General features: G+C 54.2%; 3 protein-coding genes across 4 annotated transcripts in view; all 3 read left to right on the forward strand.

The window, feature by feature from the left end:
• The first annotated feature begins 2,568 nt into the window (after positions 1-2,568).
• Arfgap3 (ADP ribosylation factor GTPase activating protein 3) lies at positions 2,569-35,013 on the forward strand. Of its 2 annotated transcripts, XM_063243813.1 has the most exons (16): positions 2,569-2,743; positions 7,183-7,301; positions 13,090-13,162; positions 14,993-15,124; positions 16,328-16,411; positions 18,646-18,733; positions 20,140-20,199; positions 21,957-22,003; positions 22,298-22,440; positions 25,076-25,201; positions 25,745-25,867; positions 28,812-28,943; positions 30,497-30,620; positions 31,357-31,447; positions 32,152-32,273; positions 34,149-35,013. In XM_063243813.1, exons 1-16 carry the CDS (start codon positions 2,675-2,677, stop codon positions 34,164-34,166), a joined length of 1,551 nt encoding a protein of 516 aa, XP_063099883.1. In that variant the 5' UTR covers positions 2,569-2,674; the 3' UTR covers positions 34,167-35,013. The 2 variants fall into 2 exon arrangements, with proteins under 2 accessions (XP_063099883.1, XP_063099884.1); XM_063243814.1 differs by lacking the exons at positions 30,497-30,620; positions 31,357-31,447; positions 32,152-32,273; positions 34,149-35,013 and adding an exon at positions 29,232-29,445.
• A 20,365-nt stretch (positions 35,014-55,378) lies between these two features.
• The window catches only part of LOC134474832 (collagen alpha-1(I) chain-like), a 21,298-nt gene continuing 7,477 nt past the window's right edge, over positions 55,379-69,199 (forward strand). The window contains exons 1-2 of the mRNA XM_063243670.1: positions 55,379-55,433; positions 58,274-58,756. Coding sequence (XP_063099740.1) covers positions 55,379-55,433; positions 58,274-58,756 — 538 coding nt within the window. The remainder of the gene's footprint in view (positions 55,434-58,273; positions 58,757-69,199) is intronic.
• A4galt (alpha 1,4-galactosyltransferase (P1PK blood group)) overlaps positions 58,716-69,199 on the forward strand; it is a 29,420-nt gene continuing 18,936 nt past the window's right edge. The window contains exon 1 of the mRNA XM_063243666.1: positions 58,716-69,199. This exon is cut by the window's right edge and continues 18,936 nt beyond it. The gene's annotated coding sequence lies outside the window, so the exon portion shown is untranslated.

A 69,199-nucleotide genomic window follows, 5' to 3' on the forward strand; every position in this document is an offset into this window, starting at 1 on the left:
GCCAGCCCGAGAGGCCACGTGAGCTGTGACCAGCAGGGCCATAGGGATAGGCCCTGCCCGAGAACTTTGTTGCTCACATCGCAACATAACTTCCCCAGGATTCCATAATGTTGATACAGGATTTAATGTTTATGCTGCTGGTTTTTGCTGGTCTTGCTTTGGTCTGATTTCTGTCTATTCTCCTGTTCTTCCCTTTTGGAATGAGAATGTTTGCACTGTATATTGGAAGTGTTTTACTTTCTGATTTTTATAGGCCTCACAACTGGGAGTTTGCCTTTAGTCTCAGAAGACTTTGGGATTGGACTTTCCAGCAATGCTGGAATTGTTAAGTTTCTGGTTAGAGATAGACTAATTGCATTTTGTGTAATGAGATGGCCTTTTGGGGCTAGGGTGGAACGCTATAGTCAGATCTAAAATGTCCCTCAAGAGAGTCAATCGGAGGTGGGGCCTGACTGGAAAGCGTGGATTGCAGAGTGTGTGTGTTCTCATCGCTAGCTCATTCCTTCTGTCTGCTTCCTGGCCAGCATGCAGGGAAGAGGCTTCTCTCCTTCTGTGCTGTTCTGCTGCAGAGGCTGCCACATTGCCCTCCTCAGGCCCAATGTGACTGTGCTCACTTTTGAGCAGTGCAGACTATACAGAGCTGACGTCCTAAAATTGGCTTTAATTAGTGAATCTGGCCAAGACCATGTGAGGATCTTCATGAAAGCAGGTGGCTGGTGTCAGAACTAGCATTGTTCATCACCAACAGCCATAGCTGGGCTCAGAGGAATTCCAGTAGAGGGTTTGGACGTTCCTGGAACCCTGAAAATCATACTACTTGCCTCTTATTTAAGCTGTTTGTTCCCCACTTGCTTAACAGGTTGGGGCTAGGCCAAAACACCAGTATGGCCAGCACTCACAGTTGTACAACATTCCTACCAAAACAATAGTATTTTCAGTTTCCAGCACCTCAGACATTCTTGTTTGTGCTTAGTGGAAGGTTGTTGTGTTTTAGATTTGCCTTTGCCGAATGAATAATTGCGTGGGTATCTTTTCATGTGTGTATACTTTGGTGAGGTGACTGTTCACATGTCTGCCCATTATAAAAAGTTCATTGTTTTTCTACAGATCTGAGAACGCTGATATAATCCCACACTGGGGAGGCTGACATGGGAGGATTGTTGCGAGTTCAAGATTAGTCTAGGTTACAAAGTGAGATCAAGGCCAGCCTGAACTGCATAATAAGATCCTGTCTCAAAACGACAAGTTATGATATTGCAGGTTATCAAGTTTTTCTCATTGTTTTGTTAAGTGATGTTCACTGTAGCTTTCTACATCCTAGGCAAACTCCACCAATATTTATTGAATATATGTTACACTAAGGCATTCTTCTAGGTATTGGTTACAGCCAAGGAAGAAGAAACAGATCTGATCTCAAGAAGCTTATGTTCTAGAGGAGACACAGCCAGAATATTCTAAATTATAGAATCTGATAGCACTAAATCCTATGAAGAGCACTTTGCAGATGAGCAAAAACACAATGACTGCTGTGCAAGTGGTACTGGCCTCCCGCACTCATGGGGCAGTATCTATACTTTTTTGCCTGTTTTAAATTCTCAGGGTCCTTTATGAATCAGACAATGCTCTGTCCCACTGATACAATGCAGTATGCTGTCAGCTCCGAGTAATAAACAGGACCTCTGTTCGCGTTCCCATCAGCAAGGAAACAGCTGCTCCAAGTCCACACGCCAAGTTTAGGCGGAGGGCCGCAATAGCACCCAAGGCTCACGAAGCACATGATCTAATACACACTGATTCAACATAAAATACTGGACTGCTGTGGAAGGCGGTGCATTTCCTTTTCCCTGGAAAAGGCGCCCCGTGGGTTCGAGTTCACTTTTCCTGCAGCTCCTGAAGAGGCAAGGCCCCGCCCAAGGCCCTTCTGGGGTGCCCGGTGCTGCTCTCCGGCGGGCTCGCTATAGCTTCTTGTACACAGCTTCGTGCCCCCGCAGCCCACGCTCTTAAGGAAGTGGAGCGACCTGAGTAAGGTCACATAACTGGGGCCGCGGCGCTGGCTGGGCCACACAGGTATGATCCAGGCCTTGGAGTCGCAGTGTCCCACGGGTTGGGGTAGCGCCCAGGCAACAGCTGCAATCCAGATACTCCGTTGAGACAGAGCTGTTCTCAAGGCCAGCCACTCCTCTCCACGCTCAATGACAGACACCCAGAGGACCCTGAAAGAAAACCGACTTCAGGGCGCGGCATCGCTGAAGGCGAGACTCCGAAAGGCGACAGGCGACCAACAAGGGCTTCGTGCTGTCGGCCGGTGTGGGGCATCCTCCCAGTTTGGAGTGGCTACCCCCAGAACAGCCTGTGAGGAGGCCTTGCAGCGGCCGACACCGCCGCGCAACACAAAAGCCAGCTGCCCAGGAAGTCCGCAACTGCTAGTAGAACTCGGGCGTGAACAGTGCGCACGCGCCTGCTGCCCGGAAGGCGGGGCTTGGGCGGGGCGGGGACAGCGGGAGGCGCGGGAGCTCCGCGGAAGGAGAACTACGCGTGCGTCCCGGATGTGGGCGGGGCTTGTGCGGGGCGGGGCCGTCGTCCGTCACGCGCAGCCCCGCCCCCTCGGACAGCCGGCCTCCTCCAGAAGGCGGCCGCTGCCCGGGTTAGCTGGCCTTGGGGCACCTCGGCGACCATGGGGGACCCCAGCAAGCAGGACATCCTCACCATCTTCAAGCGCCTCCGCTCCGTGCCCACTAACAAGGTAACGGCGCCGGCCGTGAGCGCTGCCTCCCTCGCGGGAGCCTGCGGGCGCGTTGGCCGCGGCCTGGGGGAGGAGCCGTGCCCGCCGGGTGTGACACGTCGCACTGTGGGGCCGCGGCGCCGGGCCTCCCGCGCGCGAAGCCGCTGCTGCTCGGGCCTTGAGGGCTGGCGGGGCAGGGGGCCGCACCCCGGACTCGGGGGGAGAGGCCGAGCGTCGGGGGAGCCCCGGGCACCGGGGAGGAGGGGTTTCTGGGGATGCGGGGCAGAGCACCTGTGGTCTGCAGACACCTGGCGGCTGGGCAGACACGGGGTGCGGGGCACATGCGTGGGTTCCCGGAGGCTGCGAGTGCGTGAGCGAGTCCAGGGAGGGGGCGAGCAGGTAACTCAGGGTGCTGGAGGGCGCCACTCCCCTTCCTCATTCACAGCTGAAGTTCCAGCTGTGGGCCGCCTTTGAGGAGGTTGGAGTCTGGTTGGTTCCCTTTGTCCTTTAGTGGCAGCCTCAGTGTCCCCGTCTGATAAACCTGTTAAGTGGGCCCCTTGGTGGTCTCCAGCTTTTGCCATCAGACCCTCCCTGGCTTTGGCTCTGTTTGGACATTGGGCATCTGTCTGTCTGCACCCCCACTTTTCTCCCCTGTAACTTTTTCAACTTTTAGCATCTGTATGAAGGCGTTGTGATGATGCATGGGGCTAAAGTGACAACCCGGCCGAGGGTCACGAGGTGGAGTGGAACCTGGAGAGAGCAAAGGGCTACTTTGGCCCTGGCCTGGTCCATCAGGCTCTCCCCACCCTTCCTGAGACAGGAGTTCCATCTGGTCACCTCCAGCAGAGATGCAGTTACTGAGCATGCTCTTGGGCCCTGATGAGATGGTGTAGAAAAGTGTTCCAAGATCAGGTCCTTTGAGGAGTGATTTTTTTTTTTAACAGGAAAAAAGTGAGGTTAATTGAGGGAAAAATAACAGGGAAAAGCTCCAGCTATTCTCCAGGGCCCGCTTTCCCTTCTGTTTTCTTGACTTTTCAACGTTAGATTGATCTGTTTTCTAGAGTATGGCCACTACACCACCCGGCAAGATTGGATGCAGCCAGGCGTGGCGGTGCATACTGTAATCCCAGCAATTTGAGAGCTGAGGCAGGAGGATTGCTGCAAGTTTGAGCCCAGCCTGAATTGCATAGTAAAACACTGTCCTAAAATGATAAAATGAAACAAAAAACCCATAAAATAAGGTATCCAATTTTTCCTGTTATGTATGGATCAAAGATTTACCTCATGAGGCTCACCTTCCTGGTTTGTGAAGTCCTTTGTGGCTGTCCTGTTCCTTAGATTGCCTGTGTTATTCATTAAACCACCACAGATGCTGCACTGAGGGCACTCACGTGGATGAGTGAGGTTGGCCCTGCCTTCCAGAGCTTCCGGCCCCGGAGATGAGGAGTAGGTGCAGGACTGCGTGGCCCTGTTTCCTGCAGTGGGGCGAAGGAGTGAGCGATGGGTGCCGGGAGCCCACTGCCTGGGGTCCGCTTCCCATGTGGCTGCTTGTTAGCAGTGCTGCTTAGCTAATCCCTCTGTCCTCCCTAGGATGGATCAAGACCAGCTATGTGATTTATGAAATGAAAAGAATGAAAGTATTAGACCCTTATTTAAAAGGTATCAAAGCATTTTGTCCATGAATAGCCTCTTTTTTTTTTTTCTTTTTTTTTTTTTGGTACCAGGAATTGAACTCATAACCTTGTACTTGCCAGGCAGGTGCTGTGCCACTGAGCTGTATTCCCAGCCTTTGCTATTAACTTTTCTATAATGGTTACTCTCATCCGGCAAAACAAATTGTCAGCAAAAGCCATTTATTTTTCCTGTGAAACACTGATAGTCTGCTTGGAAAACCTAATCTCTCTTGGTTAGGGATCAAGTTATCAAAACAAGGCAGGGCTGGGGTGAAGCACAGTGGCATAGCACCTGCCTGGCAAGCGTGAGGTCCTCAGTTCTATTCCTGGAACCAAAAAACAAAACAAAAAACCAAGAAACACAATGTAGTCCCTACTCAGAGCCCAGTTTTCTGCCCCAGCCAGTCCATCGGGGCAGCATCATAAGAGCCAGACCTGTATTTTAAGAGCCTTGGCCCCAGGACGCATGAGTGAGGGCCTGCTCTGTGCCCAGAAGCTCTCCAGTGAGGGACCAAGAAGGGTCACCCCCAATCATGAGAGGGTGCACCTTTCAGGCTCCTCACCCTGCTTGGTGTCAGGAGGGAAGACTGTCCCTCCTGAGATGGCTTTTTTTTTGGTACCGGAGATCAAACTCATGACAGCGCTTGCCAGGCAGGCGTTTGTGCCACTGAACTAAATTCCCCGCCCCCTTTGATGGCTTTTACCCTCTGCTAATGTCAGGGTCCAACCACTCCACGCACAGAGGCTCTCCAAAGCACAGGGAGAGGCTCAGTGTGACCTGGTGCCATCTGTGGCACCCTCGATTGCTGTGTCCTTCCGTGCCCATCACAGGGCAGCCAGGCAGTGGACACTGAAGTGAGTCCCTCTCTCACCCATTGTTGCCCCATCCCCACTACCTGTGACCATCACCATGAGCCTGTCATGGTGATGCTTGTATGTTTCCTGAAAAAGCCAGAAGCCACGTATTTCTTGGGGAGCAGTTAATGGGAACAGGCTCTTGTAGATGGCTCTGCCTTATAAAGTCTATCTAAAACTCTTTTTTGGTAATAGGGTCTAGTTATGTAGTTCAGGCAGGTTTTGAACTCACTATGTGGCCTTGAACTCGCACTGATCCTCCTGCCTCAGCCTCCCGAGTGCTGGATTATAGATATATGCCACCACACCCAGTTTAAAACTCACTTTTTTCTGAAAAAATTTAAAGAAAATTCTTCTGTTTGGAAAATTCTAACAATTGTTCTGAGTTTAATTAACTATACATCTTAATTTCTGTGATGACAACTGTATATTTTAAAGTGCACTTTGGTACATGCCTGTAATCCCAACACTCAGGAGGCTGAGGCAGGAAGATCACTGTGAGTTCAAGAACAGCCTGAATTGCATGGTGAAATCCTGTCTCAAAAAGACAACAACAACAAAACAATAAAGTACCCTTGTGCTCTAGTTATCAGGAAAGAGTGTTGGCTTCAGCAGCCAATGCTGAGGGGCCTCTGATACCTTTCAGCTGGCACCAGGTTTCATAAAATGATTAACAGATATTTACTGAGCATTTGTTACAAGTACCGTTTTTTAGACTCTGAAAATACTCGGATCTGCTCACCAAACACTTACTGAGCTTTTCCTGACTGCTGTGTGCCGACAGAGAAAGAGAGCAGAGTGACAGGGCCAGACCTGTGCGGCCCCCAGTGGGTAGAGGACACGTTCCTTGGTTATGCGCTGTGTGCTGAGGGTTCTGAGTGACCTGCGCAGGTGGCGAGGGGGACACTGTGTCTCACAGAGAGGCATCACTCTGCGTCACTCACCTTCTGCTGCCGTCGGGTTGGCCCATACGTAGCACCTTAGGACGTGGGTGTGTGTTCTCTCAGGCATCTTCTGGGCACTGGGCTGTGAGGTGGCGTCGGTGGCTGATTTGGCCCAGGTCTTCCTGTGGCTGTGGTTCCCGAGAAGTGTGGGCAGGTGTCAGCTCCCCGCTGGCTGTCAGCCAGGGCCTCACCCCCAGAGTCTCCTTGCATGGCTTGTTGGATATCCTTAGGATGTGGTAGCTGGCTTGTTTGTGTCTTTTTGAGACAGGGTCTTGCTATGCAGCTCAGGCTGGCCTTGAGCTCGATTTGTAGCCCAGGCCGGTCTCGAACTCCCAACGATCCTCCTGCCTCAGCCTCCCGAGTGCTGGGATTACAGGGGTGCGCCAGCACACCCGGGTTTTACAGTGTCTTTTATAACCACATCTTGGAGGAGACGTTCCATCACCTCTGCCAGGTTCTCGTGCCCACACGGCCCACACTGGGGAGTCGGGCAGAGGTTGCGCAAGCACATGGGACCTGGGGGTGGGGAGCACTGGGCCACCTGGCTGGCACCGCCACCTCCACTGGTCAGGAGAAGAACACAGGAAAGCGGGCTGTGTGGGAAGAGCCACTGCCCAGGCCTGGGGAGAGCAGGGTGTCCCTAGCAGGCCCGCATGCCCGAGTTCACTGATGTGCCTGACTGTGTCCTGCTGAGCCTTAGGACAGGGCGTGTTTGAGCTGGTTCCCAGCCTCCCGTGCCCTCCCTGTGGGCAGGGCACAGTGGTGGGCTGGCAAGTGAGTGCCATGTAGTAAACTGTCTGTGTTAATAGTTTAGAGTCAGTGATGAAAAATAACATTTATTATCATAACAAAAGACACCCGGGGCGGTCTGTGTCCCAGCCAGGTTTGAGCTGTCCAGGTGAAGTGGTGATGGAGCTCCAGTCTGTGGCCTGGACTCACCCAGCCAATGGCAATTAACTAATAACTGAATTCCACGTTTTCCTTTCAGGTGTGCTTTGACTGTGGCGCCAAAAACCCCAGCTGGGCGAGCATCACCTACGGGGTGTTCCTCTGCATCGACTGCTCGGGCTCGCACCGCTCTCTTGGGGTGCACCTGAGCTTCATCCGGTAAGCGGGCTTCCTGCTTTGGCTGGGGGGGCCCTGCTGCACCGTGGGGGCCTCCCTGTTTCTCGTTGTGTTGGCTTGGATGGCACGCAACACTCCCGGCCCGCTGGGAGGTGTGGAGATTGAAATCTCACTCCCTACGCTGCCAAGCGGGGTGCTTCCTGTTTAGGTCCTATCTAGAGACCTCGCCAGGGGCTGAGGCAGTGATGTTGAAGACACAGTCAGAAAAGAGTCTGTCTGTCTGTCTGTCTTTCTGGTGATACTGGGGATTGCACCAAGGACGCTTATGCTGAGCTACATCCTCAGCCATTTTTTTATTTAGAATCGAGGTCTTGGGGCTGGGGATTTAGCTCAACGGCATAAGCACCCACCTTGCAAGTGTGCAGTTGTGAGTTCGGTCCCCAGTACCAAAAAAAAAAAAAAAAAAAGAATCAGTGTCTCGCTGGATCACTAAGTTGCCTCGGCTGGGCTCGGACTTATGATCTTCCTGCCTCAGCCTCTCAGAGTCCTGGGTTTGCAGGCGTGCACCACCACACCTAGGTAGATGGAGCCTTTCGAGGCCGGGTTTCCTTTCCCTTCAGTGTCTTCTCTCGAGCTAGGGCCCACAGCACCCCCTCCTGCACCCCATGCAGGTAGGAGTTGGTGTGATGGGGATGACCTGTGTCACCTCCAGCCTGGCTCCCGAGGACAGCAGCAGTGTCCAGCCTGAGCGATTGACTTTCAGCTGCTTTGCGGTGGCAGTTTCAGGTGCTCATAATGCCGAGGTCTTTCCTCTGTCCTGCTGAGGACTTGGGCAGCAAGCAAATTCTCATCCACTTTTGACACTATGGCCTCTGTGGGGCTCGGTGGGCATTTGAGAAGGGCGCCCCTGGGGACAGACAGTGCCCCCGGCCCCGGGAGGTGGACAGAGCCCTGTGTGAGGTAAAAGAAATTGAGATCATAAGTGATCGGGGTCCTCAGGCAGGCTCAGGGCCTGGGAGCTCCGCGGGGCCTGCGCAGCTGTCCCCTATCCTTGCCGGACCCTCCCACGGGTCCCCTGCGACAGCCTTTGGAGGTGTAGAATTCCACATCCCCTGATGGCTCACGTGTTTGCCGGCCTCTGGTTTTCCAGAGAAGGAACCCGATTGGAAGGTGATTTGGCACTGTGGCAGGTGGTGCGTTCCTCTCCTGACCTCAGGGAGGCTGACGCAGCAACATCTCTGCAGAGAAGCAGCGTTCCAGCGGGAGAAAAGCCGTTTCAGCCCATGATGAGGCATTTTGTGTGATGGTACAAAGCTCTAGAGTGATAATCACAGCGTAGTTTCCTTCCTTCCTTCCTTCCTTCCTCCTCCTCCTCCTCCTTCTTCTTCTTTTTTTGTCTTTGAGACAGGGTCTCACTATGCAGTTCAGGCTGGCCTTGAATCTAGCAATCCTGCCTCGGCCTCGTGCGTGCTGGGATTACAGGAGTGCTCACCGCTGCCTGGCTTTCACTGCCTTTTTTTATGGTTCTTTTCAGTTTATTGCAGAAAGGAGCTCCACTCGTCTAAGCAACAGCAGACCCCGAAGGGTTACATTATACAAGCTGGAGGTTTTTAACTTAGGACAGGGGATGAGCACAGGAGGCCTTGTGCTCATCATAGGGAAATCCGCACTTAAGCTTCAGCGAGCCACGGGCACCCACAGCGCCTGGACCTTCCGCTGCCGGCCTAGGCCAGTCTGCTCTCTACCCGGAGCCTCCTGCGCTCCTGTGCTAGTCGCCCTGGAGCCAGGTGGCCTCTCGTGTTCTGCACGCTCAGTGACAGTCACCTTTCTTGATCATCGGTGACCCCGGACAGTAGTGAGGGTCTTCCTGCCGGCTCCCTGGTGGATTCCGATAGGGCGGAATCCCCAGGGCCGTGGGGAGGCAGGTCGCCCCACTTTCTTGTATCGCCAAAGGGGTGGAAAGGGTGGGGGTTCCGGGAAGTGGGCACATGATGCGGTGCTTTACCTCGGGGAGACGCCCACCTGCCCACCTGCCCGTCTGTCTGTGGAAGGCGGCTGTGGGAGAAGTGGGCCGGGAGTTGGGGGGACGACTTGCAGGGAAGTGGGGCCCAAGGGGCAGCAGCTGAGTCCTGGCAGCAGTTCAGTGCCCACGGTTGACTTTGTATTTTTGAGACGGGGTCCTGCTGGCTCCTCTGCTTTAGGCTTTGGGGTGCTGGATTATAGGCATGCACCCCTGCCCGGTTTACAGTCTGTTTTCAGGCCCTGTTACTGTCTTGTCTCTGAGTACCTGGTATGAACAGGACCTAAAGTTTTTTTGTCCCTGGCTTAGCATGATGCCCTCGGGGTTCATCCTGGGGTGGCACAGGCTACAGTGCCCTGAAGCCATGCCCCCCAATCTTTCACATCTCGCTGCTGCTCCCCCGCTGGGAGACATTGTGTGCACCTGTACAGATACCTCCTGCAGGGCTGTGTCCCCAGCCCTGCAGCCAGCTTTAAAGGTTGGTGAGATCTGACCTGGGCCACACAGCAGGAAAGGGGAGGTCCACACCGAGACTTTGAGAAGAGACACAGAGTCAGGAAAATCAAAGTGCTTCAAAGCTGATTCTTTTTTTTCTCCGTCTCTGTCTCCTCCCTTCCTTCCTTTTTCCTTTGTTGGGTTTTTGAGACAAAGTCTCACTATGTAATTCAAGCTGGGCTCAAACTCACAATGGTACTCCTGCCTCAGCCTCCCCAGTGCTGGGGATTATAGACAGGTACCACCATGCCTGGCTGCTGGTAAATGTTCTCTCTCCGGGAAGGAAGCCCTGATGTAGAGCCCAGCTTCCGAGCTGTGGTCAGTTCTCCTACGCCTAGGAAGATGAGGAGAAGTAAGGTCCCACACGGAAGGGCTCTGTGATGTTTGGTGTCCAATTACCCGCCAGGCTGGAGCTCAAACTCCCTCCGGAGGTCCTCCCAGGTGACACAGGGCACAAGTGACCTGACCTGGGCAGCGCAGGCACAGCCTCGGGAAGGAAGGCTGCAGCCAGCGTCCCCAGGGCCATCCCTGGTGGCTCTGGGCTGCACCTCTGCAACTTCCTGAGCATGGGGCTGAGGACTCGAGGCCTCGTTGTGCGGGGTGTCGGGAAACACAGAGATGAAAACCCTGTAAGCTCAGCTAGTGCCAGGCCCAGCCGGTGCTGGCCACTCCCAGCTGGGACCTGAGAGGAGACAGGAGCGCCCTCTTGCGTTGCCACCGCTGCCCAGATGTGGTGACGTTGGAGGATGCGGTCCTGGAGCTTGTCTGGGGGAGGAGTGGTTGTGGTCCACTCACTGTTTTAAATTTTAGCTCCATGGAAACTTTGTTTTGTTTCCTTAGTGAGATTCAGTCTGGTTTCATAAGTTTCTGAAATCTTTTAGCTGTAAAAATAAAACCTGTAAACTACAAAAAGCATGGTGACTTTAGTTAAAGTTGGTTCATGCAGTTTTGAAGTTTAGGTGAGGGACACACATTTGCAAAGGCCTCTGGAAACCTGTCTTTATGAGGTGGTGGTTACTTTGTTAAAGTGACACCGATTTGTTCCTGAGTCTTTCTCACCTTCTCTGGTTACTGAGCACCCTGAAATTTTGTGTACCCCCTCATCAGGATTGATGGGGGCCCCTGGCACCTAGGTCAGCGGGGGTGGGGGGGTCTGCCTGCCTGCTCTGGGTTCAAGTCCTCGTGCTGTGGTCCGAAAGGATTCCAGGAGCTCAGGCTGAGAGCGGATTCCTTTTTTTTGTTTTTTGTTTTACCTAAAATATTTTAATTTCTCAAGTTATTAAAATTTAAATAATTTCATTGTACAATAACTACTCTTCTGTACCCCAAGAATGCAAAATTTAGCAAGGGTGAAAGAGGAAATTTTGTTTTTGTCTTTTTGAGACAAGGTCGCACTACACAGTTCAGGCTGGCCCTGGGCTCACTTTGTAGCCCGGGCTGGTTTTGAACTTGCAGTTGCTCCTCCTGCCTCAGCTTCCTTTCCAATGTTTCACCTTGGTTTCCACAGACTGCCCAGGGGCATCTCTGGCCTCCTCTCCGTAAAGACTGGAATGAGAACGGGGAGGCAGGTGACCTCGTCTGGGTGCTTAGGTACCACTCTGACCTGAGTGTCCTGTCCATGTGGCTTCCAGCCACAGGAGGTCCACCGTGAGCAGGCGGCACTGCCCAGACTTTTCAGACGTTAGCGCCTTTACTTTCTGCAAGGGCAGAATAAACAGTAGCAGTCACACCCGCATGCTGCGGAGAAGGGGCTTCCCTCAGCTCCCACAGCCAGGGAGGGCCGCGGGCCGCGCTGGGACTCTGCGCTGTCTGTCTGCAGACCGCCTGCCCCTGCCCTGGGTCACAGCTGAGACGGTGCAGCCCGGCCTGGTCTGGCTGCTCATTGAGCTTGGTGGTCAGAAATTCTGACCGTAGAGGGCGCTGTTTTTCTTTGTTTCATCTGTCGTGGGAATCTATTTTTAAAAATGTTAGGGAAGTCTGTTTCTTACAGCGTGATTAAATCTCTGCTTTGTGCTCATCAGCATACAGTGGATTTGTCACTGCATTAGTACTACGCTGAAGTTAGTGTTGCTGTCTTGGTCACTTTTCTCTTTCTGCTGGGACAAAATACCCGACACCCAAAATGAGGGAAGGAAAGGTTTATTTAGCTCATTGTTTGTGGAGGTTTCAGCCCATACCCAGCGGCACCAAGGCAACAGTTCAAGGAGCAGCCAGCAGAAGCAGCAGGGGGGCAAAAGTGGGGAGCACAAACCTCTTTTGATCCCTTACATTGTACTCAGGCCATCCCACCTCTCCCACCCCCAACCCCGCAGGTATAGCACTCAAAATCTCCTTGGCCTTCTGTTGCACAGGCTAAGGATATTTACAAAGTAAGAACCCTGGCCCCCTGAGGAATCTTTTAGTTAAACTACTCAACTCCTCAAGTTGACACAGTGTATCAGCCGTAACAGTCACCTTCAGAATAGCTGCTAACATTTACAAAGACTGCAAGGTGTGGTGGTGCACACCTGTAATCCCAGCACTCAGGAGGCTGAGGCAGGAGGATCACTGTGTGTTTGAGGGCGCCTGGGCTACTTAGTGAGTTCAAGGACAACCTGAGCTAAGTAGTGAAATATTTTTAATTTACAAAGGCCCTTCGAAGGGGCTTAGAATCGAGTCAGTGGGCCCAGCTCAAAAGGAAATTTTGCAAGTCTGCAGCCTCTTCGTGCTGCTCACACTCCGTCACTTGGTAACGCATGTCTACACATAGTCATCCTAGTCTGGGTCCTTCGGGGCCGGCCTGGGGCGGCTGCTGTGCCTGCAGCTGAGCCCTTGGCTGTGTGTTGCTGGGAATGCCGTCAGTCTGTCCTCTCTGCTGGAGGTGGTGTGGGGCAGATCACTGCGCAGGCCCCTGGGGGCTCTCACACCTCTGCCGCCTGTCTGGGCAGTGCTGGGCAGAGGAGGGTCCAGACAGGCTCATGTCGCATGCACTCATGTTGCAGGTTTTCACTCCTAACCCACTGGGGAGAGCAAACAGCAGGCAGCCCACAAGACCTTCACATGCCTTGGCAACAGGATGCCAGTGCTGCTAGCCTGGCACAGCCTGCCCACGGGCTGGGCACAGGACAGGCCATTGAGCCGTCGAGGCCTCGGCTGCCAGCAAGGACACGAGGAGCTGGGGCTGCCTGTGCCAGCTGTCACCCACCCAGAGGCACCAGCACCCCAGAGGCCGCCACTCCTTCGGCCCCTGCAGGACAAGGAGCTGGTTTTCAGGAGCGCAGGGGTTTGGTTCTGGAGAAGAAGGGCGTTAACGCAGAGGAACATTCTTTCTTCCAGATCCACAGAGCTGGATTCCAACTGGGCCTGGTTTCAGCTGCGGTGCATGCAAGTGGGAGGAAATGCCAACGCCGTAAGTTCGCCCTGGCGTCCGAGCCCTTTCGCTGTGCCCTGGGTCACTCTCGCGAGAGCTGCTGCCCGCGTGTGGGGCCCTCGAGGGCCGCTTGTTCAGTGTTTTGGGCCTTGTGAGTTCGAGGCTCTGGCAGCCCGTCGGTGTCAGTGTGGTTACAGGAAACTAACCAGAAGGTGGCGTGGCAGCTCAAGGGCTGGGATGTGACATGTGCCAATGCCCAGTGCCATCAAAAACAGACAGACAGACAGGATGTGGCTCCCATGTCTGGCCGCATTTTTGCCTTTTTTTTTTGTATTATATATTTTATATACAGCCTGAGATAATTCTTCATTCAAAAAGGAGGTAAAAAAAAAGAAAAGGACAGAAAAGGGCGGTCTGCAGGCCTGACGCGGCTGGTGCAGCAGCCAGAAGCATCTCTATACCCAAAATATTCCACGAAACAGAGCTTTACCACGTGTATTTGAATTAGTATTTAATTTATTACATCTATAAATAAAAAACTATTCTTCAAATACAAAAGACAAGTGTCACAGAAACTAAGTGGTTTAAGAGCTTTCCTTGGCTGCGTTTACAGACATGCCTAACCATCCACAAATGTGAGCTTTACTGATAAATTCAGTGTCCCTGAGTCTCTCCCCATAGCCAGCCAAGGCTTGTGGAGCTCTGTGATGCCAAGGTGGGCCATCTGGAGCAGAGGGACCCTTGGACGTGCCGTTAGTACGAGGCGCCCTATCTGTGTACATTTCAAGTAAAAATAATGCCAAGCATCAGTTATTTAAACCTCTAATTGTAAGTCTAAACTAGATTTGGAATTACCAGATTCCCTTAGGCCAGTGTTTGTTTGTTTCTTTCTTTCTTTCTTTTTGTGGAACCTGGAGTCAAACTCACAACCTGGCGCTTGCCAGGCGGGCTCCGTGCTGCTGGGCTGTAGCCCAGCCCTGCTTTGTTTTAATTTTAAGCTTCACTGGGTTGAATGTTTCCTAATGAGGGACAGTGAGTACTGAGGTGTGGGTTTAGAGAGCCGCAGGCGGCTGCAGGACCTAAGCATTAGAGGCGCCTGGCGTGGAGCTGGAGCCCTTGCCCTTCCTCCTGCCGTGCGGGCTCTGCACTGCTCTGTTGCACCCTGAGTCTGCGCCCGCCTCCCAGCTGTGGTGCAGACCCTCGGGCCATGGCAGCCAGGGCAGGGAGGGGCTCTGCTGGAGCAGCCGCCTGCTCTGGGTGGCCTTAGCCAAGGTGTCGGATCCTGTGCTTCCGTGTCCCCAGCCGTCCAGTGAGAGGCCAGTGGGACTAGAAGTGCCACTGCGAGCCCGCTGCCCCCAGAGAGCGTGGACAGGCCCTGCCACGCATGGGCATGGATGTAGTTCCCATAGGACCGCCCTGCAGGCGCTGTGGTTCAGGTCCACGTGGCTGCAGAGGTGTGGAAGGCAGCTGCTTCTGGTCATTTGGAGTCTGCCCAGTCGCCTGGCCTTTGTGGGATCTGTGTCTGAGTTAGTGAAGAAAGGTGGACATGGGCGCGGCCCCTGACTGAATTGTCAGGGGTTCTGATATAACAAAACACACGCAGGGCAGCCCCAAGCGGCCTCATGGGGCCAGGGCCAGGTCCTTGCTCTCTAGCGCGAGTGTCCATCTGGTCTGACCAAGTCACGCTCTTGCGTTAGTGCGGGGAACTCCCGGGGTACAGAGGGAAAGCCCGTTGCACCCTCTCATGACACCGAGATGACTTCAGTTGGCTTTCAGTGACGGCTTAAAGATGCCCTGTCCCTGCGGCCATCCTGGTCAGGATGTCTGTCCCCCGGCAGCCACCCCACAGCCCGCCGCTTCCCCCCACAGGCCTCCTTCTTCCACCAGCACGGCTGCGCCACCAGCGACACCAATGCCAAGTACAACAGCCGCGCTGCCCAGCTCTACCGGGAGAGGATCAGGTCGCTGGCGTCCCAGGCCACACGGAAGCACGGCACCGATGTGAGTCCCAGGGAGCCGGTGCCTCGGGCTTGTGCCCATCGGTGGAAACCGGGCTCCATCTGATCATGGAGCTTCGTGCGAGCGCTGCCTCGGGAGCAGTGTGCAGCCCACGCTCGGGCACCGCAGGGCAGGGCGTTCAGCCTGTGGTCACCTCTGCTCAGGTGGTCAGCACCCCGCCTTATTCCAGGGCTGTTTCTGTGGAAAGGTAGCTCACTGCAGGGTGGAGCTGAGCCTTGCGCTGAGCGCTGGCCGGACTTGCACCAGGCCTGAGCTTGATCCCCGCCCTGGAGGGTAGGAAGGAAGGAAGGAAGGAAGGAAGGAAGGAAGGAAGGACGGACGGACGGACGGACGGACCTTATTTAATCTATAACAGTGGTGACTCGGAGACACTGAGCTCCTGCCTCAGCGCAGCCTCTATGACACCTGTGCCTGTGGGAAATCGCTTCCTGAGGTGAGGGGTGCTGGACGGCCACCAGCCATGGGGGTATTTTGCACACTGCAGAGAGCATGCAGGCGGGAAATGCGGCCCTGACCTGACAGGCTGCAGGGAGGGTGCTGGTGAACGCGTGAGAGGACGCACGCCAGAAAGCGGGGTGAGCCACCGCTCACTTTCCAGTGCACAGTGTCTGGGCCTGAGTGGGGACACCACAGGCCACAAGTAAATTCACGTGGGGGAGCACGTGGTTGCACAACACGGCTGGGCGTGGGCTGGAGCCTGTGCTTACACAGGAAGCTCTTGAACTTTCCTTTGCAGAAAGGGTTTCCCGGGAGCAGGGAGAAAGGCAAAAGGAGGGGATGGGAAATGAATTACAGGGTGTCTGGTCCTGTGCCAGCTCCCTGTGATAAGCAGCAGCCTTGCGTACTGCAAAGATGCACTAACAAAAATGTAAACTGGGCGTGGTGGTACACGCCTGTAATCTCCGTACTCAGAAGGCTGAAGCAGGAGGATCACTTTCAATTCAAGGCCAGCCTAGGCTACATAGCGAGACCCTGTCTCAGAATAACAACAACAACAAAACTTAAACAGAAGGGATTTCTGGAGTTGGATGTTTGGCTCCCTCAAGGTTTGGAGGCAAACTGCACTGGAGCAGCGGGTTCCTGCAGTGCTGCAGAGCCCTGGTGCTGTGGTCACAGAAGCCCCGTGTCCAGCAGGCAGCCCCACGCAGGCCTGTGGGTGCTGAGCTGGCTCTGTTTCTGTTCCAGCTGTGGCTCGACAGCTGTGCCCTTCCACCTTCGTCCCCACCACCAAAGGAGGAAGACTTTTTTGCTGCACACGTCTCTCCCGAGGTATGTATTACGGTTCCCCACATCTGGGGGTGGGTTTATTCTGAAAGTTGTGTAGCTATTTAACATGTGTCCATTAGGGTATAGGCTAAGCCACAGGAGTAAGCAGCTCTCAGAAGACAGGCGTTAACACCGCCCATTCAGAGACAGCTGCCCAGGATTGCCTGGTATCTTAAATAACTTTCTTATTGATGGGACAAAATACCCAGCACCATAGGTTCAGTGAGACATACAGTCTGTAAAGTTTCAGTCCGTAGCTGGCTAGCTGCAAGGCAGGGCAGCATGGCAGAGAAGCAACAGTCCATGGCACAGCAGTCAGGAAGCATCAGAGATCAAAGGAAGAGGAGGGAGAGAGCTGCACGGCACACCTCCCAGTGACCCCCCTGCCTCCCGGGGACCCACCCCTTCCACCAGCCTTCGCTTCCCCTTCCTGGGAACCCTTCAGTGGACTCATCCAGTGATAAGTACTGCACACCTGTGACCCAGTCTCCCAGATGTAAACCATAACACCCAGGGAGTTTGCTTTGCTGTCCCCCATGTGTGACTTCCATGGAAGGGTCTAGTGTGGCTGCTCTGGTTTGGGACCTTTCCTAGATCATAGTAGAGGATGGACATCCTGGAAAGCAAACCCTGCACCCTCTGTACAGACACAGTCCAGAGAGGGCACATAGCGCTCCTGCCTGTGACCTCTGAGCTGGAATGTGGTTATCTGTCTGTTCCTAGCTACTGGGAAACCAGACATTATCCCCGGCAGTGGCCACGGGGAACTCGGAGCTTTGTTTGTTTTTTTTTTTTTGGTCTTCATTTTTATCAGTACCAGGAATCGAACTCAGTACTGCCTGCTTGCAAGGCAGGGGCTTATGCCGCTGAGCTAAATCCCCAGCCCTGGAGCTTTGCATCTGGCAGTTTTAACAGGGGCAAGGATCTGTGCCGAGTGCTTCCGCTGAGTGTACTGCGTGTGTCTCCAGACCACGTGAGGAGTCTCGGTGTGCACACGGGCAAACGAAGTTGCTTCCTAGCACACAGCGAGCTTTTAGTGGAGGCCGTGAGGATCGTTTTCCTTGCTGCTTTGGCCTGACAGTGACAGAAACAGCAGTCCTGGTGCCTCTGTGGCTTTCTCCACGTTCCCTTGCTAAGGGACGGGACCCCAGGAACGTGGCATCACCTTCTGCCACCCTTGGGTCCGGGCCAGGCGTCTCCCTGACATGTGGGCTCTAGAGGGACGTGTGAGGTGCAGGCCCTGCACTGGCCACAAGGCTTTGTTGGATGCAGTTTCCTTGCTATAATAATTTGCATTGTGTTTCCCCAGTGCCACCAGAAATAGTTACGAAAGGGGGAGTGGAGAAGAGGGGCCAGGTGGCCTCGTGGTTTGTTGCTGTCTTGCCACTGAATTCGATGTAGACTGTCCACAACCGGCTGCTGAGGAGTCAGGAATGGAGGTGGTGGGCGGAGAAGCCGAGGAACACAGACTGTCGGAGAGGCAGCCGCAGCGTTCCCAGTTAGCACAGATGTCCCAAGCTGGGTTCCTAACCGCTGCTCTGAATCCCTCCCCCCGGAGAGCTGAGCTGAGGCCCCAGGCAGGGTGGGCTCGCAGCGCAGGGGAAAGGAAGGGCCACCCCAGGTGTGGCCGGGAGCAGAGGGAGCGGCTGGGGATAACGAGGAGAAGAGGACAAACTCAGCAGAGGGTTCCTTCCCCACAGAGTGCACCGAGCTGGGGTCAGGTCATCCAGGCCAGTGTCAGGCCACCGACATGGTGTGGGGAGAGGACCCCTTCTCCGTGTGCTTCTCCAAGGGTTTTCTATGAAGCGCGCAGGGCGGGCCACGCCAGGGCAGAGGCTGGCAGGGGTGCCAGGGCGGGAGGGGGGACCCCTCAGGCCTGCACTGAGCCGACAGTGTGGCCCGCAGTCATGCCTGGTGACAGTGCTGCGATGGGGGATGACAGTGACGGCCTTGCCCAGGGTTCAGCAGCAGAGGAAGCCAGGTGGGCACGGGGAGCCCCTGGCAGTGCACTCACAGCCCTGTGCAAGTCCAGAGCATCTCAGAGTAAACGTTAGGTTCTCACGGAGGGAGGGAGGAAAGAAGGGAGCGGCAGGCACTGAGCACCGAGGCAGGAATTTAAGAACAGGTGCATCTGAGCCCTGTTTCCATGGAGCGGGGTGCTGACGTGAGGCCCTGCCACGCTTGGGTTCTCGGGGCTGTTCTGCTCCTTGTGTCGATGACTCTCCTCCCCTCTGCAGGTGAGCGGCGCGGTACAGGTGACGGCACAGCCAGAGCCAGAGCTGTCAGCACTTCGGGGCACAGGAGCCACAGCTGGCGATGACGAAGGTGGGGCCTGAGAGCTGCCGGAGAGCCAGGCACGCTAGGACACTAGGAAAGTGGAGGTGTTACCCGCAGCTGGCTGTGGGGGGCAGGCTGCAATCCCGGCACTTGGGAGGCTGATCCTCAGAAGTTCAGGGCCAGTCTGGCCTACATAGTAAGCTCAGAAACTTCCTTAACTACACAGTGAGACTGTCTCAAAAACTAAACAAAACAAAACCCAAACCAAACTAAAATGATAAAATGTATTTTAAATGAAATTTTAACATAGTTTGCAGCCAGGATCATTTATATTTTTAAATTAGAAAAAAAAGAGAAACAGCCAGTGGCTTGGCAACTGAAACTTGGATTTCCATTGAGGTACTGGTGTTAGAATTTCCACGTTTTTGACATCAGGGGAAGTGCATGTGTGCGTGCATGCATATGTGTGTGAGTGTACATAAACACTAGGTAGCTCAGAACAGGTCACTTTAGAACACCAGAGAAGCTTGGTGAGGTGGTGCCTATAACTCTATTATTCAGGAAGCTGAGGCAAGACGATCACAAGTAAGTTCAAGCCAGACCAGAATACATAGCGAGACTGTGTCTCAAAAAACAGAACAAAAAATTATTAAAAACACCAGATTATCAGGTATTAGTCTGACAAACAACATTAAATGGAGACAGCTCATATTTTTATGATATAAAACTATTAAACAGAAAATGTACTTGCATTTTAATGGCTTTCTAAATCAAATTCTTAGAGCATAGCTGTACCATGCTCTGCAGGAGAGCAGAAGTGTGGGTGACAGTGATTCATTGTGTGTGTCAGGACAGCCTGGAGAGAAGGGTTTTTTTCAAGACAGTTTCACTGTGTGGTTCAGGCTGGCCTCGAACTCACAGCGCTCCTGCCTCAGCCTCCCGAGCTAAGGCTTCCAGGCGTGCACCAGCATGCCGGCCAGGAGAGAAGATTCCAAGTGTTCCCTGTTCAGAGAAGTGAGAGTCATGCCAGTTCCACATTGTGTACATGTATGGCCGTGTCATGCTTCTCCTGTCAGTGTGTACAGTCGTTACTGTGTCGACTAAAAATCAACACCTTTCATAGACGGTAGTGAGCCTGGCCTGGTAGTGCGCCCCTGTAACCCCAGCTCTCTGGGAGGCTGAGGGCGGAGAATGGCAAGGTCAAGCCCAGCCAGGGCGATTTAGTGAATAGGGAGATTGTCTCAGAATTCAAAAATAAAGTAGGCTGAGGCCGTAGCTCAGTGAGAAGGCTCTGGGTTCAGACACCTGTGCTGGGGGAAAAAAGTACTAAACAGAAAGGCAGTGATTGCAAACAGGTTCAGACATGTCCGCCTGACCATGTTGCATCGTTACCCAAGCAAAAGCACGTTTGCCAGGAGTGTTTTCTGCATTAAAGTCGATGTTTTCCACTTCAGGGGGCTCCAAACCAGGACCGAGTGTGGAAGGCCTGAGTGCTCCAGCGAAGCCTGCATCAGGTACCGCTGTGGTCCCCGCCTCTGATGGAGGGGTGGCGCAGATACTGCGCAAGACACGCGTCGTCCATGCCGCAGCTCCCGGCTCAGCCCAGAGCTGCTGTCCCTGCCTCAGGGCCACTGAGTCCCAATGCCAAGGCTGCCCACGTCCACGGGCACAGCGCCCACGCGCGCCTGTCCTCCTCCTCTTGTCACCGTGGGCAGGCGTAGCCGTGCTTTGCCAGGGTCAGGGACTTCTCATTGGATACTGGTGCTCCTGTATTGTGTTAATTGGAAGAAACCGCTTTGGGGAAGAACCGCCTCCCTGTCCGGACGTCTTCCTGTCACCGTCCTCCTGGGTCAGACTCGCGGGAGGCTGGACACAGTCGTGCGACAGTATGGTGGAGGCCTTCACGTGGGAAGGGCGCTGGCCCGCCCAGCCCGGCCAGGACTGCACTCGGGCCTCCTGGGCTCACGCTCTGTCCTCCCTTCCGTGCGCACTGTCTGCCTCGGTCTTGTGCTGGCAACGGAGCCCGGCCACATGTTTGTTGGGCTGGCGCTGAGTCACTGAGCCGCTCCTCCAGCCTGCACGTTGCCATCTTGGGAAGAAAAGCAGTGGTTTTATTTTTGCTGGGTCCTTAAAACTGTTTCTAAAAACACAATCTGTAACCTTTGACCAAAACGTACTCAGCTCATGACTCTTAAGAATCTCTAAAAGCATCGTATATTTTTGTGAAATTTAGGAAGCACGGCTACCACACATTTGATCTTAGCCAGAAGGCTGAGGGGCAATGAAAATAGGTGACCAAAGTACTAGTGTGGCCAGGTGTGGGGCAGACACCTGTACTCCCACAGTTGGGAGACTGAGGCAGGAGGATCTCTGAAAGTTCAAAGCCAGCCTGTCTCTTAAAATCAATCAGTCTCTACTTTTTAGAAGCTAATATGACAAGAAGTATATATAAATAGAGGGGGAAAGCACTTTATTGATAGTTTTCATTGCACATATTGCTGGGCTAATTATATATATATATATATATATATATATATATATATATATATACACATACACACACACACACACACACACACACATATATATATATTTTTTTTTTTGGTACTGGGGATTGAACTCATGACCTCACACTTGCCAGGCAGGCACTTATACCGCTGAGCTAAATTCCCAGCCCCCTCATTTTATAATTTAAAGGAATTTTTAAGGGGCTGGGGATGTGGTTCAGTTTTAGAGCACTTGCCTAGCATGCACAAGGATTTGGGGTTCAGTCCCCAGCATCTCAACCCCGAAGAAACAGTAACAAAAGTTTTTAAGCGTACACCTTGATAAGAACGTTTGCTCTTATGTGAGTGGACGTCCCTACTGAAAACAGCCCTTTGGGGCATGGCCAGGCTCTGTTTCTGTTCCTTGTGGCATGCAAAACATGTCGGCGCTGAGTCCAGGCACCGTGTGCAACCTGTGAGGCCCACGGGCCCAAATGGACAAGTGCAGTTGCACATTCCATGTGGCAAACTAATGTGGAAAATGCAGCTGACCTTGGTGGTATGTGGCCTCTTAGACTTTTTAAAAAGGCACCGTAGAGCCGGGCCTGGCAGCCCACACCTGTGATCCCAGCACTTGGGAGGCTGAGGCAGGAGGGTCGTTGAGAGTTTGAGAACCAGCCTGGGCTGTATAGCAAGACCTCTCCCCCAAAAAAGAAGGCACACTAACATGGAAAATTATGTATGATTTTTGTTAATGTGACTTTTCTATTTTTGTGTTTTGGCAGAAGTTTCCTCTCTCATAAAAAAGAAACCAAATCAAGCTAAAAAAGGAGTAAGTATTATATATAAACCACCTCGTAGTTCAGCTTCAGAGCTGGAGAGCCAGTCTGTCCTGTTAGTTTTATTTACTTGTTGTTCAGCCGCCCTGGCCCCTCCTGTTCTGCCCCGCAGAGGTGGCTGTGGGAAACTTTGTCACCTTCTCTGCACCAGCATTGGCCTCAGGGCTGAGCACATGGGCACCCTGAGGTGCCCTCAGCACCTGGTGGGTCACCGCCCCAGGCGCTGCTGGCCGCCATGACCAGAGTCCTCTAGCAGCATAGCTCACTGTCACCTTCCTATGTTGCAGCTTGGGGCCAAGAAGGGAAGCTTGGGGGCCCAGAAGCTGGCGAACGCAAGCTTTACCGAAATTGAGAAGCAGGCCCAGGCAGCGGGCAGGGGGCAGCGGCAGGAGGACCTGCTGGCCAGGCCTGTGCCCACGGAGGAGGCCGTGTGAGTATCGATCTGCTCTGATGACCAGCTTGGGATGTGTGCTGTGCCCCATTTTGGGTGCGGGTGTGTGGGGAAACTCGCACTGAGTTCTGCACAGGCTGGGCCAGGGCTGGGTGTCCCCGGGAAGGAAGGGCCAGCTCCCCCAGAGCGGGTGGGACAGAGACACTGCGTCTGCCTCCAGGCAGCTCGGGTTCCCCTGGGAGAGGCAAAAGAGGGATGAGCGGGGATAGCCACACGCAAGCGAGCACGCGTGTCCATGGCGGCTTGACGCGAGGGACAGTGAATGTCCCTCAGCCAGCTGGCACTTCCGCCCATGTCCCCGCGTATGCCATGCGACAGACTGCAGCAGCCCATGTGGAGGAAGAAGCCAGTCAGCACTGTGTCCCGCCAGGCGCTCCCATGACACGCCCAGCCTAGCACGGTGGCCTTGCGGGGTATTAGGACCATTTCTGTCGCATGTCGCTCTTTCTGTGTTTTCCTCGTACATCGTGGGCATCTTCACAGTGGCCATGTGGAAAAGGGCCAGCAGATGCACTGGGGTCCTGGAGGACACCTCCATGGTACAACAGCACAGGGCGCTGTGGCCGGGTCCTTCGTCCCTGTCCCACACCCCATTCGTGAGGCAGCGCTGACCCATGCTGAAGCCTCCCTCCCGAGACAGTGGCATTGGCACAGACCTCTGGGAAGAGTGGGGTGAGGTCTGCTGTGTAGAAGACCAGGCCTCCTGCTCAGCAGACCTTGGGGTTTTATGAATTGGGCCTGGGAACCCCATTGGCCAGCTCAGGACACCCGCGGACTCCCCGTCACTGCCTCTCGGCCCCTGCTCACCTAGTCGCACACCGGCCTGTGCTGCTCAGGAGGAAGCCAGTGCCCGGCAGGATCGTGAATGAGAGCCTGTAGCCTCGGACTCTGCCCAGCTGCCGGTGGGGCGGCGTGGTGCAGGGAGCTCCAGGAGCAGCCCTGTTCCTTCCCTGGGGAGCAAACAGCTGGTTCTCCTCCATCCCACAGCGGGGCCAGGCCGGGCTGGAGTGGGCACACATGGTGGGAAGGGAAGGAGGCAGCAAGCTCCTGCCCTGAGCTCCTGCCCCATCATCGTGACCTCCAGTGGATGCCCAGGTGCACGCTGGGGGCAGTGACCACCCAGAGCCCTGCATTCTAGAAGGCAAACGCCCCGGTTCCCTGAAATGGAGCCTCCCTGTCCGCTCCTCTGCTCCGGCAAGGTCTGGCAGCGGATCTGCAGTGAAAGTTCCGCCTAGAGGACCTTGAGTCAGTGCTCGGGACCATTCTGCAGTGATGCTGCTACCGAAAACCAGGCTAGAGCAAAGCAAACCGGAATGTCCAGGCTCACCAGCCACGGGTTCAGCAGAAGCCGAAGTTTGTACCACTAAGAAGCGCTGTTGGACCGGAGGTTTAGCTCAGCGGCATAAGCGCCTGCCTTGCAAACAGGCAGTCATGAGTTCGATCCCCGGTACCGATAAAAAGGAAAAAGACAAAAAAAAAAAAAAAAAAAAAGAAGCCCTGTTGTCACTGTTTCTTCCCACGTAGATATTTATGTTACAGTGGAATTTTTACAGTGCCACTTTTATGAAGAATTCATGACATTTCACACATTTTTGTTAATGGACAGGGATTTAGAAATCCTTATAAGGTGTCTGCATCACTTTTTAGGCCCCCAGAGTTTTTTACTATGATGTGATACTATAGTTACTACTAACATAGGTGTGGCTTTCTTAGTGTAACATTAGGTGTTTATTGTATTTTAGAAATGCTTAGCATAAATGTAAGACATATTTTATGCATCTTTTGACTTCTTTGATGCATTGCTATTTTTTGGTGCATTATTAGTAACGGGCATTTCTTGATTGGTAAGCGATGATCATCACTTAAGGCTGTCACAGTCTGAGTGTTGATGGGCGTGGTGGTGCACACCTGTAACCCCCGCACTCGGCAGGCCGAGGCAGGAGAACTGTCACAGTTTGAGGCCAGCCTGAACTACATAGTGAGCTCAAGGCCAGCCTGAATTACATAGCGAGACCCTGTCTCCAAAAGATGAAAATAGAAAGAAATGGTCCGAGAGGTCTGGGTTCAGATGACAGCTGATGGAATCGTCCTTAGTGCATCTGGTTGAGGAGTCAGTTCGGTGTGTTTTACCCTGAGAGCAGAAGGCAGCACTGACACTCAGATGTCATGGGGAAGTATGCTCGGGGATCGGTCCACGGGGAGACCGTGGCTCTGTACAGCCCTTAGAGACATCGCAGGGGCATCAACTGTGTTACTGCCCAGCAGCAGGTCCACATGAACCAACCCTGGACGTGGTCGAAGGGGCTGTAAACCCATTCCCACCTCCTGGGGTGAATGTGAAAGGCCAGCTCCCCTGCATAGTCAGCAGTTCCACCCCAGGCGGTGGCCCCGCCCTGCAATCCCAGCATTCGGGATTAGGCTGCGGCAGGAGGGCCCCCTCCCGTTCGAAGCCATCCTGGGTACAGAGTGAGACTCTGTCTCACAAACAAGCAAACAGCACTTCTGGGAAGAAGTGTAAAGCTGAGAGTGGGAATGGTGGGTTTTGTTTGGTATTTTGCTGTAAGAACCTAGAGTTGAAGCTGACTGGGTCTGTTTTTGTTGTTGTTTCATTCAGCGTGTCGTCCTTACGATTAGCCTATAAGGATCTTGGAATCCAGATGAAGGATGAGAAAATGAACACGAGCGGCAAGAACAAAGCGGAAGCGGAGAGACTGGGCATGGGGCTGGGCACCTGCAGGAGGTAGGGCCGTGCTCGCTGGGCTGCAGGGTCTGCGCAGCCCGCTCATCCGGCGGCTCTTCCCTTCCGGGCTGAGGCGTTTCCCCGGTGGACGGGCCTTCTTGGCATTCTTCCCTCTTTGTTTTGAGATGAGGTCTCCCTCCCTGGGTAGCCCAGGCTGGCCTGGAACTTGAGGCACCCCTCCTGCCTCAGCCTCCTGCGCGCTGTGATCTCAGGTGTGCACCAGCAGGCCTGGCTGCCTTCCCTTCCTCAGGGTGGTGCTGTGCTGTCTGTTCAGCGGCACCTGAGAATCGCAGCCGTGCTTAGGGAAGTGGGGACCCCGCAGCGTAACCCACTCACGGGACAGCTTTGGGTAGCAGCAGTTCTCACAGGACTGCAGCTTTCACTCCGAAGAAGTTTACTCTGAAGAAGCTTGTTGTTGCCTATGTTTTTAACCCTGTTTATAAACACATCTTCATTTGGGATGTCTTGTAAAACATTCACTTCCCGGCGGGGCCCGAAGCGTGGACTGCCTGCCGTAACGCTCCGTCTCTTCGTTTTCTCAAGCGGCATTTCGCACTCGGTGACTTCAGATATGCAGACCATCGAGCAGGAGTCCCCCACCCTGGCCAAGCCCAGAAAAAAGTACCAGGAGGACAGCGAGGATTCCTACTTCAGCTCCAGCTCCAGGTAAATCTGGTAACCACCCCGTGTGGTGCGCAGCGTGGAAGCAGCCTCTCACAGCTGCTGGGTGATTCGTGTTGGGTCAGGTAGCTCTCTGCGGACTCCGTGGTCGTGCAAGGCTTTGGCTGGCAGCAGGCTGTGCTTGGGGTGAAGGTGGGGGCCGTGTGGTGGGAGGAGGCAGGGAGGGAGCCCTGCCCCTCAGCCCCCTGGGCGGCCGCTCCCAGCTCCGCTGTCCAGGTCCTGCTGCAGCTCAGGAGGGGCCAGGGGCAGGGACGCGTGTAGGGAAGAAGCTCTCTGGGCGCCAGTGTGGATTGATGCCCGGCCCAGCCTGGGACCCTGTCCCCAGCACGCCCTGAGGCTCACGCTGGGGTTCCAGTAGTCTGGGGGTTGGTGATAATAGTCTTGACTGGACTCTGCCCGACATTCCTCCAAGAACAGGACTGAAGGATGCGGGTAGCAGGGCACCTGGGTTCCCCCAGAGACGGTCGGGACAGCTGGGGCGCACGGCCCGGAATAGGCTGCATTGCCTGTGCTGTGCGTCCTGGGCGGCGCCCGCCCGTCTCTGTGCTGCGCTTTGGTGCTGTTCCCTCGGCCTGGCTGTGCCCACTCAGGTCTGCAGGGCCGCCGTGAGTGGCTGCTCACTGAGCTCCGGACGGCGCTGGCCTCTCAGGCGGGGCAGGGCCCTTGTGACAGAGACTCAGTGTTGAGGGGCGAGGCCCGGTCTGAGCGCGAGCTTGCTGACCCGTGGGTTAGCACTGGTGACCTGGACATGTGTGCGTCCCGGGCCCTGTTCCCGAGCTCATCCAGGCGCCTCAGCGGACGGCGGCGGACGCCGGAGCTGTGTGTGCGCACGTCCCTCCCTTCTTGCTGTGAAGCCGCTCTCTGCCTGTCAGGCTCTCCTGAGGCCCGAGGGCCGGCCCTGCCTCGGGGCTCAGCCACCACGGTCGGCCGCTGCTGTGCAGCAGGGGGAGATGTCTGGGGACCTACACGCTGCCCTAGACCTCGTCATCGTGGGTCCCGGTCAGTCCCGTTACTAGGGCCCGGGGCACCTGAGGTTAGAATGGACACGAGCCTCTGAAACTAGCCTGTCGGTGCCACCAGATGACGTGTCGGCCGTCAGAACTTGCACACGTGGCTGATGAAAGGGCGCAGCTGCTTGGGTTTTTTGTTGGTTTGTTTGTTTTTTGGTACCAGGAATTGAACTCAGGGCCTCACACTTTCCAGACAGGCACTGTGCTGCCCAGTTACGTTCCCAGTCCACAGACACTGCTCTTGTTAAAGATAAGTCAGAGCACATGCTCAGGTTTGCTCTCTGGTTGAGTCCCACTTCCACACTGTCCAGGATCTAAAGGACTCAGGTGTAGGCTGACTTCAGAACAATGACCTGGAAGGTCAGTGAGGCTGCGGCGGGACAGATGGCATCCGTGACCAGGAGGCCGGTGCCATCGGAGCCCTTAGTGAGGACTCGGGGGTGGGGGGGCATTTCAAGCAAGGAGCCAGGACAGCGGGAGGCCAAGAGTGAAGGGGGAAAGGGGGACCCAGAAACGCAAACTTTGAGGGTGCAGGGAGGTCCATGCTGGGGACACCGGGACACCGGGGGCTGCTGCTCTGTCCCGCTGCCCTGATCCCCTCCTTCCTGGGTGCACAGCTGCCCTGTGCCAGAGCACAGGGAGCCCCTGGTGGGCGCACACTCGGGCTCCTGTGACAGGAGGGAGGCTGTCATCCCCTCAGTCGCGCTAACTGGGCATGGGGTGCTGGAGTTGGGAAGAGCCCCGAGGTGGCAGCACCTGCCCACCAGCCCAGCCCAGCTGGTGCTCACTGGACCACAGCCCCTGGGACACCCCGTCCTCCAGGCCCTGCCCAGCCCGCCCCAGGACGTTCCCAAGCCCCGGGAGGGCAGCGGTGGCGGCTGCTCTCCTGTGTCTCCTTCCAGTGCTGCACCAGGCCCCTGGCCGCACTGCCGGGGTGGCTCACAGGCTGCCCGGGGAAGCGCTCTCGGTGCCGGGCCTGCGCCCGGGCCCCTGCGCACCTCATTCCCGTGCGGGTCACTTTCTGCCCTGGCTCACAGCCCATGTCTTGGGAGCCGTCCTCCGAGGTGGCCGGCCCCTGTTCGTCCTGCAGAGCCGGGCACAGCCGGCCGCCCTCCTTGCTTCTCCCTGGGAGCTGAACACGCTTCAGGCTCCGCATCCTCCTGGAGCTCTGGAAGTGGCCATTGTAACACAACGAGATCCAAATGCCCTTCTTGCCAGAGAAGACTGGAGTCTTTCTCCCAAGGTCCCCAGCACCCCACATCCAGTCTCTGCTCTGGGGCCTGGGCCTGTGTCCTTGGGCTCCTTGGCACTGAGTCCAACCCTCAGTGTGTGCTTCCTCCGCACGCTCCTCATGCGGGACCTGTGCCCACCCGTGGCCCCGTGCGCCCTGCGGCCCTGAGCACCACCCCCAGCAGGGTGCTCGTCCTGTGGACTCCTTCCCTTCTGACACAAACGGGTGCTGTTGGTCAAGACTCTGGTGGGGCCGGCTGGCCCACCAGCCTCTGTCCTGCCCAGGCAGCCTTGCTGTCCCCAGTCAGGGCTGCCACTGAATGCTCTCAGAGCAGGGCTGCTGGGGAGGCTGGTGAGGGCTGTGCCATCCCGAGGAAGGTAACGGGCGCCCAATGTGCTTGCAGTCCCAGAGGGCACTGCCAGCCTGGGCGCCTTACTGCAGCAGCCCCCAGGCCTGCCAGCAGCCGTTGTCTTTAGACCAAAAGACAAAACCTCAGGTGAAGCCCGGCTGTCCCCCTGGGCCCAAGGCCTCCCCCAGCTCTTGTGTCCCCAAAGGCAGCATGGATGGCACTTCCTGCAGGGGTGGCCATGGCGGGCTCGGCTGGGTCACTCAAAAGGCTGTGGCCCCAGCAGGAGAAGAAAGTGTGAGGACACCCTTCCCCTGCCACTGCCCCTTCCTGTACCCGCAGGTACTTTGATGACCCCGGGGAGCTGCGAGGCACCTCCTTTGCTGACTGGGACGATGGCTCGGATTCTTACTGGAGGAAGGAGGGAGGCAGAGAGGCCGAGGCAGCCGGCAGAGGTGCAGGCGGCTCCGACAGGTGTGTGCAGCGGCCTGGGGAGCCCCGAGTGTCCAGGAACCATGAGGCGGCTGCCTGAGGGTCCCCATCGCACCAGGCAGGGACTGTGGTTGGTGGTGGGGTAATCAGTGTCATCTGGGACCTCTCACCGCTCACTGGAGCCTTTCCCCTGGAACCCTGAGCCGCGGGTCGGAAGCCTGGGCCAGGAGGGTCCCCTCATCCCGCTGCAGTAGCGTCTGCCCAGGAGGCACACGTCTTGTTCAGGTGAAGGTGCCAGGAGCATTTTGGTTTTGTTTTTGTTTGGGGCAGTACTAGGGATGAAACCCAGAAAATCTGCACCCAGCTGGCAGTGTGATAGAAAGCTGCAGTGCACCGGCGGGTGTGGTGGCGCACGCCTGCAGTCCCGGCACTCGGGAGGCCAAGGCAAGAGGACTGCCCAAGTTCAAGGCCAGCCTGGGCTCCCTAGCAAGACCCTGCTCACACCCCTCCCCCAAAATCCAAATAAAAACGTAAGGGAGCTGCAGTGAGGGGTGCTGCCTGTTGTCCTCCAGAACACGAACACACACACACACACCCCGTACACACACACACACACCCTGTACACTTACCCTGTTCTTGCCACTTCCTGAAACACTGTGGGGAGCATGATGAGGGGAACGAATAGCTGTGTGTCTTTTGCATAATACATTTTGTAGCTGGGCGTGGTCGTGCACACTGGCAATCCTAACACCCGGGAGGCTGAGGCAGGAAGATGGCCACAAATTTGAAACCAGTACGTTCAAAGCCAACCAGAACTACAGAGTGAGACTCTGTTTCCAAAAAAAAATTTTAATTTAAATATGTTGGTCATGTAAAATGCACTTCTGCCCCTTTTTATTCTGAGAGAGTCTTGCTAGCTGTCTGAGATTTCCACTCAAGGCTCAAACTAACACCCCTCCTGTCCCAGCCTCCCGGAGTGCTGGAACACAGTGACCACCAGCACGCCTGGGCTTAAAGGCCTGGGGACACTGACCACGCTTGCTGCCATGTAGTGAGCACCAGGAGCAGGAAACGACCGGCCGTCACCTCTGCCAGGTGTCCTGGCCCTGTGGCCCATGGCCTGCCTCCCGGCCCCCATCAGGACGTCACGTGACTGCGGTCCCCAGGACCTGGCAGCCTGGGCAGCCTCTGTGGCTCTTCACAGCATGTCTGGCTGGCCTCCCTCCTGTGGCCCCGTCCCCGGGGGTGGGGGGTGGTTGAGCACCTGTCAGTGATGGCACAGGAAGGGTCCACAGAGTGATGCCTGCACCAGGAGCGCACGCCTGTGGGGCCCAGCCTGGAAACTGATATGCAGATTCTGCTAACTGCACCCTGCAGGGTGGCACCTCGAGCTCCACAGCTGTGCGGCTCTGCTCAGGGCAGGTGCCCACGGCAAGACGGCCCCCAGCACAGTCCCTGCAGGCTCCGGTGCCGAGGGAACTGATTCTGTTTTTTCAAGTGACCCGAAGTCTTTTTACCATTTTTGGCCTTTGAAACGCTAAATGCGTGATGGATGCAAGATGCGTGGCCCACCCGCTTGGGTCCCCTCATTGCAGGCCTGCCACACGCCGCAAGCCTGAGTATGCGCCCTCGGAGAGCACGGATGAGGCCCAGAAGAAGTTTGGCAACGCCAAGGCCATTTCCTCAGACATGTACTTCGGGCGGCACGTGCAAGCCGACGTAAGAGTCCAGCCTGGGGCCGAGGGAGGGCGCCCCTGGCTGGTCTCGGAGCAGAGCTGAAGGACACGGTGTCTGGGGAGGCAGAGGCTCCTGTCAGGGCTCCGAGCTCCCCTCTGAGTATTGACGAGCAGGGACACCAGGCAGACGCTGTGTCACATGGTCAATGCTCGGCTTCCTGGCCTGCCGGGGAGCTTTTCCTAAGGGCGCTTTAGAGAAAAGGTGTTTTGTAACAGCCCAGCAGCCCTGTGGCTCTTCCTCCAGCGCCTAGAAGCCGTTTGGTTTTAAGGCTGGCCCAGGGATGGTGTTGCGCGCGTGTCATCCTGCAGGGGCACGAGCAAGGCACCAGGGTTCAGTCCCCAGTGCCACAGTCACTCAGCCAGTCAGGGATTGGCACTAGGGCTGGGTCTGCAGCTCAGGACAGAGCGCCTGCCTAGCGTGTGTGGGGCCCCATGCACTCCAGTATGGGTCACAGCTGATGGCGTCAAGCTGCTTCCGGGCAGGGTGACAGGTGCTGGGAGCAGGGGTCTGGGAGCTTCGTCCTCCCTCGCTCTGACTGCCCCTCTGACTGAGGTAGCTGTGATCTGTCCACTGCTGGCCTCCCACCCAGAATGTAAGGTCCACAACGTCGCCAGGGCCCAGCCCAGCTGTGACCCCATGACCTGGCAGGACAGAGCCTACAAAGTCAGTGTCCCGCTGTGGAGATGGGAGCCTGACGTCCCTTCCTCCCTCTCCGCAGTATGAGACCAGGGCGCGCCTGGAGCGGCTCTCGGCCAGCTCGGCCATCAGCTCCGCGGACCTGTTTGAGGAGCAGCGGAAGCAGCCGGCAGGTGGGTACCTTCCTGCACTTGGGGGGCCTCGAGCTGCATCACACGTGTGGGTGTGTCACTCTGTTCCTGTGAGCCTCCCACGTCAAGGGCCACGTCACTGGCCACCAGCTGCCTTGGAGCCGTGGCCACCAGAGTACATTGCGTGCCTCCCACCGAAGCCACTGTTCTTGTCCTCTCGGAACCCTTTTCCCTTGATTCGCCTCATGTCCCAGACACTGGTGTCAGACCCCACGTTGGAAGCCCCTCTCCTGGGCGCCCCAGGCCCTGGCACGAGGGTCTCACTCACTGGGCCCACACCCATCCTGGTCCGCTCCGCACCCTGGCCCTTGCTAGGCCCCACTGCATGCAGCGCCTGCCACGTGACCAGCTGCCCACTGCACCCAGAGTGCTCTCCCGGCAGGAATGTGCCCCTTCCATGTGCTCTGGCACCCAAAAGAGCTTGGAGAGGAAGCCTCCAGCAAGTGTTTGTTGAATGAATGAAAGAATGAATAGGTGGGAGCGTGTGCACAGGTGCTGTTAAGCCCAGGAGCCTCCCCCAGCCTGTCAGGAGCTGCAGCCCTCTTCCAGCGCCTGTGGCACCCGGGGCTGGGCCAGGCGGCTGTGCGCAGTGCCCTCCGTGGTGTGGCCCTGCGGCTCCCCTGCCTGGCGGCATGGCATGTGGCTGCATGGCAGACAGAAGCCAAGCAGCTGTGATCTGTACACAGGCAACTACACTCTGTCCAGCGTGCTGCCCAGCGCCCCCGACATGGCGCAGTTCAAGCAGGGCGTGCGGTCGGTGGCCGGGAAGCTCTCGGTGTTCGCCAACGGGGTCGTGACCTCCATCCAGGTCAGTGCCCACCGCGCATGTGGGCCGGGGCGGGGCAGTGGGGTTGCGTGTGATTGGCTGATGCGTTGGCTGCGGTTTAGTAACCAGGACGCCAGGACCAGAGATTACAGCTCCTAACCTTCTGTAATTTATGAGCGGGAGGGTAATTACAGGAGCTGTCATGATAGTTATCTAATTCTCCCTATATTGGGACAGAGAATGAGTAAAAACAGACGACCTACAATCCCCTTCACCAGACTCCTGTTCATATTGGCATGTTGCCCTTTAGTTGTAGGTTGCTGTGCGTAACTGCTTAAAATTAAAAGGGGATCGTGTTGTCCACATGGGTTTGTACCTGATTGTCTGCATCATGTCCTATGCATTTCCTTCTTTCTTTGTACCAGGAATCAAGCTCATAGCCTCGCCCTTGCCAGGCAGGCGCTGTGCTGCATCCAGTGCATTTCTGTGTAATAAAAAATCCTCACACTGGGAAGTCTGAGCCAAGAGAATCATGTGTTCCAGGCCAGCCTGGATGACATAGCAAGAACCAAAAAAGAGGGGCCAGGGGTACAGCTCAGGGGCACAGCACCTGCTGGCAAGGGCAACATTTTAAGTTTGATTCCTGGTACCCCCCCAAAAAAAAAAGAAAGAAAAAAAGAAAACAAAACAAAGTAAGCAAAGCTCTATATGGTGGCACAAGCCTGTAGTCCAACACGTAGAGAGGCTGAGGCAGGAAGGTCTCAAGTTCAAGGCCAGCCTGAGCCATTCAGCTACAGCGAGATCCTAAATAAATAAAAAAATAGAAAACAGGGAGATGTGGCCCTGTGTGAAGGCCTTGGGTTTAGTCCCCAGTATCCCCCAAAAAAGAAAGATTGGTTCTCCAGAAAGCGTATTCTGCTGAGTGAGAATGCGTGCGCGCTGGCCCCCACACTGGGGTTGGGATCCTGCTTCAGTCCTCTGCGCGGCGAGGTCCGGCCGGAGCGCTGTATGTGGCACTACAGTCGCTGCCGGCTGTGGAGGGGCTCGCGTCCTGAAGCTTCTTGTGGCACCTGGCTATCTTGGAAGCGTCCCATTGACCTGAAACTCACCTCCGGGGCTGGCCTGGTCCACAGGCCTCTGGTGCCTCTGAGCAGGCTCCGGGTCCCCAGCAGGTGCTGCTGTGGCCGTGTGGGGGACAGTGACAGGTGATGGTAAACCTCCCTCAGCGGGAGAGGGTTGTTCTGGCTCTTGGCTTCCCAGGGCTCAGTCCACGGTCAGCTGCTCCCCTGTGGCCAGGAGCGTGCTGTGTGGGGAGGGGCTGGCAGCCAGGAATGGGGGATGCCGGGGATAAGGCACCCCCTGAGGTTATGCCCTAGTGACCCATTCCTGCACCTCACAGCCCATTCAGCTCTGAACTCCCCAGTGGCCTCATCCATTTGTGAAGTTAGCACCCCACGGTCTGGGCTCCTTCCAAAGCCCATCTCGGCACAGGAGCCTTGGGGACTTTGGGACCAAACCAGAGCAAAGGGGGCAAAGCATGTGGCTCTGCCCTTTCCACGAGCTTCCTCCCACTGCCCCGGCTGGCCTCACCCTGCCCTGGGGCCCTTCCACAGTGACCCTCCTCATGGCTGCTGTGGCAGGTGAGGTGGAGGCGCAGAGGCTGAGCTCAGCAGCCTTCAGGTCCCCCTCACATGTGACTCGGGCCCATCACACCTGCCCTGTGTCCCCACATGGCCCCACCCAGGCATGATGTGAACCCGGAGGGTATGTGGGGCCCAGGCGCTGGGCTCAGCATCAGGGAGCTGCTGACTCCTGCCCTAGGGACATGTGGGGCTTCGGGGACACTGGACATTAAAGGCACCAAGTTGGGGCTGACCCCAGCATCCCTGGTGAGCCCAGGTCTCGCTTCTCTCCTAGGATCGCTACGGTTCTTAATCCCTGTCCTGAGAAGCTCCTCTCCATGTGCCTGGTGACTGCACGCGTTTTGGGCGCCCCTCCACATGGTGTGTCCCCTGCGCGCTCGTGTCCTCGTGAGCTGTAGTGAAACCTTCGCTGTGCTTTCCAGCCCACGTCAGTTCCTGCACCCCACTCCTCTTGCTGCGCCCCACACCCCCTTGCTTTATTCCTGGAGTCCTCAGCTCCCTTAGCCACTGCTCCCCACTTGTGGACTGGCAGCTCATGTGGGGCACAGGGGCCTCCAGGTTGGTGACCGCATCAGAACTGCACACAGCCACATGCAGAGCGGGCGGGAGGGGAGCAGTGGGCGGAAGGGCTCCAGCAGATCCAAGGACACCTGACTCGGGAAGTAATGTCTAATGTCGTCTGTCTCTTTGTAAATTATTTTGTATGCTCTATAAAGGTAAAATATTTTCCAATGAGTGCTTTTCACAGACCTCGCCTCCATGCTGCCAGAGAGTTGCTGTGGAATCCGTGAGAAACGGGGCTGAGCGCCCCGAGGGTGCCCCCAGTCAGGGCCCTGAACCCAGGGAGCTGGGTCCCGGGGACCAGCTGTGGGAACGGGTCAGAGAACGGGAAGCATAACTGGGTGGTTTTATTATTTTTTTTACCTTAATCTTCATTTTCAAAAAGTTACAGAAATGTGTCAATCAATAAGGACAAGTAATTTGGCTGTGTTTTAGACAGCACTAGAATACACTGTTCAGCACAGTAAAATGCATTTGAAATTTGAAGAGCCGAAATGTGATTCAAATGACTATTTTGTGACTCTTTTCTTACAGCTCAGATTTGTAGACTTTTAAATGTAATAAACAGTTGCAGCACACTGTGTTCCTTGCGGGTTTTTTTTGTCCCCCTCCCAAAGAAAAACCTCTGAATAAGTCATCGCAAACCAGGACGCGTGGTGTGGCATCGACGCGCATTTGAATCAGGGCGCAGCTGCCCGTGTGTCCAGACCTGCGCACGAGGTCATTCACTGATGCGCCCTCCACAGCCCAGCCAGACACGGTGACCTTGTGGAAGGTGAGGGCGTGCGGCTCAGGGCCGGACAGCAGATGCCGCCGTCCTGGAGGCTGAAGCCAGGGTCTGGGCGGCCGGGCAGATTTCCGGCCAGGCCTCTCCACACTCCCCCACCCGTGGACACTCCCTGCCCTCCTGTGGGGCAGGGAAAGGTCCCCCTCCTCGTCCTCTCTTAACTGCGTTGTTTGGGGCCCAGATGGAAGCCCGGGGCTGCCCACGCGGAGCCCCATGGGATCCGTGTCCGCTGGGGACATCACTTACCCTTAAAACCCCAGTGCAGCCTATCTGCATCACAGCCGCCCTGGGTGGGGGCAGGGCAGGAGCACACTGGGCAGACCCTGTCCTCAGCCCGCTGTGCCAGTCCTCGGCCCGTCCACGCGCCTCGGGCTCCTTCCGTCCTGAGCACAGGCCTGGCCCGGACAAGCACACACGCTTTACCCCTTACTAAACGTAGGCCAAGGCCCGGGCTCTGAGAGCCAGCGCGGGCACCCCGCAGCTGCGGCACGGCGCCCCACCCGGGGACACAGCCCAGCAGGGCGGCGAGGCCCAGGCCCTCTCTGCGCCCCCAGCCCGGCTGCTCCAGGTCTCGCGAGAGGCCCCCCGCCGCCCTCCGGGAGCCTTCTGCGCATGTCCCGGGACCTGCCCCCGCGCGGGGCGCACCTGCTCCCAGCCGGCCTGCTGCGGCCTGGTCTCCCGCCTGCTCCCCCAGAGGCTCAGGTCCGAGCTCGGTGCCCGCTCCCTGCCCGCTCCCGGGCTGTGCGGGTGCGGGGCTCCGCCCCTGGGGTTGCGCTCCCAGCAGGGCTGAAGGAACAAACCCTGCCCGCAGCCAGCGAGGAAGGGGTCCGAGGAAGGGTCCGAGGCCTCGCGGGCTGCCTGGTTCTCGGGAGGGAGGAGGGAGCGTTCCGGTTGATTGGGGGACGCTCCCTGTGCCAAAGCGTGGCCAAGAGGGACGCTAGGTAATTACCGAGAGCCTGAGAGATGTAGCCTCAGGGACATTAGGAACATTATGAGTCTAATTAAAAACAGGAGCCTAAGGGCTGGGGATACAGCTCAGCGGCACAAGCGCCTGCTTGGCAAGTGCTTGGTTGTGAGTTGGATCCCTGGTACCAAAAAATACAATACAATACAATACACAGGAGCCTCGATACGGGTACCCGTGTAAGCCGTGGAGAATTAGGGTGACCAGTAGCTATGTACCTGCAGCAGAGTGGAACTGGAGTCTGAGGAGCCTCAGGTCTCCCAGAGTTCCCGGGGACGGCTTCATCCCAGACTGGTGAGAATCCTAGCGGGCATTTCCCACGTAGGCTCTAATAGCTTTCCACTGCCTCATGTAGGGAGGAGCTGGTTTGCATGGCTCCTGGGGAACAGGGACTAGGGCTGCCTTCTCACCCCTCTGTTGGCCTCTGGCTTTCCCAGGGGGACTTTAGCCACGAGTCTCTTTGGTGTCCCTCACAACAGATGCCAGCGACCTGCTTGGGAAGATGGACTCCCTCACGGAGCTGTGTAATTTCCTCCTTCTGGCTCACGGATGATCATGCTATCAGCAAGGCTGTTGCCCTCCCTCTTGCTGCGTGGGCTCGTAGCACCATAACGAGTCTGTGTAGCTGTGCAGCCTTTTCCTGGTATCGATGCCCAACTGTGAGCCAAGAGCTCCACTTGGCCAGCCGAGGTCCCTGGGGAAAAGGGGTTTGGCTTCGATCCTGTTTCTGTCCAGTGTGAACTAGCAGATGGCAAAAGATGGGTACAGAATGGCAGCCTGAATTACAGTAGTACTTCTCAGTCCCCCAAGACGCAACTGAGACCACTGAGGCAGGCAAAGACCTGGGGAGTCAGAGCGTGTTTTGTAGGAGAAGGTGGCATCATTGAGAGGGGTGCAAAATTCTGGGTCTCTGAGTAGGGGTCTAGGTGTAGGTGATAGGGTGGTGTTGGATACGGGGGTGCTGGCAGGCACAGCATGTCTCTGTGGTGTGAGGCAGAACCAGCCCTCTGCAGTTGAGCTGTGTGGGAAACGGGCTGGCTTTCTGTTGAACACTGCCCGCCCCGAGGTGTGAAGAACAGACTGCTGGGAGTTTTTTCTCCTAGCTGGGCAGAGGTCTGGTGCGGAGACCTGACAGCGCTTTTCTGCAAAGCACAAAATCCCTTGTGCTCAGACTTTTGTGGCTCTTTAGCTCTGGGAAGCCTGGTGATCCTGTCCTCACATGCCGCCTGCATCTGAGGTGGGGGGCAGGACTTTTCCCACCTCTTTCCTAACACCCCAGAGAGATCTAGTATTTTCAAAGGACCTTGTAGGTCTGCAGTTGGGACCTCCAGCCCCCACTGATCTTTGCTGCAGTCAACAACTGGGCTCTACGAGAGGATGGAAGAAGGACTGAGAAAAAAGATCAAAATGAGGGCTGTTTGCCAGGTGTGGTGGCTCATGCCTCTAACCCCAGCAACAGGGGGCTGAGGCAGGAGGATTTCCACCAGTTTGGGATCAACCTGGGCTACATAATGGGTTCAAGGCCAGCCTGGATTACATAGCAAGACCCTGGCTCAAAAAAAAAAAAAAAAAAAAAAAAAGTCCCACAGTATCTAGCACCCTCATTAGGAAGAAATTTACTAGCAGAACTGGGGCAATCCTCCAATTCTGGCAAAGGCCAAAGAGGATTTTACATGCTGGCACTATGCCGGGCTGCGCGGCTAGCCACCCCTGAGGTCAGGCAGGACACCGGCCCCGGCGTCTGCCCCTCCAAGGCCTGAGGAGGTGTGGGCCGCTGAGGGAGGCAGCTTGTGCAGGAAGGACATCCAGAGGCAGGTCATGCAGCTGTCAGCTCAAAGCAGGCCAAACCCCTTCCCCCAGGAACTTCTGCTCAGAGAGCGCAGCACAGCAGCATCGCTACCAGGGAAACTCAAGCAGCTAAATGTCTCTGCAGGCTGCAGGCCCTCCAGACCCTAACCTCATTCTTGTTTCCTAATGAAGCATTCTGGTCCTTCCTCAAGGGATGCAAGAACAAGCTATAAAAACCCTCTTGGGAGAAACAGTCACTTCAAATAAATTAAGTAAAATAAAATTTAAAAAAAAAAAGGAAATGGTCACTTGAATTTTTATGGACCTGGATTAGCGGCCACCACCGGCAGGTCTGCAAAGCTCGCCCAAACCGCCTCCTCTGTTAGAACCTTGGAGAGGACAGGGACCACCCTGGGGTGGACCGGCAGTAGACCACACTCCTGGCCACCATCCGGGGAATGCACATCACCACTGGCCTTAACTGACACCTTTATGGGCTGGATTGGAGGCCCTCCCTACTGGCTCAGGAGGGGATGCACAAGCAGTCATGGTGCTTCCTGAAGAGACTGTCCCCTGGTTGGGACTACCGCACCCCTTCAGAGAGGAACTGAGTCTTCTTTTACCTCTCAACTCGGGTGGCCACGACTTTAGGAACAAAATTCCATCTCTATTCCACATGGAGACGTCCATCTTCCGGAAAGGTCAGAAGAGCCGACCGGACCTCAACGTAAGCTCTGGCAAAGCTATGGCAAGAGACAGCCAAAGCTTTAACTCCAAGTATCGCCAGTGATACCCCAAACACGGGCTGTCAGTCCACTGGAGATGTTTCTGGGAGGCCTGTTCTGTCCTCTGATGGGGTACTGGACCCAGTGACCGTGAGACTCTTACAATAGCTTTTTAAGCTGGGTCAAGCAGAACCCGCTGCCCAAATGCACAGGAGCAGAGTCCCACCAGCTCTGGCCCAGGGGACCACCGGGCATCCACCCTGGAGACCAAGTCCTCATTAAAACTTGGCAAGGAGGGACTCCTGAGACCAATTAAAAGCAATACAGAATTCTGGGGCGCTTCCAGCGATAGGGATCCCAGCCATACCTACTGCAGTGGTGGTGCCGGTGACAGCTGGAGTCACCTTTCCAGGACAAAGCTAGCCCCACTGAACTGTCCGGAGACAAAGAAAAGAGCCGCCCCTCTGAGGTTCTGAGGCTCCTAGGACTCTAGCGCTGCCGCAGATCAGTAAACAGGCACTCGAGTTGGGTTCCTGTTTTTAATTAGACTCATAATGTTCCTAACGTCCCTGAGGCTACATCTCTCAGGCTCTCGGTAATTACCTAGCGTCCCTCTTGGCCACGCTTTGGCACAGGGAGCGTCCCCCAATCAACCGGAACGCTCCCTCCTCCCTCCCGAGAGCCAGGCACCCCTACGTGGGACCCCTTCCTCGGACCCCTTCCTCGGACCCCTTCCTCGCTGCCTGCGGGCAGGGTTTGTTCCTTCAGCCCTGCTGGGAGCGCAACCCCAGGGGCGGAGCCCCGCACCCGCACAGCCCGGGAGCGGGCAGGGAGCGGGCACCGAGCTCGGACCTGAGCCTCTGGGGGAGCAGGCGGGAGACCAGGCCGCAGCAGGCCGGCTGGGAGCAGGTGCGCCCCGCGCGGGGCCAGGTCGCGGGACATGCGCAGAAGGCTCCCGGAGGGCGGCGGGGGCCTCTCGCGAGACCTGGAGCAGCCGGGCTGGGGCGCAGAGAGGGCCTGGGCCTCGCCGCCCTGCTGGCTGTGTCCCCGGGTGGGGCGCCGTGCCGCAGCTGCGGGGTGCCCGCGCTGGCTCTCAGAGCCCGGGCCTTGGCCTACGTTTAGTAAGGGGTTATGTGCTTGTCCGGGCCAGGCCTGTGCTCAGGACGGAAGGAGCCCGAGGCGCGTGGACGGGCCGCAGCGCCCAGTGATGCCTCGGCTGCCGTCTGTGTCCCCGCTGAGAAGCAGCTGGGCCCGCACTGGGCAGGGGGAGGCCTCCGTGCGTGCCCGGGCCGCACCCCACTCCCGCACACTGTGACTCCGGGCCGCACCTGCTCCCCTCGCCCCGCCGCCTCCATGCTGGGGTGCAGTTGCCTCTTCCCGTCTGCACAGGGCGCGGCGGTGTCGGGGTGGCAGGGTCTCCCCGGTGAGCACTGGCCCTGCACCTGGACCGTCTCGTCCTCCCTCTCACCACTGTGGGCTTCCTGTGGCCACGGCTACTGTGTCGATGGGGCAGGGCTGCTCCCCTGGACCGAGCCCAGCGTCATCTTGGCCGCTCCGCCCCACCCTGCTCGCCTCCCAGCCTCCAAGGGGCCACGCGGGCTCCGGGCCATGGGCTCTGGGCCATGGCCATGGTCAGGAACCAGTCGGGCCGGCCCTGGGGGGGTCATGTTCGGGGTGTGTCACAGCCAGGCCCGAAACCTGATCCAGGGGCTTCCCGGGGCGCTTCCCGAGCCTCTAATCTGTGTGGGGCCACCACCCCTCTCCTTGCTTGTAGCACCAGGAACCCGGCACCTTCCTTCCCTGTGACCTGAGCCCTCACAGGACGGTCCTGCCCAGGTCACCACAAAGCCACCTCGAAGTCGGTGTCCCTGCATTTCTGGGGGTCCGCAGCCTCTCCTAGCCAAGTGTGGGGTGCTGGGGACAGATTCTCCTCAGGGACTATTTCTGGGAAACCTTAGAGCCCAGAACAGGAGCCCAAGGCTGAATCCCCTGACACCTGCAGAGTGACCCCCAAGGTCAGCAGACATGGGGTGGGGTGGGGGGGCAGCAGGGATCAGAAGCCGGGGTTTTGGGAGCCCAAGCCAAGCTTCACCCTGTCCCACACTGATCTTCTGTTCCTGTTGTTTTATTTTTTGTTTCTCGCTTTCTTTTTATTTTTTCTGTACTGAGGGTTGGAATTGAACCCCGGGCCTTTTCCTGAGCTACAACCTTACCTTTTCTTATTTTTTATTTTGAGACAAGGTCTCCTGGTTGCCCGGACAGGGTGGGCTTGAACTTGCACTCTTCCCGAATGCTGGAATTATAAACATGTGCCACCCTGCCTGCTGCAGGCTTCTCCTTTAGGGGGCTTACACTTTCTCAGAACAGCAAAGGAATGCGGAGGCAAAACCACAGTGGATTTTTATCTTTCTCTGTCTCTTTCTTTCTTGTCTAAATTTGAGACAAGGTCTCACTATATGTCCTTGGCTGACCTCAAACTCCTCCTGCCTCAGCCTCCCAATTGCTGAGCCCAGCAACTGTGGATCCCACCCTATACCCCAGTGACACTTTCTCCAAGGTGGGCCTGGGTTGTCCTTGGTTACAGAAGGTCCTGTAGGGAGTTTGGACTGACAGAGAAAAGAATAAATACACTGTCACCTGAATACCACAAAGGTGCAGTACAGGAGGACTGAGAAGGGGCCTCCCGCAGTCCCTCTGTGGGTGATTTTCTTACTGTTCACCATTCCGAGATCATGACCCTTCACGCTGGTGTTCTGGCAGCAAGTTAGACCCCAAATCTGAGCTACTGTGCACACCCAGGGTGACTCACACACAAGAAGCCCTGTGTCCCACAAAGAGGGCTGACGTGACTGACAGCAGCACAGAGGGGCTCCGTGCTCTGGCCAGCGGAGGCCACCGGCCGAGGACACAAAACAAGGCAGTGAGTTCTTCTGGCTGCTGAGAGTGACTGTGAGGACCCTGCTGGTTTCACAGGAGCCTCGTCGCCCTGGCTGCCACACAAGGCCACAGAGGACACTGCTGAGTGGCCAGGAGCTCACACTTGGGACGGCATGTCCTCCCCAGGGGACTTGGAGGTGAACCTCTGCCTGGCACCCCCTGTACTGTGAGTGTAACCCCAAACTCCTCTGCCAATGCACCATGACCACACCCTCCCTCTGGGCTCCCCTCAGAGGGGAGAGGACAGGCTGGCAGAGGAGACTCAGTGTGGTCCACTAAGTGCCCAGGGGACCCCTCACTGGTCCAGCAGCTGCAGCAGGACGCGGCCCATGCTGAGCCCAGATGCATTTCTGTGTCCTGGGACAGGGATAGGGAATATGGAGTGTCACGGCCGGCTGGGGCCCTGGCTGGGGTTCCAGCCTGTGGGGCTCTTTCTCTAGGACGTGTCCTCCATCCTTCGTCCATCCCACTCTGATTTCTCCAGCCCGACCTTTATCATCTAGGTCTTCAGCTTTACTCTGTTCCACATATTTCATTCATTTATTTAGGTGCTGACCTGCCTGCTTATCTGCCCTTCTGTCTCCTGGTCTCACTCTGGGGGTGATTGGATGCTAAGCTCTCCAGAAAAGACTTAAACCTTGGGTAGATTCACAGAAAAAGGAAAAAAATATATATAAAATAATTAACTTTTTTTTTTTTTTGAGACAGGGTCTCACTATGTAGTACAGGCTGGTCTTGAACTCATGGTGATCCTTCCTGCCTCAGCCTCCCCAGTGCTGGGATTATAGGCCCAGTTTGGAAAACCGGCTTCTTATGGACTGGATGGTATCCCCCACATTGATAGGTGGAAATCCTAACCCCAGATGCCTCGGATTGCAACTGTGTCGGAGTTAAAGAGGTGACCAAGGTAAACAGCATCTTGTGCATGGGCCCTAGTGCAGTATGACCTGGCTTTTGCTCAGAGGAGGAGATTCTTCAATTTTTGGTACCAAAAAAACCAAAAAACAAACAAAACCTCAAAAAACAATGAGGAGATTAAACTAGAAATGTGCACCCCTGTAATCCCACCACTCAGAGGCCAAGGCAGGAGGACTGTCACTAGTTCTAGGCAACTTAATGAGTTCAAGGTCATCCTGGGACACATAGTGAGGACTGTTGTGAGAAACAAAAAAAGGTAACTTTCTCTTTCCTGATACCTCTAATTCCATTAAAAGCTATTTCTCTGACCTGAGATGCTTTGACAATTTGACATTTCTTAACCACAGTCCACAAGGTCTTTTACCCTTGCTGGTAACACAATACCAGACTAGGTAAGAAAAGAAAAACATGTTTGTTTTGGCTTATGGTTTGGAAGCACAGGTCAACAGGCGGCATCTGGTGCCGGCTTCACACTGGCAGAGTGCCAGGGTGTCACCTGGCATCCTCCAGCTGGAGGCTGAACAGATATGTGCATGTCCCACCTGTCCCCCGAGTGTCCCCTTACAAAGCCATCGGGTCCCTTGTGTGCCCCCCGCCATGGCCTCACCCAGCCTGCCCACCTCATGCTCCCAAGGGGACCGAGTTCTCCAGCTCCGACCTTAACTTTCAAGCGCATTTGAGGAGAAGCAAAGCATATTCAAATCAGGGCGGAATTTTGTTTACTCAAATGTATTTTGTAGCCTGATGTCTCATTCCCAGGCTTTCAGATAAGGTCAAATAGGGAACACGGCCAGAAGAGGAGGCGCAAACAGTTCATCTCTGGGATCTGGTCTCTCTCTCTTCTCCCACGCTTCCCGTCTTACAGCTGAAATACTTAGCTCCTGGGGCGTGGTAGCCCTGGCCTCTGATCCTGGCACTCAGGAGGCTGAGGCAGGAGAATCACTGTGAGTTCAAGCTTAGAGGTGACACATGGCAAGGTCTGACTGCCAGGCACTGTTTTAAACACTTTATATTTTCTTTTTTCATTTTTGTTATTTATTTTTGCGGTACTGGGGATTGAACCCGGGGCCTTCTCATTAGGCTACATCTCCAGCCCTTGTTCTGTTTTTATTTTCAGAGAGAGTCTTGCTAAATGGTCCAGATAGGGCTTGAACTTTTTATCCTCCTGCCTCAGCCTCCCAAAGAGCTGGGCTCACAGGTGTGCATCACCACATCTGGCCTCCGATCACTTCTGCGTTTGCAGAAGCCCAGTACTAAACCGAAACGAAGGCACTTCGCACCGAGGAGTTGTAAGGCAACGATTTATTACCCTCGGGGCTGGTGGGAATCAGTTCCAAATCACCATCCTCAGCTGCGAGTGAAGCAGAAACTGATAAACAATTTGTAAGCAGGAAATACAAAAGCTGATAGCTGGTGTCAGTTTCTATTCTCTCATTACTGAGAAGAAATACTCGACCAAAATGAAGGAAGAAATGATTTATTTAGCTCACAGTTTGTGGAGGTTTTAGTTCATACCCAGCTGGCCCCAAGGCAGAGTGGCGTGGCTAAGGAGCAGGTGTTCATGGCAGCAGCCAGCAACAAGAGCAAAAAGAGCAAAAATGGGGGAAGCAGCCCCCTTCCGTCCTTGCACTGCACTCTGGCTCCGCCCCTGGGCGGGCGGGTATCGCACTTACACCACCAATCCCAGCGCCAGACAACAAACCAATCACAAACACCAGACTCTCTGTAAAGACCCGCCCCCCGGGACCACGTGAGGCTTTAAACACCAACCAAAGCTGCAGGTTATCATTTAATCGATTTTCATGAATGAAGTCATACATTGTCAAGCGGAGTTAAGGAAAGCAAGCTGTTTATTATGAGGTGGGGGAAATTCTGGGGAAAAACGTGCCTCGTGAGGCCAGTGGAGTTAAGTGTGTCCTTGACTGGGCTGTTTGTCCCGGGCAGAAAGTTCTTGGAACACATTAGAAAACAGACTATGCTCTTCAGTGGGAAAATACAGTCCTTGCAGCTGGACCAGGGCAGGCTGAACTGAACCAGGCCGTCTATTAAAAACAGCTGACACACACAGTCCGGGATCAGTGGATTTAGTCTATGTGACAGGCGGGGTGAGCAATCTTGCCTCTCTACAGTGATAGGAATTGTTTTTGTTTTTGGATTTTTTCGTTGTCTTTTTGCAGACAGAGTCTCACTATGCAGTTCAGGCTGGTCTTGCGCTCACTTTGTAGCCCAGGTTGGTCTCCAATTTGCAGTGATCCTCCTGCCTCAGCCTCCTGAGTGCTGGGATTACAGGCCTGGGCCACCACACCTAACAAGGCTACCTTCTTATCTCCTTGGTGCAAAGAGTGTCAGCTTCCAACCACCTGAATTCTGGGGGTGGCAGGAAGGGTTGTGTGGAGATGTTGGGGACAGATTGGGGACAGACTGGGACAGCTGGGGGAAGGTGCAGGGTGTGGCTCCCACATTGAGGTACTGGTTCTGGAATGGGGGGTCAGCGGGGCTCAGCAGCAGCAGCAGCAGTTCGGAGAGAGGCCTCTGACAGACCGTGAATCACCTGTGCTGACCACTTTGCTGATTTATGAATGCGCTGTTACACTGTAACTGCCCAACAGGGTCAGGTACTGGACACACAGTGTCCACACCAGGGTCGGTGAAACAGTGCACGGTGACATGAGCAGGAAACAATTGGGAGTGGACAGCAGGGCCACCACGCTTGGGGCGGCCCGCCCTGCACTGCGCAAGCAGGGCGTCCCTTGGTTGGCAAATGGATGACGCAACTGTATTGTGTTAACCTGGAAGAGAATTCTGATCATTTTTCCAAGTACATTTGGAAACTTAAAATTTCCTAAGTGTCTTTGTGTTAAAAATGTGAAGGATTGATTGGAGATCATAGATGGCAGTTTGCTCTTAGAGACTTATTTATAGTTTAATTTCTTTTTCTTTTTGAGACAGGCTCTCATCCATGTAGCCCAGGCTGGCCTTGAACTTTGTTTTTTGTGGCCTTGAACTTGCAGTGATCCTCCTGCCTCAGCCTCCTGAGTGCTGGGATTAAGGTGTCCACCACCATGCCCAGAAGTTTGATTGTACATAAAATACTCACTTTATGATAAAAGCAATAGATACATCAATGAATGTTTATGTCATTTACATTTTAAGTTTTTCTTTTTTCTTTTTTTTTACATTTTAAGTTTTTCAAACAATGTGTCATACAAATTTTAATTCAGTATCAAAGCACTAAATATGTAATTTCTTAATCTAACCATATCTACATAATCTACATAAACAAATGTCCTCTACCAAATAGTTTTGACAGTTTTCTTGCAGAATCCAATATATGTTTGTGGTTTTGTTTGTTTGTTTTGTTTTTTGAGACAGACTCTCACCATGTAGTGCAGGCTGGCCTCAAATTCACTATGTAGCCCAGGGTGGCCTGGAACTCCAGGCCATCTTCCTGTCTCAGCCTCTGGAATACTGAGATTACAGACATGTGCCACCCTGCCTGGTTTAGAATCCAGTGTTTGTCACAGGGTGGAGGGGGGCCGCTGACAATTGAGTAGAAGCACCTGCAGGGGACCTGGCCAAGACCCCAACTGCCTGTCTGAGGCCCACCGCCAAAGCTTGTTGTAAGAAACAGACACACTCGGTAATGCTCCATGGGGGCTGGGAGGTCAGTGCAGGACCGGGCAGGGCCCAGGACGGCCGAGCCAGCCCCTACTGGTGGGCCAGGGTCAGCAAGGTGCAGGGCCGCCCGGAACAGCACAGCGGGGAGCAGAATAGGCAAAGTTAGCATCGTGGAGGAAACTCCACGCCTGGGCACTGATCTGGAGCCAGACAGCAAGGGGTTTCCGCCCCCCACTCCGGCCCACGGGCAGGAGGGTCCGGGACAGCCCGGGTCACCTTTGGTTCGGGCTCCTGGACCAGCACCCGGTGCCGAGTCACGCGCCCCTCTAGCAGTGTTGCTCAGCAGAGTTTCCGAAGCTGGAGTTTCTGTGTAGCAGTTTCCCTGGCGAGGATCTGAGGTGCACAGCGAAGTTGAAAGGAGTCTGCGCCGAAATGCTGCCGCGTGTTATTAAAGACTTAACTTTCTCTTTTTGAAGACCTTTTTCAGAAGTGCAAACATCAGTGACCCGAGTGGATGAGAAGCCAGAAAAGAAAAGAGGGCGAGGCCCAGATGGCCAGGCTGAGGCAAAGAGGATTGAGCGGCGACAGCAGGACTAAAGAGGGACAGAAAATAAGGCGCCTGTGGCAGTGCACCCTGTAATCTCGGCCCTTGGGAGGCTGAGGCAGGAGGATCCCTGTTGGTTAGCGATAGTTTGGGCTCCATTGCATGACCCTGTCTCAAGGAAAGAAAGGAAGGAAGGAAGAAAGATACATAGATAGATAAGGACTCTTAGTGGTTCAGACTCTGAGCCCGACCTACTGTATTATGAATGGGAAACTCTCTAGGGCAGGGCTTTTTGTCTTTCTCTTTTAGAGCTGGAAATGTAGACGTTCGATAAATAGTTGCCCACAGACCGAAGACTAATGCTCTCTGAGAGCAGTTTTCCTCTTAGCGCTCCTCAGCGTCTTGGCTGGCGGGCGGGTTCTCTGAGCAGAGCAGCCCCAAGGAAGGCACCGACTGGACATCAGAGGGGCGGCATCGGTGCCTTTGCAGATGACTGTGGCAGGTATTTATCACAAATCTGATGGCCAACGGCAGGATTTTCAATTAGCAAAGGGAAAAAAATTGCTAATTTTATTTTTATAAAAAAGAATATCCTTGGTAGGCGTTTGTTTGAGCAGCTATTTCTAAATACCCAGGCCTTGATTTTTGGTTTAGTTTATATTTATTGCAGGGGGCTTTACATCTGGGCTTTACAGAACTTCCTGTAATTTCCTTGAAGTTAAGTTAAGGAGGGTGTCCAGGGCCTCACTATGCCTTGATCCTCCTGCCTCAGCCTCTCAAGTGCTGGGATTACAGGTAGTGCTCCACCACCCCTGGCTTGATTGTAGTTCTTACGTACTTTTAGAACAACTATTTTAGTATTAATTAAATGTGGTCTATAAATTCTTTGTGCAAACAGCTTTGAAGTACTACTGTCTGGTTTAAATGTGCTACTGACCCATGATTAGTTACAAGAATACATTTTGTTAGACGCAGGGGATTCTGGGATTCAGGCATCGCAGTGGTGTTTGTATGATCTTTGGAGGTTGCTGTTTCGTCTTGAGCCCAACATAAAAAGTGACAACAGCAGCCAGGCCACTTTTGAACCTGCAAGAGATGGAAGAGGAAAAGGAGATGATCTGAGCCAGCTCTCAAAACAACATTCAAGCAGGAACATTCCATCTCACAGGAGGATAAAATATAGGCCGACTACTCAGGGAGCCAGAACAGGCTCGGAATGGTGGCTTCAGGAGAGAGCTGGGAGAGAGGGCGTGAGCTGCTGCCACAGAAAAAAGCGGGCGTCGCCCCGACCGAAGAACTCACAGCTGCTCTTCAGCATCAGAGAAACCTCGGTTAGACCTGATTCCTGCTGCCAACCTGATGTGCATGGTCCTGTAATGGAGAAGGAAGATGGAGATTTTGAAGGGGAGAGTGATGATCCTGCAGGTCTTTGTGATAGCTCGGACCCTGTAATAAAACCCAAGGAAGCAAGAAATTAAAATTTGGGGAGCAAAGGCTTTATTTTAGGCCAGGCCTGGCGACACAATCCCCAGGAGCCAATTTGGAGACTGCACACCTTACAGCTAGAAAGGTTGGGATTTAAAGCCGAAAACCACAGGAATGTTGTAATCGCTGACACAGGTAGCATCTGGGCCTTATAGAACTTCCTGTAATTTCCTTGAAGTTAAGCATTTCTCAAAGAACAGCACATTTTATTACAGATAGCCGGATGAGGGGTAGGGGAGGGGGTTACAGGAAACTGATACCTAAGGCTTTTACAGCTTTCTCAGGAATTGAAACTTAACCTAGAAAGATAGGAAGGAAAGGGGGGTGCTGAGCGAAGGAAAGGGGGGTGCTGAGCGGCGCATACAGAACAGAAATGAGGCACAATGGTTAGAACTAGGCTATAACATTCCCCTCTGATGTTGTGACTGAGGTCAAATCTTTGACCTAATTTTCCAGATTAACTCCCCGCAATTTAGGCAGCATCAAGGGGTGGTAATGTATCTGGGGAAACATTATTTTTATTAGCTGCTTGACTCGTTCCTCAACCATGAGTTTTCTGATCTTATCTTGCGGGCTGCCCCCATCAGACACATGTATAGGGGCCACCCTGCTCCAGCACACTGATTTACCAACCGTGCCGAGACATGAGGCTTGGGCATACTTTGATCTTCCTATTACTGTTGGATTGGTGGACCAATCACCTCCAACACTTTCAGCCCGTGTCCTCATAAGCTCAGCAGTGAAGTAAGTTTTGCTATCTATATCTATACATTCTTGAACAGAGTCAGAGCAGGAGGAATGCATTTCTGAATGCTAAGAACAATTCTGAGGGCATGGCCCTGGCTGGCTGCCTTTGTTAGGTATCATGCAGGGCTTTAACATACACATCAAACCCCCTGTCATTTGTGTGGGAAGGATCTCGATCCTTGTTTTCTACTCTATGTATAATTCCTCACCCCAGATGGTGTCTTTACCTTTAGTAATATAGCCCCCTCCGCAATCACAGGGGCTCCCATACAAAGATCTTAACAATTGTTCTTTGCTTACAGGGGGACCAAAGCTGCCCTGCAAGGTCGGCATCAATGTTATTAAAATCAAAGCAAGCAAGCTAAAACAGTTCATGCCTGGCGTAATCTAACTATGCTTTAGTCAATTTTAACTTTAAGGGGTTACCCGTCTGCTGTACAGTCCATTGAGAACACTCCTCGCTGTCTGTTGGGTCCAGTGGTTTGACGTGGGTATGTATGGTGAATCCACGCAGTCTCTCATGCTACCTTGACGGTGGTGAGAGTGCTGAGCACCACGGTGAAGGTCCTTCCCAGCGGGGTTCGAGGGAGTCACAGTGGTGACATCGTACCAAGACTGGAGTCCCCGGCTCGATCGGCGCTTTGAGGGGCGTCTCTGAAGGCAGATCCGGGTGTTTTTGTCTAAACAGCTGGTGGATTGAAGTCAACACGGTTGGAGAGTCTGCAGGGACTTAATGAGATCTTGATTAGTTATTTCAGCTAGTTTATCTTCTGACAATCTTGGAACCAATGGTGGGGGCCTCCCAAACATAGCTTCAAAGGGGGAAATTCCAGAAACATATGGGGTACATCTAGCTCTTAACAGTGCAAAGGGAAGAAGGCTCACCCAATTATTGCCAGTTTCTAAAGACAGCTTAGCTAAAGTGTCCTTGAGAGTTTGGTTCATACCTTCTACTTGCCCTGAGCTTTGTGGCTGATAGGCACAGTGGAGTTTCCAATTAATGTTCAATGCCTGGCTAACTTTTGGGTGACTTGGGCTATGAAAGCCGTGCCATTATCGGACCCTATTGATAGTGGGAGGCCAAATCGAGGTATGATCTCATGCAATAGACTTTTAACTACCACCAAGGCTGACTCGGACTTAGTAGGGAAAGCCTCTACCTAGCCAGTGAAGGTATCTACTAATACCAAGAGACAGCGGTGCCCCTGTAAACCAGTCTTTACCATGTCTGTGAAGTCTACTTCCCAATGTTCTCCTGGAACAATTCCTTGATGTCGGGTGGTCTCCAGCGTAGAGCTCTTGGCTGAGTTGACTAACAAGCACTGTGGACATCTGGAGCTCAAAGAGGCAGTCAGTTTGGAGAGTTTTGGAATAAAAAACCGAGTTCTGAACAATTCCGCAAGTTTAGTTCCCCCTAAATGGTTAGTCTGGTGAGCCTGGTGTAACAGCTCCCGCCCTAGTGCCTCCAGTAACAGTACTTGTTTATCAGGTAACTGGTACCAGCCCCCTGGGGTGGGGACTTCACTCCAAGTTGAGATGCTAACTGTAGGTCTTTCTTTGTGTAGACTGATTCTGACCAGGTTGGAGGGACTAGCATCAGAGCAGTTACTTTCTTGGTTGGCCCCTCTGATGTGGTTGCTATTTTTCAAGTGGCTTGATCTGCCAAACTGTTTCCTAAGGTGACAGTGTCATCTCCTGTCTGGTGAGCCTTGCAATGAATAATAGCAACTCGTTGAGGCAGCCAGACAGCTGCCAGCAAGTCTAGAATCTGTGGAGCATTTTTAATCTTAGTCCCAGCCGAGGTTAAGAGACCTCGCTCCTAGCCTGATAGATGGCTCCATGTACATGTATAGTAGCAAAAACATATCTACAGTCAGTATAGATGTTTACCCTCTTTTCTGTGGCTAGTTTTAGCACCTCAGTCAAAGCAATGAGTTCTGCCTTTTGGGCAGAGGTGTCAGCCTCTAACTGCTCAACCCAGAATACCTCCTTTTCAGTGGTCACTGCTGCCCCGGCCACTCATTTGCCGTTCTGGATGAAGCTGCTTCCATCGGTGAAATAGTTGTCGGCATTTCCCAAAGGCTGGTCAGTAAGATCAGCCCGTAGGTTCTGCTGCAGTTCAAGGATGTCAGCACACTCATGGAGAGGTGTCCTTTGTTCCTCCAGGTCGTCATCAGGCATAAGGGTGGCTGGGTTTAAAGCTGAAGAAGTCTTGAAAACTACCTACTCTGGGTCTAGAAGCAGGGCCTGATAGTGTAAAATTCTAGCATTCGAGAGCCTTTTTTTGGGAGGTGTTTTGATAAGAGTCTCTAAACTATGGGAGATCACTACAGAAATCTTCTGTCCATAAGTAAGTTTTTAGCCTCTCTAAGTAACATTGCCACGGCAGCTAGGATTCTCAGGCAGGGGGGCCATCCTCCTGTCACTGGATCAAGTCTTTTGGAGAGGTAGGCTACAGGCCTCTTCCAAGGGCCAATGTTTCTTCCTGGGCTAGGACTCCTTTGGCAATGCCCTTGAGTTTATCTATGAACAAGGTGAACGGCTTGGTAATGTCGGAGTCCCAGGGCTGGAACCTCTGTGAGGCCCGCTTGAGCTGCTGGAAGGCCCGTTCACATTTATCAGTCCAGTTCAGTGAGTTTTGAGTTTCTCCCTTACGGGAGTCATATAGAAGCGAGCTTTTCAGTAAATTTTGGCCTACAGTATCCAATCACCCTCACAAACTCTCATCTGTTTTTTTAAAAATTCTCTCTCATAGAGCAATTCTAACACCTTGGTTATCTTTTTTTTTTTTTTTTTTTTCTTTTTCCTTTTTATCGGTACCGGGGATTGAACTCACGACTGCCTGCTTGCAAGGCAGGCGCTTATGCCGCTGAGCTAAATCCCCAGCCCCACCTTGGTTATCTTTTTGTTAGTAGCTTCTTGTAAATTCTCTCAGTTCTCAAAGACCTTTTGTGCTATCTCTACTGGCTGAGGGGCATTTTCTCAAATCTCTCAAACCTTCGCAATTTTTGTCTAACATGTGGGGCCGACTGAGTTGCAAAGAGAACAATTGGCAATACTTGGGAAACCTCCTTACCTCTGGATGTCCAATCGGGGTGGGACAAAAGGAAAACATGATTCTAGCATTCCAGACCAGAGAGCAGGCTTCATCTGGATGGCACACCGCTTTTTGTCTAAAGGGTACCACGTGGCAGGCCATCATTTTATTGAAATTACATACTTAATAAAAAAGGGCTTTTTCATAGGTAACAAAATTGTGCCGCATAATCTCCCAGATGTTCACAGCACATGCAAGAACTTGTATCTTATCTCTATAATCACCTATAATCTCATTTTAATGGAAACATTTTGCAGCAAAGGTTTACCAATCTTATGAATACTTCTACCAAAACTGATCTAATACTGTCAAATTCTGAACACATTTACTTCTTGTCAAACCTGTTATTTGCAGTACTATAAACCAAGACAAATGAAATTCACATCCTCTTGAGCTTTCTACAACTTACAATATACCCCCAAGTTGAGCTTTTAGCTTCTTCCACATTCTGGCACAGCCAGACATTTTTACTTGAAGACAAAACCACTTTCTTTGTCCCTCTTTTTCTTATTATTACCAGTCAATTACCTTTCCTCTCACTTCTCAGACAACATTAAAACTCAACAAAACACTTGAAGTCACCTTTTAATAGTCTAAAACATATTTAATTATTTTATGTCTTTTTACTACATTAAAATGCTGTATTTAAAAAAAAAACTGTAACCTTTTAACTGGCTCAAATGTAGTATGACCTGGTTTTTACTTGGTAAAGTTGATATGATCCTTAAAAACCATAAATATACATACATGTGCACATATGTTTACATTTTAACCAGAAAGAAAATACTCTTTTTTTAAAAAGCATGCAGAGGTTGCAAGTAATCAATTGAGGACTAAAACATTAAACAAGGCGCCACAACATAAAAGACACAAACAAAGGTTGCTTCGTGCAGTTTGGTAAGCTAAAGGAAATAATATTTTTATTATGAACCTTGAGTCTAATAAGCCATATGGATCCTGCAACAGAAATGGGCAATGAGCCCCTAAGTTAGTAACAAATTCTAACAGGCAGACAATTCTAAAGTACAAAAACACTGAACATAAATATCTAAATCCCTTTGTCCGTTTTGGGCTGGTAGAAGGGGTTCCTAGGAGAGAATGTTCTGCTAGATTTGGGGTAACCAAAAGGAGAATAATTAGAAGAAATGGACACACAGACAGACATACAAGACAAGACAAGCTGCAGCAAAATGGCCTTTGCTCTAAAATTGGTCAAATTTTGGGATCTGGAGGAATTAACAAATTAACCAACGGAGCAGTTCCCCACCCGGGCAGAGTCACAAATGGCTGAAGTTCGTCCTGAAAACTATACAAACAGACAAGATTTGCCCCAAAAAAACAATTGACTCTGTCCTCGGGACATCCCAAATTGAGGGCATCCCCTCCCCAAGAGAACAAACTGACTGCAGCCCAAAGAAACTCTCCAGAGAACTTACTTTCAAATGTTCAGATGAGTCTGGGGTCTTGCTCCCATCCCGGGAGAGTCCCCAAATGTGATAGCTCAGACCCCGGAATAAAATCCAAGGAAGCAAGAAATTAAAATTTGGGGAGCAAAGGCTTTATTTTAGGCCAGGCCTGGCGACGCAATCCCCGGGAGCCAATTTGGAGACTGCGCACCTCACAGCTGGGGAATTAGGCTTTTAAAGCTGAAAATCACAGGAATGTTATAATCGCTGACACCATTAGGTAGCATCTGAGCTTTACAGAACTTTACAGTAATTTCCTTGAAGTTAAGCATTTCTTAAAGAACAGCACATTTTATTACAGATAGCCGGATGAGGGGTAGGGGAGGGGGTTACAGGAAACTGATACCTAAGGCTTTTACAGCTTTCTCAGGAATTGAAACTTAACCTAGAAAGATAGGAAGGGAAAGTGGGGCTGAGCGGCACATACAGAACAGAAATGAGGCGCAATGGTTAGAACTAGGCTATAACAGTCTTCAGGCAGAACTGGGAAAAACTAAACACGAAAGAGCTGGAGAGGAAAGGGTTGGAGGAAGACGTCCCTGGTGGAAAGCCTCTGCTCAGCCTCAGGCCACCTTCACGGTTAGAAGAAGGGGGATGATGACCCTGTTTAAGGACTGTGCAAAAGCTTGGGGTGAGCAAAAGAGAGGCAACAGATTTGCAAACCATACGCTGAGATCTGAATTTCACAGAAAGTTGATGGAAACTACATTAAGCAGTACAGTTTTATGTTGCAAAATGTTGGGGGTTGGTCTGGTTGTTTTTTCTTGCCACCGTCTAAATAGCGTATAGGCTTCCCCAATTCTAAGCTACACAATATCTTGGCCTTTGACGATGCTTTACGCAATGATGATGTGGGAACGGGTTTACCAGTTCCAGTCCCTGAATGTTTCCTGTCATGCTTTGTTTTTAATATTGGAAAAGGAAGTGGCTTGCAGTAAATATTTGTAATCTAAAAAAAATAAAATAAAAGGGATGTCCTAGGCACTGTTGGGCAGTGCTGGGTCCCCCAAAGACAAGTGCACCCCACTTAGTGCCCTGTTCTGATTTGGGCCAGGGCCTTTGCTTGGGGCGCCCCGTCCAGAGCCCCATGCTGGGGCCTCTCTGTCATCCTGCCCTTTATTTTTCTGTTGTCACACGTGTGTAACACGTCCATTCAGGATAACAATGTCCATTCTGGGAACTTGGAACAAATCTCTGTCCCCACACTCAGCCTCCTCTGTCCTGGGAGCCGAGGAGGGACGTCCCCCACATCGGGTGAAATCTCTGAGCTGTTCCCAGGCCAGGCCCTGACTGTGACCTTTGAGCGTTCTCACCCTCCTAGGACAAGGGGTTTCCTGAGGCTCCCATCTGTGACCCGAAATGGGATGGAATATTCTGGAAGGTTCAGAGCAGCCACTTCCTTCCCCACTGCTACCAGGAAGAGCCACGTCCTTCCCTGGGGACCCAGGCCTCCACCAGCCCCAGGGACACACTCGGCCAGGTCTCCGCGTCCTAACCCGAGTGTGCCCCTCTGTACCCGCTCCCCCAAGCTCCAGCCCTCCCTGCCTCATCCTACCTGGCACCGTTCTGTGGCCCTGTGACACCCGGGCAGGGGCGGGTAATTCCGGCCGTTGTCACAGCCCCCTCCTGGGGTGTGTGTAGCCCAGGCTGGCCTGGAACTGGCTGCCATCCTCCTGCCTCAGCCTTAGCACACCTCACAGGTGTGTGCCACGCTGGGACTCAGGACTGGGTGGCAGGAATGAGGACCACAGAGGGCAGAGAGGCCAGGACAGGGGGCCTAGCAGTGACCACAGAAAGGGGCCGGTCTTACTCTCCACCCCAGAAAGAAAGAAAAATAGGACCTTGTGACCCTGGCAGGGGACGGGCCATGGTGACCCCCTTTCCAGGGTGTGGGGGCTGGAAAAAGGGCATCCAGGCAGACGGTTTGTTGTCCCTGGGCCTCTTAGAGGGGGTGCTCACAAAGCATCATGGGAAATTCCCTGGCCTGGCCAAGGATGCCACGGAGCCCCAGCCCTGAGAGAGCATTGCGAAATCCAGGATCCCCACTGAGCTGCACCCCAGCTCTTTATTTTTTTCATTTTATTGTACCTATTTATTTTGGTATCAGGGATCAAACTCAGGACATTATGCTTGCCAGGCTGGTGCTTTTGCCGCTGAGCTAAATCCCTGGCTTATTTTTTATTTTGAGACAGGGTCTGGTTAAGCTGTCTATTCTGGGCTCCAGCGTGTTACCCTCTGGCTTCAGCCTCCCGGGTGCCGCAGTGGCAGGTGTGCGCCACCATGCAGAGCTGTGTGGTTAAGGTGATGGAGTTACAGTTCGCGCAGCCTGGGACTCAGATGAGAACCAGAGGGACCTGGGTGCCCCTGCGTGGGCGGACCCAGGCCTAGCGTGGTCCTCAGGGACTGAGAAGCTGAGGAGAAGGCGCGGCAAGGGACCCAGAGCCGAGGCAGATGATTCAGCCTGAAACCGAAACCCCAGGTACAGGTAGAGGGAGGCTTAGGCTTGGCTTTTGTTTTCTCTTCTTTTTGAAGCTGGGTGGAGCAGAAAGTTTCAGGAATGAAGCGAAGTCCTCTCCATCCTTCTCTGAGGTCCCCTTCAGCAGCTCCCCCTCCCCTCCCCTCTCCTCGCCTCCCCTCCCATCCTCTTCCTCTTTTCCTCTTCCTCCTCCTCCTCCTCCTCCTCCTCTTTTTGCAGTACTGGGGATTGAACCCTGGGCCTTCTCAGTGTGCTACATCCCCAGCCATTTTTTATTTTTTATTTTGACACAGGCTCTCAATCCAATAAAGTGTTAAATGACTCAGACTGGCCTGGAATTTGCTTTTGCGGTTTTGCCTTTGTTTTTGTTTTTTGGAGGCAGGGTATCACTATGCAGCCCAGGCTGGCCTCAAACTCAAGTGACCCTCCTGCTTCAGCCTCCCATGTGCTAGAATCACAGGTGTGCACCACCATGCCAGGCTGGCTTGGAATTTGTGAGCCTCCTGCCTCAGACTCACAGAGTGCTGGGACCACAGTCCTGTGCCACCACCTCAGCTACCACTGCTTTATTTTTTTTTCAGTCTTTTGGAGACAGGGTCTCACTATGCAGTTCAGGCTGGCCTTGGCCTCACTTTATAGCCCATGCTGGTTTCAAATTTGTAAGAATGCTCCTGCCTCAGCCTCCCAAGTGCTGGGGTTATAGGTGTACATCACCACACTCGGCTTCTTCCTTCTTTGTGAGACACGGTCTCGCCCCACAGTGCGGGCTCAAACCTGTGACCTCCTGCCTCAGTCTGCCAGTGTTGGAGTCACAGGCATGTGCCACCTTGCCTGGCAGAGAGTCGCTTTTGAGTTGTGCTCTTCATCAGGAGTTTCTCTTGTCCGGCTCTGAGATCTGCTGTGGGCGAAGCAACAGCTGCTCCAGCGCAGCTCTGGGACAGCTGCGAGCCAGGTGGGGGCCGAGCCTCCCAGCTGAGGACCCTGGGGGAGGCCTTATCCACCTCTCTGAGCCCCCAGAACCCCAGGGTACTCGGTGACCTGACAGCTCTGTCCATCCTGGTGAAGACAGCCAGGTCAGGCCAAGGGCATTCATTGCATACCTGTAATCACAGCACCAGGCAGGCTGAGTCAGGAGGATTCCTGTGAGTTCCTGTGAGCTCGAGGCCAGTTTGGGCCAAATAGTGAGTTCAAGGCCAGCCTGAGATACACAGTGAGACATCATCCAAAAAAAACCAAATAAAATACAATTTTTAAAAATGAATATAAGCTGGGCATGGTGGTGCATGCCTGTCATCCCAGCACTCAGGAGGCTGCGGCAGGAAGATCTCTGAGAATTCAAGGCCAGCCTAGGATACACAGGGAGACCTTCCTCAAAGAATAATAAAAAGAATAGAAATGGAGGCCCCCGGAACAGGCACATAACCCACAACCATCTCACAGCCCTCCCTCTCCAGCCAGAATAGTTCTTATCGAGCTGTGGGAGTGCAAACCTGTAACATGGCGCCAGAGAGGCCGAGGCAGGAGGATCCCAAGTCTGGGCAATTCAGTGAGTTCAAGGCCGGCCCCAGATACATAGGAGACTCTGCCTCAAAAACCTAAAGGAACCAAAAGCTGGCCCTCAGGTAGGAGGAGACCAGGTGAGCCGTGGGAGAGCAGGAAGGGGCGCTCCTTCTGGGCAGAGGGGCCGGGCTGCACCTCCACACAGCGTCTGCCTGCTGATGATTCCTGTCTTATGTCCCTGGCCCCTAACCCGAGCTCCCCAAAGGGAACACCGCTGGGAACAGGTCCACACCACACTGCAGTACAGGGGACCAAGGACACAGAGGGAGCGGGCGTGTAATGCACACGTATGTCATTGTGGTACTCTGGGAGGCTGAGGCAGGAGGATTACAAGTTTAAGCCAGTTAATGAGACCCTGGCTGAAAAAATATATATATCTGTATTTAAAAGGGCCCTGCTGTAGCTCAGGGAGAAGTTCCCAACCTCCAATTCCACATTAATGAATAAATAATAGGTGATACGGAGCAGGAGGGTGGGGACAGTCGTGTCCCCGTGGACACAGGATGCCAGGGAGGGACCTGGACAGCACCATGCAGGACGCCCCTAGTACTGTACCAAGACCGCACCTGCAGGAGGAATCCGGGGTCTGGGGTGCAGCTCTCTCCCAGCGCCCTCCCCTGGGAAGGACAGCGGGGTCTCTGAGGCCTCCTGCTAATTATTTATTCGTTTTGTAAAATTTATTTAGAGGCCCAGGCCGGCCTCTGACAAGCCGTGATCCTGTCTCAGCCTCCCCAGTGCTTCGGTTTGGAGAGGATTTTAGGAAAAATGGGCAGAAGGAGAAAAGGACAGGTCAGCAGGGAGGGGGCCGGGAAGGGGACGGGAGGAGCTCACAGAGGGGCTCGGTTTTCCTGGGTCAAAAAGCGAGAAGCCGCCGGCCCTCATCCCAGCACCGTGCGAGGCCGAGGCAGGAGGGTCGCCAGTTTGAGCCCCGTCTGGGAGACCCGGCCTGGAAAGAGAAGGCTGCGAGGCGGGCGAGGCCAGGGCGCAGGCCGCGGGCTGCTGGCTCCGGTCCCCAGCCTGCTGCCTCGCGGGCGGGCGGGTGGGCGGGGAGGGGGTGCGGGCGGGGCGCGCTGACCCCGCCCAGCCCCGGGCGGCGCTGCGGGCAGCGGGACCGAGCTGCGCCCGCGCAGACGGAGGTCGCGTTCCGGCTCCGGGGACCGGGCTACCCGCCCGAGCAGCAGCTGCGCCCCGAGCCCCGGCCCAGGTCAGGTTCGTGGGTCCCGGGGGGGGGAGGGGCGGTGACTCCGGGGGTGACGCGGGGCCCCGCGGGAGGGGGACACCCGGGCTGTCGCTCCTCACCGCGCCAGGTGAGAAGCTGAGGTCCAGGTGCAGCCCGCGGGAGGGAAGAGGCGCCCCCGGAGGTACCCTGCTTTCTGCCAGGCCAGCCGGTGCCTCAGTGTCCTTATCTGTCACCTGGGAGCAGAACTTCCCGCCTTCTCCACGGATTCCGAGGGGCCTTTGGCTCCGAGAAAGGATTAAAGAGGCATCTCCTGCCTAGGCTGGAGGGGAGCGCAGGGGCTGTAATCTCAGGTCAGCACTTGGGGAGGCTGAGGCAGGAAGATCTCCAGATCAAGACCGGCCCAGACCATACAGTGAGACCTGTTCTGTCCTTCCCATACTGTCCCACAGCTTGCTGTTTGTCGCCGTATGCAAACAATAGGGCAGCCGCGTTCTGGGAGCCACAGGCAGGGTCCAGACCACACCCAGGCATAGCAGCAGGGACTTTATCACCAGGTGGGAGCTGCAAAGGGAAGCCCTCAAACCCAGGGCCAAAGTTTCAGAAAAGGAGAGGTGGCTGCAGAGATGCCAGCCTGGGTCACTGACGCCCTGATGTGGCATGGAAAGCCCGGCTCAGGGAACAAACCCCGAAGTGCCCCTTCCCACGGTCCAGAGGCCTCCTCTCTGGAGGTTGTGAGCTCCCTGGGGTCTTCCCCGCCCCCCCAGGTAGGGCCCTCTGCCCTTGCAGCCAGGCTCGGGTCTGAGGTGCACTGTGGCTGGCGAAGGGTGCTCCCCTGTCTTTAGTGGGGACCGGCTGGGTTAAGGCCCGACAGAATGTCTCCCTACCAGGGCCCCTATTTCTTTCCTTTGGTTTTTTGAGACACCGTCTTGCTGTGTAGTTGAGGCTGACTCTGGAGCCCAGGCTGGCCTCGAATTTGTGGCCTCCTGCCTCGGCCTCTGCACACACCCCTGCCTCCCCCACCTGTCCTGTTCTGTGTACTTCAGTGCTTAAACCTTGTTGCATCGAGTTTAGTTAAGAGTTCTCCTTTGATATTTAAGATGCTTCTTTGTGGAGCCCATAATTATATCCTGGCAACCACCAGCCCTACCCAGGGACTGCTGCCTGGGATGGGAGGCCCTGAAGCCTGGTGTGCGCTGAGAGGCTGAGGCAGGAAGTCACCAAAAGTGAGCTCCAGGCCAGCCCCAAACGGCATAGTGAGACCCTGTCTCAAAAAGACAAAACAAGCAAATGAAAAACAAAATGGGAAAGAATAACAAAGACCAGCTCCCTCCCAGCCTCTCTCTCACCGCTCTGAGATGGGCCAGTGCTGGGCGTCTGCCTGCCCTGCACCCCGGACTCCACTGCACAGCCGGAGGTGCAGGAAAGTCACCGGCCCTGAGGTCTCCAGGGGAAAAGTTTCACAAGTTCCTCCTGGTGCCTCGGAGCAACCTTGGTAGAGATGCAAATGCAGGTGCCAGGTGTGCTCTCAGCCAGCTTTCTGTGGTCAATAATACAGTGCCACAGGCTGAGTCAGAAAAAGAAAGGGCTTTTTTAAAACTGGGGAATCAAACCCCGAACGCGGTACCCCTGAGCTCCACCTCAGCACTTCTTTAGTCCTCTAAATTGTCCCGAAAGAACCGGAAATTGTGAGCCTCCTGCCTCAGCCTCCCCCAGTGCTGAGGTGACCACCATGCCTGGCGGTGAGGGCCTTTTGGCTGGCAGAAATCCAAGGTGCCCAGGCATCAATGACAGGAGTACCTGAGGGCTTTTGTATCCGAGGAGGGGAAGGCAGCACTGAATTCCTGCATCCTTTAGCCACCCACTCCCTGGCCTGCATCTGGGCTCAGGAGTGAGGAGCCTGCTGGCTCTGCAGAGCCAGTGTGAGCACCTTGCACACTTCCTGGCTGCACACTCACTGCCTCAGCTCCGGGGGTGCATTTCCAAGCACTTCCCAGAGCCAAGCAAACTGGATCTCGGGGAGCGCGCCCTGTGTGTGTGTGTGTGTGTGTGTGTGTGTGTGTGTGTGTGTGTGTGTTTGCACGCACTGTGGCTCAGGCTTTTGCATTTGTACTTGGCCGTTTTCTTTGCTGATGGGAAGGAGCTGGGCTGGGCCTCAGAGGAGGGAGGAGGTTCCGGGACTGAGGTCCCAGGGGACCGGGGTGGGGACAACACCAGCTGCCCCAGGGACCTAAGCAAGCAAAGCAGCCCGAGCAGGGGCTGGGAGGTCTCCAGCTCCCTGGGCCCCTCCTGGGCAGGGCTGTTCATCATACTGCCCCCCCCCAGTCCTCTTCCCTGGGAGGTGGCAGTGGTGCCATTCTGGTGAGGTGACAGACCCTAGGGGCAGGAAGTGTCCTCTTGAGGGTCACTGAGCTGAGCTCCAGGCCGGCTCCCTACCAATCACAGCCACCAGCCCTGTGGTCACTTCCTCTCCTGCCCATTTCTGGCAGGTTCGGGGAGGGCTCCACCCAGCATCTTGCTCTTGGCTGCTGTCCTCCATCTCCGCCTCCTCATGTCCTTCTGGATCCATCCCAGCAGGGCCACCGGGTCCAGGCAGGAGTGTCACAGCCTCGGGGTCCACACCTATATATGCTATGCCTGGTGTTGGGGGGGCTCGTGGCACCCAGGTGCCAGGCGCAGGGACACAGGGTGGCCGTCCACTCCTCGCTGTGTGTGAGGCAGAGACAGAGCCCCACCGGCCTGGCTCCCACCGGGAGTCTCAGCCTTCCTGCCCCCCCCCCCCAGGTCACACTCTGGACTCCAGTAATGCAGTCCACTGAGTCCCAGGGTGCCGGGTGCTCTGATTTATGAGGTACAGTATGATAATTGGATATGAGTACACCACACAGTGATCGAACCAGAGTACTTAGTGTTCCCATCGCAGCAAATGAGCTTGTGCCACGGGCTGGCTTCTCTGCCCTCTGTAGTCGTGATTACCCGTGATTACCCAGGGCCCTCCGTGGAGATGACAGGCCATCCAGACCGAGAGGGCAGAGAGTGCCCGGGCCCTGCAGTCCTGTGGGCCAGCTGATAGCATGGGTCTGGAGTTTGAGGCCAGGGCCTCAGAGGGCGGTGGACCTCCAGTGGTCACCCTGGAAGTCAGGGCGTGGCCCCGGGGCCCCCTGGGGAGTCCCTCTTATGGTGACCTGGCTTGTGGCCAGTGGTGGCGGTGAGTGTAGTTGTCAAGCTTTTCTTGGAGCCCTGAGAATCAGATGTAGGGTCTGTTTCTCTCGTTTGTTTTTGTGGGGGTTTTGTACCAGGAATTGAACTCAGGACCTTGCTCTGGCCAGGCAGGCGCTGTGCCGCTGAGCTACGTCCCCAGCCAGGGTCTGTTTCTCTCAACGCTGCAACCAAGGCAGTTCTTTGTCCCCATCTCTCTGTTTTCTCTTCAGTCCTTCCTCGTCACGGTTATAAAATCTTTTTTTTTTTTTTTAATCGGTACCGGGGATTGAACTCACGACCACCTGCTTGCAAGGCAGGTGCTTATGCCGCTGAGCTAAATCCCCCACGGTTATAAAATCTGAGGAGGCAACTTGTACTAGAGTGTCAGTGAACCATCTGGGGCAAAAGCCATTTATAGCTTTTTTCTAATGTTTGAGGCTGACTGCGTAATAAACTTATTTTTAAGAATAATTTGTCCCTCTATGGAATCAGGGTCCAGGGAAGTATGCTTTATCATTGCCTCTTGTAAACGCTCTAAGAAGGCAAAGGGAAGGCCCTCTTTTTCTTGTTGAAGAGCTGATAAGTTAAAATATTTGAATGAGTTAGTTTTATGGTTTTTAGCTCTTCATGTCTGGAAATGTTTCCTATTCCAATCTGCCATCCGGTTGCTAGGCCAGTAGGGGTCTTGGTAGGGACGGCTTGGGCTCTGGTGGGAACCGGTGGCTCCGTCTTCTGCTTTCTAAAATAGAAGAGAAGGATGCTCCTCTCCCACGGCGACAGCAGCTTGCAATGCTCTGGCCTCTCACTGCACGTCGATGTTGGATTTAAAAGCACTGGTATCACATCTTTCCAGTCCAGCTCATAGTCCGAGCATGTCCTCTAGGGACCTCAATGTACTTACCAGGGTCATTTGAAAGTTTTCCAAGGTCTAACTTTATCTGTTGTAAGTGGCGGAGAGAAAAAAGCTCGTGAATTCTGGACAGTCAGTCCGTGTGCTTCCTGTAAAGGCCAGTGCCCTGGAGGAGCTCGTAAGGGTAGGCTGGGTCCTGCAGGCACTCGGAGCCCTGGAAACGGGGAAGGGGACCCTCAGGCTCAGGACTGGTGGGCGAGGCTGTGATGGAGGCTGTGATGGACACCGCTTCTCCTTGGGCTCCCAAGGGTGGAGAGGAGCTGGCTGGTCCTGAGTAGTGGGTGCCTGGGTCAGGACGCCTGGCCCTCCTGTGGCTACATTTACACTTTGAACATAAATAATGAGTATTTCTTCTTACTGTAAAGAGAGTCTGACCATGGGACAGTGTTGACCCCTTTTCCTGTTTTTGATGGTGTTGTTACGGGCAGCTGAGGCCCAAAACAACAGCGCTGGGCCCTGGAAGGAGCCAGGCCAGGAAGCCAGAAGCCTGCAACCTGGGAGGAGACCACGCCTCCGGCTGTGGCCAGACTTCAAGACAAAAGGTCAAGCTGATACACCCACATCCCAGGACTGCGAGTCTACATCTGTGTCTGTCACCCTGAGGAAGCCAGAGGGGAAGTCACTGGTCTTTGAGTGCCTGCTTGCTGTGTGACTGGCTTCCCCACTGACCCCCAGTTTAATCAGGTTTACTGAGCGATTAATCCTACTGTTTGACCATGGTTCTGTCCCACTTGGCCCACCTTGCCAAGTTCACTTTTTTGGGGGTACCAGGGATCGAACGCATGATCAATCTTGCCAGACGGGCACTTATGCCGCTGAGTCAAATCCCCGGCCCCAAGTTCACATTTTGAATCCACCTCACTGTGTGGTTTTGCTCTCTAAAAGTCCCTAGAAAAGACAGAGTCCCTGGCAACCCTCTCGGGACCCCTTCTGACCCCCCTCAGACAGAAGCTTTCTTTCTCTCAATAAATAGATTCTGCTCTTAACCTCAGTTGTTCCTACAATTCATTCTTCAGTCTTAGAGAACACGAACTCCTCCCGGACGTACAGCAGCAGGCTGGGAGCTTCCTTCTCTTATGTCAGTGTGACTCCAGCTGTAAAATGGCATCACGATGAATTCTTACGTCTGTGTCCCAGTTTGGCTTCGGCGGTACGAGGGCCACACAGTGTGCAGAGAAATACTAACGGCTGTTTTGTGAGGGTCCAGCATTCCCCAGTGCTTCAGCATGCACTGCAAAAGAGTGAAAGATTTTGATAATAAGCTACCTATGTACGCAAAAAGAAAGAACTAGGTGTCCCCTCACTTCTGTTTGCTAGTGTCCTTGAGTTGATTCTACTCCAGGGCCCGTGGATGCCATCTGGAGAGAACAGAAGACAGAAAGTGACCAGCCATCCACCCTCAGACTGCGGTGTATGTTTATCTCCCCTGATAACCGGGAACTTGGTTTTTAAGCACAAGTTACTGTGACAGGAAAGTTCAAAGAAGGAAATGTAACTTTGTAATAAGCTGTTGCTTTTGTTCACTGGAAGGGGAGATGGGTGAAGGAGAGTTGGAGGCGGTCAGAGACTTCTCAGGCTGTATAGGAACTCGCCTCTGGAGACCCACGAAACAGCTGGAGGAGCCTTGCCCAAGCACTGGGGCAAAAAACTCTCCAGACTCTTCGTCCTGCAGCGAGCCCCCTACCATTCCTAGCAACAGGAGGATACCCTATTTTATTTAAAATCACAGTTCTGCAAAGGCACAGCATTTTTTTTTTTTTTTTGTCTTTTTCATTTTTATCTGTACCAGGGATCGAACTCACAACTGCCTGCTTGCAAAGCAGGTGCTTATGCCGTTGAGCTAAATCCCCAGCCGTCACAGCATTTTTTTATGAATACATAAAAGCAAAGGCTATTTATTCCTAATTAACATATGTAAGGCACAAATGCAGATCATCCCCCATCCCACGCTGTGAAAGGTAAGCAGTTGTGAATGCTGTCTCAGCCTAATCTCTAACTGATTTTAAAATCCACTGAAAAGTTTAGGGAGCTGCTAGGTTACTAGCAGAGAGATAAGTCTGATAGATAAGTGGGGATTTTTCTAAGGTCAGGAGCCTGTGGGTGTCCTGGCCAGTTCTCAGTTTCTGTTGGTGCACAAAAGCAAAGGTCAGTCTCCAAGGAACCCAGCTGTTTGTCTGGTCAGCATTCCACTGGGCTTGGCTTCAGTGGGGATCCACCTGAGAGATGCTGGGGAAACCTGTCCTCTGCTTTAAGAGTGGGCAGCTGTGGGCTGGGGATATAGCTCAATGGTACAGCGCCTGCCTGGCAAGCACATAGCCCTGAGTTTGAGTTCTGGTACCTAAAAAACAAGTGGCCCTGCTCTGAGAGGGTTTAACTAGCTGACAGAGTAACTACCATTTGTCAGAGTTCTCCAAGGGATAGTTAAGGCCTGAGCAAGATCATTACCTACTGCTCCTTAAGTTTACAATCCCATGCATATAACCCAAGGCCTCAGAGCCTCCCTTAGGCTAAACCCATCCCATGCCTGTGTTGCTTTTGGAAGGCGGCTCTTTCCACAGTGTCTCAGGTTCCATCTCTGCAGATTTGTCCAGAACACTGAGCTGGGCATGGCTTTCACGTGTGTCCTACGGGTGGGCAAAATACCAGTGTCTCCTCTGACCCAGAGACGAGCCTGTGTCCTTTATCTGAGATGACTCCCCTGTCTTCGGTGTTAGCAAACACTCATTTTCATGGGCTTAAATAAAGCTTGGAACAGTCCAGAGTCCTTTCTAATTCTACTGCCTAAAAATGAAAGCTCAAAGGGACAGGAAAAGTTACAAGAAACGCCAAAGAAAGGAAATTGAAGCAGAACAGGCTGGACATTTCCTCCAGAGCGCAGAGGGGGATCAGGGCCAGTCTGTCCCCAGGAAACCTGTCCTCCAGGTTGTAAGAACGGCCACCGGCCTGGTGTCATTTCACTGGGGGAAGGAGTCCGTGTTTCATTCTGGGCATGTATATTTTCTCAGTCTGAACTTGATTTTATTGAAGAAGACCCATTTTACAGGAGTTTATATTAAAGTCTGTGAGGGGTGTTCTAACGTTACCCTCTCTGGCACTGCTTGTCCAAAGCTGAGCAAGGAGTTCCAGGAAATCTAGTAACTAATTTAAATGCAACATGGGCAGGAACAATGCAGGAGTCAGAATGTCCTGTTAAAGAAGTATCATAACCTGATAAGCTTAGGTTTGTCATTATTTTAACAAAACTGCCCGAGGGGCAGGGCAATTATAAGCAAAGGTCAAAAACAAAGCAAAATTGGAAGCACACAAATTTGTTACCTAAACAAGTCCCAGGCCAGAGTTTGTGAAAAACAAACAAACAAAACAAAGCAAACTGTTACCTCTGAGTGTTGACCTCAGTGGGAGACCTCTACATGGCACAGGGGAAAGAAACCTCCGATCTGCCAGATACATGGTCCGAGTTCCTGTTCTCCAAAATCAAAGAATGAATTTTAGGAACAACGGAGGTTAAGAGCAGAATCTGTTTATTGAGAGAAAGCTTCTGTCCCACAGAGAGACAGAAGGGGTGCCGAGCAGGTTGCCGAGGACCCGCCTTTTCTAGGGTTCTTCATAGAGCAAAACTATGAGGTGAGGCGGGTCCAAGGTGGGGAAACCATGGGAACTTGCAAGGTGGGCATGAGGCGGGACAGAACTGTGGTCGGCCAATAAGATTCCAAGTGTAATTGCTGAGGGAAGATTGATTAAATCGGGATCCAATAGGGAAAGAGTCACGCGTGTAGCAAGCTGAAATAGGGCCTTTGCCTGTAGGGGGTTGGGGTAGTGGCTCCGGCTTCCTCAAGGTGACCAGGGTATCAAGGTGGTGGACGGCGGTTTAGAGTACCAGTCCCCGGGTTTATCCCGTAACAGTCTATCTAACTTAGCTGTCCATGCCACTGAGACGCTGCAGACAGGAACACTGCTGGGCCACAGAGCCAGAGTGGACCCTCCAGCCTGCTGCTGGCGCCCTCTCCCCTCCTCCCTCCCTTTCCAGCCTCCTGGTCTCTGTCCTGCCCGCTGCTCTTGTGAAACCCCACCCCACCCCGGGAAGTGAATCTAAACTGAGCTACATCCCCTCAGCACCTCTTAAAAGTTTTCTTGTCTTCATGAGATTGGGTCACCATATGTGCTAATTCTGTCCCTCTGCTGACCAGCCTGGTCAGTTCCACATCTTGCCTGTGGTTCCTCAACTCTTAAACACTAGTTAACAAGGAGAGGAAGCTGAGCGTGGTGGTGCACACCTGTATATGAGAGGCACACCGGTATATGAGAGGCTGAGGCAGGAGGATCTCTTGTGAATTCAACATTAGCCTGGACTACATGTATAGTGAGACCCTATCTTGAAAAATCAAAAGTAAGTAAAATAAAATAACCAGCAGGATCTGCCATGTGGGAATCAGAAGGATTGAGCAAGGGAGTGTGTGGACACTGCTGACCAGGGACTGTACCCTGCGGGCCCTTGATGTTCTTGAGATCTCGTGGCTCTCACCTGCCCATGAGTTTTAATGCACGTCACTCACCCTGGGAGCAGACGTCTCAGCTCACCAGCAGCACGGGCCGTGTATGTGATCACAGGTGTCACTCCTGGGGAGAGGGCAGGCACGCAAGAGACAGAAATGACAGCCGTCATCGTGGTGTTACTTGTAAAAGCCAAAGATAGGAACGAAGTTTCCAGTGTCAGGACAGGAAAGGGGGACATCAGAAGCTGGCACACCTGAGTCACAGGGCAGGGACAGCGTTGGGGGGCCCCAGGCTCTGTGTCCCTCAGCGTCCGCGGGAGAGGGACAGGCCAGGGTGCCCAGGATACCAACGGGCTTGGCACTCGAGGCCCTTAGATAGAGTATGTGGCTGGGTTTGCTGACCGGCACACACCTATTAGTGCTAGACCAGCCTGGGTCTGGCCACTGGCCCCTGGACAGGTGTCCCTGTTAATGGACAGCTGTCCTCAGAAGCCCCTAAACTACCCAGCCTGCAGAATTAGGTTGCAGGTGTGCTGACTGCCATCACAGAAGGTTTTCAGGGTGCATCTGTGGGCGACAGAAAGGGGTTAACTAGGCAGACAGTGAAAGCCCTCAGCCCAGAAACAGGGTGTGGCCTGCAGAGGGGAGCCGGGTATATCTGTGGGGCCTGGGAGATGGCTGCACTTCAGGATGAATGATCTATGCTGGGTGTGGTAGAGAAGGCCTGTAGTGCTAGTGTCTGTGGAGGCTGAGGCAGGAGGATCTCTGCAAGTTCGAGGCCTGCCTGGGATACATCAAGAGAAGAGTTCAAGCCAGCCTGACCGCATAGTGAGACTGCCTCAAAAAAAAAAAGAGCAAGGTATAAATTGTGAGTGTCTTTGTCCCCTGCCTTTGTTGCAGTGGCCTCAGAACTGCTGGGTCCCTCACCAGTGGGACCTGGAAGGCAGCTTTCATATGAGAAGCCCTGGGCTCACCACCCTCATGTCCTGGCAAGTCAGGCTCCAGTGGCCCCAGCATGCCAGCTGCCTCATCTCCCCACCCCTGGGGTTTGTCCCCACCTGGCACAGACCAACGTGTGTCCCCAGAGAGCTCCGGACAGCCCCAACAAGTCACAATAAATACACTGAGTGGGGTGGGCCACGCTGGTGGCCCCCAAGTTGCGGGAAGCCAGTACCGAGGTGTCTGGAAAGCTGGGCAAACTATCACGGAGTCCAAATCACCAGCCGCGAGTCAGCTTGGGGTTCAGTTTCAATGCAGTTTGCAGGAAGTGCAGGGCTGGCGGCAGTTCGTTACATGACGGGTACATGAATTAAGTCCTGCGTTGTGCAGCAGGCTCGGTCGGGGCATCCCGGGAAGGAGAGGAGGGCGGCTGAGTGGGGCAGGTAGAGTCCCAGACATGGAGTCCTTGGAGCAAGCTGGGAAGCTGTGTGTGTTTTTCTAGGTAGGGAAAACACAAGTGGTACATCCGGACGCAGCTGGCTGACCCATGCGTCACCTGGGAGAGGCAGGCAGGCACAGACAGTCCGGGCTACTGAGCCCAGCAGGCTCCCCGGGCGACAGGCAGCATCAGCATAGTCACGGCCACTAACTGATGTAAACCTGTGCTGTGCAGTCTGTAAATTGGCTCCTCTGTGGCTCTGCCTCACCCCTGCACTCTCCTGGCCCCAGCCCTACTTTAATCTAAGTGCACTCAGGACTGAGAGCGCAAAGCGCCCTGAGACCGTTCTTTCAAAGAGAGGAAACGCGAGCCTGGCTTTCCGGTGCCCGGCCATGGATGTTTCCGCCGCCAGCCTTGCCCAGCTGATGAAGGGCACTGCCTGCCACTTGTCCTTCTGCCTTCCCTGGAGTGGAGTTCTCAGGAAATGACAGAG

Source organism: Cavia porcellus, unplaced genomic scaffold, assembly GCF_034190915.1.
Source record: "Cavia porcellus strain 051 isolate PalLab524CR breed Dunkin Hartley unplaced genomic scaffold, mCavPor4.1 scaffold_40, whole genome shotgun sequence".
Taxonomy (NCBI): domain Eukaryota; kingdom Metazoa; phylum Chordata; class Mammalia; order Rodentia; family Caviidae; genus Cavia; species Cavia porcellus.

Coding starts and splice junctions, on each gene's coding strand:
- Arfgap3 (XM_063243813.1), top strand. CDS start 2,675: ATGGGGGACCCCAGCAAGCAGGACATCCTCACCATCTTCAAGCGCCTC. Junction 13,163..14,992: donor TGGGAGGAAATGCCAACGCC/GTAAGTTCGCCC, acceptor TTCCCCCCACAG/GCCTCCTTCTTCCACCAGCA. Junction 30,621..31,356: donor GGCGGCACGTGCAAGCCGAC/GTAAGAGTCCAG, acceptor CCCTCTCCGCAG/TATGAGACCAGGGCGCGCCT.